Source organism: Lagopus muta, chromosome 16, assembly GCF_023343835.1.
Source record: "Lagopus muta isolate bLagMut1 chromosome 16, bLagMut1 primary, whole genome shotgun sequence".
In the NCBI taxonomy this organism is placed as follows: domain Eukaryota; kingdom Metazoa; phylum Chordata; class Aves; order Galliformes; family Phasianidae; genus Lagopus; species Lagopus muta.
In genome coordinates this window covers 1,746,424-1,818,512 of record NC_064448.1, presented here as the reverse complement: position 1 = coordinate 1,818,512, position 72,089 = coordinate 1,746,424, and the positions used below count along the sequence as shown (strand labels likewise).

General features: G+C 40.5%; 3 long non-coding RNA genes across 3 annotated transcripts in view; all 3 read right to left on the bottom strand.

Annotated features, from left to right (window-relative positions):
* LOC125701182 (uncharacterized) overlaps window positions 1-1,308 on the bottom strand; it is a 3,280-nt gene extending 1,972 nt beyond the window's left edge. Inside the window, exons 1-2 of the long non-coding RNA XR_007380168.1 lie at window positions 1,209-1,308; window positions 637-784 (exon numbers count right to left, since the gene is read on the bottom strand). This is a non-coding gene — a long non-coding RNA (uncharacterized LOC125701182). The remainder of the gene's footprint in view (window positions 1-636; window positions 785-1,208) is intronic.
* Window positions 1,309-23,602: 22,294 nt separating this feature from the next.
* LOC125701174 (uncharacterized) lies at window positions 23,603-27,069 on the bottom strand. Its single transcript, XR_007380167.1, has 3 exons — window positions 26,950-27,069; window positions 26,667-26,819; window positions 23,603-26,271 (listed from the first exon to the last, which is right to left on the bottom strand). It is a non-coding gene; the product is annotated as an uncharacterized LOC125701174 (long non-coding RNA).
* Window positions 27,070-50,790: 23,721 nt separating this feature from the next.
* LOC125701190 (uncharacterized) lies at window positions 50,791-53,903 on the bottom strand. The gene is made up of 3 exons (XR_007380170.1): window positions 53,804-53,903; window positions 52,473-52,517; window positions 50,791-52,210 (listed from the first exon to the last, which is right to left on the bottom strand). It is a non-coding gene; the product is annotated as an uncharacterized LOC125701190 (long non-coding RNA).
* Window positions 53,904-72,089: the final 18,186 nt, after the last annotated feature.

Sequence of the window (72,089 nt, the reverse complement as noted above, 5' to 3'; positions counted from 1 at the left end):
AAGGTTTGTTTGTTTTAAATAGAATAAAACTGTGATAGAAATGCAAAGTGGAAAAACCTAACTCACAGCTTAGAGAGGGAAAAGTTATATAAAGCACATCAGCTGCAGCCCTGACTTTATTTTCACTTTCTCAGCTACAGAAGAGTAGCCAGTCAACAGGAAATGCAATTTTGACCACATGAAAGCTACTTTTTGCAATTCTAGGTGATTTGTTACAAGTCTATTGAAGAATTTGTACTCCTGTGGTACTGCCCAAATGCTGGTATTTTTCAAATTACACACTGGATACAAATACTGCAAGGAACAGCTTTTTTCCAGCACCTTCAAATGGGCTCCTGTGCCCTTCCTTATCCACGCTGAATGTATACTTTATTGAAGAGCAAAGCTATTGACTTACTTCAGAGGTATTATTTACAGTATCAAGTTTTAAGACACTCAAATCACCCTGAAATTATTTTCTTCCCTTGCTTTCCACCAGTTAATAGACAGAACTGAGAATGGGCCCAGCATCTTAACACCCAGAACCGGATCGAAAACTCCAAAGTCTTCAGCCTCTACTAAATCAGGAAGTATTTCACTCAGCAAAAACAGAGTTTTTCCACTTTAGAAAGTCAGAACAAAAACTTTCACACTGACCTGGAAACTTCCTAGGTTGTGATTCTGGAGGTCTGAGGAACTGGACTCTGGTTGTGTTTCTGTGCCATAGCCAGAAAGAAGCAAAAGGAGACTTGTGTTAGCTGTGCTCTGACCCACCAGGAACCAAGTCTTCTTTGCTTTACTGGGTCTAAAAATGAGAGAGTAAAAGTTGTACTGACTTTACTACCATTAATTAATTTCCTAGTTTTAAAAAAAAGCTAATTTCTAATGTGATTAAGAACATGCTCAACTCCCACTGCATTCAAGAGCTGCTAAGAACGTATTCGTGGTTTGCTGGATAAAAAGGGACTTCCCTCCAACCTAAGAGCTATACTTTACAGCTCTGCTAAATCAGAGGATTTCTCACAATCTCATCCTGAACTAGAAAAGCACCAAACCAGGCAACCAGGCAGTGCTTTTGCATACAGTGGTATGCATGCTGCCCTGTAACACGATAGTAACTTATTACAACAAAGCAGTAAAGACCTAGGCTGAAGCAATTGAAAAATGGTGAAAAACATACTGAAACACAACAGTCATTAGCACAGAAACAAAGGAAACAAGTCACTTACCCTCAGAAGGCCTCAAGTACACAGGAATTGCCAAGAAGATATGCTTGCCTTCACTACCAACCCTTATATGAGGGCTGGAAGGGGTGGATCCTGGCTTCAGCCCTTCTGGTCACTTAAGTACATTGCATGCACCTGGGCTCCCTTGGGTTTGCCCTGCCTTCCCACCAGGTGTTCCATCACTAGTGCAAGCCAGTTTGTAGTCCATCAGCCTCATGGAGTGGTTCAGGTATTTGTTCATATGTATTTTCTTCAGAAGTTGAAGCTGTCCAGGTGAACACAAGGAGGCCACTGTGAGTGCTGATTCAGCAGGGTTGGGTAGAGCTCCAAGGAACATCACTCTGCACCTTCCATGTTTTAAATCCCCTTATGTGCTGCCATGCACTCAGTTCCAATTGGCTCTCTGATAAGTGAAACTTCTTGCAGGCACATAATGAGGATTTGGTATTTTCTTGATAGAAAACACTAATACTGAAGGAGCTGGTAGAGGAGGGAGAAGTACCAAGAGTTACTGAGTTTTGATCTTGCAATCTGTCAATTATCATGAATTGTTGCCCTGGGAGGAAGGCAGTGAAAGAAACCAGGAAAAGAAACCAGAACAGCAGGAGAGGAGAGGAGAGGAGGGGAGGGGGACCAACTTTTCCCCTCCTCTACCAGACATTTTAGGAACTGACTTACTAGTCTGTTTCTTTAGGGAAAAGCAACAGCAAAAACCAATTTGTAATTAATTTTCTTCCTAACAAACTTTGTAATGATTCCTAATAGCTAAATATTTTGGCAGTGTTACAAAGCAGCAGTCACTATTCCACAGAGCTGAGGTGGTTACCATTGAGAGCACGTGCCTGCACATCCACCAGATGCTGAGCAACCCATGCACTGATGGGCATTGCAGCTCTCCAAGCTCTTTGGTTTCCTCCCAAGGAAAATGAAGGGCTGCATAGAGCCCAATTCCCTCTGTGCACCCTGTCTGGGAGATGCCACAGTGCAGGACTGCCATGAGGAGCCAGTGGGCTGCAGTCTGGACACCACCAAGTGCATTCACCTGTAGGTATTACTGACGGAATGTGACTCATATGAAGCATATGAAAAAGAACCCTCCAGATTTCATCTTCCTCTATGCTAGCACAGAATCAGAGCCTGCTATGACTGGGTAGTGAGGAAACCTGTTTGAAATAATTACTGCCTGGAGAGGGAATAAGGCAGAGAAATATGCTGTGCCCTTGCACATATATTTTATAGAAGCCAAACAAAATTCTAGCTTCGAAGAATTTGGAATGTGCTGTAAATCTGGCATAGGAGGTCTGTGTTCTTCCCTTTGTGAGAAGCAGCCTCTTAGATCCAGTCTGACTGTGAGAAAATGTGGGAAAAATAGGCAGGTTGATGAGTGCTAGAACTAATAAATTTTGATTCCTATGGATTTGTATTGCCTGATTAAATAACTCTGCCTGAATTCTACCAAGGATTGCTATCATCTGCATCTGCCAGTTTCTGCAGGTAGCTACCATCTCCTGAGTTAGCCCTGCTGATATATATTGATCCCCTGCAATATTTTCCAGCAGAAGGAGGCCCCTGGAGCCTAGCACTGCCACAATCACAGAGTTCTGAGCAACCTGCCTTTATCCGGCCTCTCATAGTCCCTGTCAGTAGTGATATCTGAATGCTGAGGACTGAAGCAATCCACCAGCCCATTTCTTTCCTCCAGTGTCCCCAGCACTGAACAGTCCTCAGTTAACTCTCCAGTTAGGGACCGTGTATGGCCTCAGGTGCATCTCCTGCTGTGCTGAATTTGAAAGCTGTTTTCTCCCAGGTCACAAGTGGATTTCTGGAGCTTAGGAACATATATATCTATGGCAAAGTTTTTTCAATATCGAGGTGTTTATAATGCTGCTGTAGATTCTCTGGTGTTTAATAAGCTGTGAACTCCCACCGCCACTTTTCTCACTCCCTTTTTTTTGCCTGAGAAAGCTCAAATTGAACAATGGCAGCTCTCAGGGAACACGGAAGGACAGATGTAGGCATGTAAACCTCCCACCCACTCCCAAAGCGAGGATTTCCTCAGGGAGCGAAGCTAAAATGAGAGAAAACATCCTCAAGGAAACTGTGTTTTACGTATCTGCAAGAGACTGTAGTGCTGTGAATACGAAATGGATGTCTACCTCAAAGACAGAGGACTCTCGAGAGATTTAAAGGCATAACATACAGTGAAGGAATTTGTAGTAGTTATCCAGCTCAGTACAACATTGAAGCATTTTTGGCAGAATGAGCTTTTCTATTCCTGCATTAAAAAGCATCAGAGAGCAGAACAATCCTTTAGCAAACGTCAGCAGCAAAAACACATCTATTCTGCTTTTTATTAAGCTACTCTGTGGTAATCTGTTTTAGACACTGGTTGCAAATTCCTTTTCCCAAAGTTGTTTTTTGTTGTTGAGAGCAGGATGGCTTGGCACGGCAGGTGCAGGAGAGTCTTCTGCACACTCAGACACAGTCTGAATCTCTGCCAGCACTTGGGAAAGGCCCTGCAGAGACAGTGCTACAGAAAACTGCCTCTGAAGCTGGGGAGATTCTCATCCACAGCCCATGCAGATGGCTGGGGCTCCTCCATCTGACTTGTCAGCACTAGGCACTGTCAGCTGTGCACTCACCTGGAGTTTCCTGAGGATCAGAAAAAGCTGATGGACTACCTGGCTTGCAATTGACTATAGAAGGAAAATTCTTGACAGTATTACCCCTCTACCCTCTCATTCCCTTTTCTGATGTGTGTGCATTTTTTCAGGGGAAGGGGTTTCGTGCCTCTCTGCAGCACTGACAGCAAATCAGCTGCAGATCATGGCCTGCACTGAGCAAGGAGTGGGCTCAGAGTGAAGGACTGCACTTCCTGGGAAGCTGGCATAGCTAAAAATACAAGGGTTCACTCCTTATTTCTCAAAGCTTAATTATTTCATCCAGGAGATCTTGTAGCAGTCTGCAGTGCTTCCTTTTCCAGACAGGAGCAATGATACCCGGGGCTGCATTGCATTCTCTTCCCAAATGGCCCATTTGCTCTCTGTGTGACACTGGGCAGAGGATGTGAAGGACAAGACTTGGCTCTGAGGCTTGACATCTGTGACTCTTTGTATAGATCAGATAGTTTGGCAGATTAAAATACTTACCAGCCCAATACGTGTTACTTGCTGTGAATATGCTAGACTTTACTAGAAGATTCAGAGAAATAACCAGATCTTTCCACAGTACATGTTTCAATACACGAAACAGCTATTATATGCAGTTGGCCTTTTATTTTTTTAAAGTGTCAGTCTAGAGCAATAATTTTGGAAACAAACATGACAAATCCTTAGCTTCTGTCAGCTAACAGCAGTTTACACTCTGGTATCAGGCATTTCTCAAATGCACCAAGAAATGCCAGCAGTGACACGGTCTCACTTATTATGTTTCTCAAAATCAGAGATGATACATCACATCTAAAAAAGGAAAGGCTTTCCATTTGCTGGTTGCTGTATTCCCTGAACACTGTTATTAAAGACTAAGTAAAAGCTTCAGGCATAAAACAACCTACCAAGAACAAATACTGATGGTACTTTTGAAAGCTAAATGATGGTATTTTTGCAAAACAAAGCAAACCCAAAAAAACCCTCAACCAATTCCAACCCCAATTTTATTAAAATAGTTGCATGAAATTTATATTTCATGTTTAATACCTATAACTGGAAGACCATTGCCAAGACCTGTGTGTATCTGCAGAGTCTGCAGGGTGGTCAACCTGTGAATGATTCAGTTTCTCAGCAGTTAAGAGCAGAAGCTGTACTTTGTGAGCTGTTACCTGTTAGGTACTCTGATTAGTGGGTTTTCAGAAGGACCTGGGTCTGGCACCCAGAGCATTTCCTAGAATAACCTGAGTTGGAAGGGACCTTCAAGGTCATTGAGTCCAACTCCAAATTCCCACTTTCAGTGTGAATGAACTTCCTATTCTGCTAGTAGCCAATATTTGTCCATCACAACATGTAGATCTTAGAAGAGTAAGGACCAAAAGTCTGCTTGGAAGCTCACTACTTACAGCAAATGTAGCAGCAATTTAGTACAAACTCTTACATAAAGCACACCATGAGGATCAAACTATTGAGATTACTTCTCTTTCTCCTTTTCTAAAGGCTTGGCTATCAAGCTGTGTTGGAAATGGCTAAGCTGTTCGGCAGAAGGCCCAGCAACATCAGCAGTGTACTCTTGAATGACTTTTAGATCTCATTTTCAGTAACCTATCCTTTTGTTTTCTCCATAGACCTGAAGGGCCTAGATCTGATTACATTCTGTAACTCTAATGCTTTAAAATGACCCTTCAAATGCAGTCAGTGTCTTAATGCCTGGAAGTTATGCAAGAAAGTAAAGCAAAAAGATGAAAACAGTTTAGAATTTTCAGTGAGAATGGTAGGTTAGAAACCAATAGATTTTCTGAGAAAATATTGGTGTCAAAAATAGTTGATGCATCCGGCATCAAGGAAAGGGGAAAAAATGGAAGCCAAAATGTCCTTCTGAAGTAATTTGAAACAATTTTTTTCCCCCTGGTAAAATTGGAAAGAATTCTGTTTTGGGGAAGGCTTGCTTTGTGTTTTGCTTTGTGGTTGTTTGTTTTTATTTCATTTTAATGTGGGAGTGAAAATTATATGTTCTGGCCACAACTATTGGCTGACTTCTTTATGTATCTTATTTATTTTCTCAGTCTACATTATTTCTTTTATTGCCAATATAGACACTGTCATTACTGTTGAATACAAACTAAATGAAAATCTGTGGTCTATTGTACATTCCCTTTTCATTGCCTAGGAAACCATGGGAGATCAGCAAGGCAAACTGGTGAAGACACAGAATATCCATCATCTGCATGTCTGCGTGAAAATGTATCCCAGGCATTAATCCCACCTTGTGGGATTAATGTGACAGCAAGACAGTGGATTTCTATACCTAAGGCACAAAGATGTCAGCAAATCCCTCCTCAAACTGCAGAAGTGAGTAGTTCAGGGCACATGGCCTGGTCTGCCCCTGCCTTGTCCCTACTGCATTCGCCATGGCAAGCTGCTGCCCCAGCCTGTACACGATCATCTCATCCTGGGATTCTTTTCATCAGCACTGTCATTCTGAGAGCTATCTGTTGCCTGCTTTGCTCTGGTACATGCAGGTCCTGACTGAGTTGCCCAGACGGCGCTGCAATATCTGTGTTATTGCACCGTGCAAAACCCAGCAGATTTTTTTCCTCCTGATTTCCTTAAAACCTGCCTCTCTGCTGTAGTCATCATTTCACAGAAATTCCAGCCCATCTGCCCCAACACACCCTCCTGGTCTCACTGAACTCCTGCAGCTTCTGCCTTTGTTGTGCAGAGGATTGGTCCAGCCAGGCTCTGTCCCAGAGCAGCATTTCCTCTGCCCTGTCTTACACCTGCCTGTGCTGAAACATGCCATGGGAGCCATTAAAATCCCATCCCTTGCAGTATCTCCTTTTTTAAGCATAGGAATACATTACAATTACTGCAAACGCCCAAGGCAATGAATCCTGAGCCCTTAGCAGCATCTGTTGTATGCATGTCTTCAGTTCTTTTTTACAAGCCAAATATTTGATGGAATTATAGTTCTGGCATCATGAAAGGAGCTGGTTATCTGTTACTTTTCCTTGTCTCCCAGCCTGGGGCATCTGTCTTTGCAGATGACAGCAGTAACACAAAGGACTCTTATTCCTGTAACCTGAAGTGCTCTGGATCTCAGACACACTGCAGATTGCCACTGACACTTTGTTCATATGCTCGATGAAAAGAACTGCAAACTCATCATTATAAAGAGATATGCAAATCCCTCTTTTGTTTTCAAAGAAACCATTTAATTGTCTATTTTTCATCCTCAAATTTTTCCCAGCAGTTTCATTAGCTGACGTGACAAAATATCAGCTCATTTCATATTTAAATATAGGACCAATTTGAAATAATTTATTTTCCCTTTGGGAGCAAATTCATCTATTATTATTCTGTGAATAATAATCCAAAAGAACGAACTTAAGCCCCTTTCTACTCTTTGCATTATACTGTAGAAATGCAGGGAGAGCTGACAGACAATTTATTTTTCTATAATAAAAAAAGTGCTTTTTTCTTTTTTTTTTTTCCCTTTTTTTCAATTGTAGGTGTTTAAAAATGAACAGTGCTCTGAAAAACTGAAAGAATCCCATGAAGTCCAAATATCTTCATGGATTGGCTGCTTCAGTGGTCCATGTGAACAGCTTAAGTGTGTTAAACCTTACATTTTGGGCCTCAATCCCCTATTGAAAGATACAGGTAAGTATCTTTCTATATCCCTGTTCCCCCTTAACCAGAGAGATCTTCTACAACTTAGTGACTCTGTACCTGAAAGCCACTTTTTCTGCCCAGAAATGGTATTGCTCCTTTGCAATGCAGTCTCAAACCTTTATAATTGTTCTCTTTGTTTTTTTGTTGGGCCCTTTATTCCAAAGCCGTGTTCCCCACTGTCATCCCCACAAGCACTGTTCACAATGCCCTTAACTGTGGCCATATATTGCTATCAAAAAAAGAATAATTCTAGAAAACTGCTTTGTGAGTAAAACCAGCACAGCTGTTGCAGAAAATATCTGCACCATAATATATTTGTGACACGGACTGACAGCAGCTCCTCTGACTGCCATTTCAGAGCAGGGAAACTCCATTTTATATGAATGGTGGGGGTTGATGTTATCCTGCTGTTTGACCCAACTTGATATTTGATCAGATGTATTTCTGCATTATATTTTCTGTTTCTGGGGGAAGGGAGCTTTGTGTTGATGGGCACGCACTGAAATTCATAGCTCATCATTCATACTGTAATCACGGCATTGCATTAATTGATCCTATTCAAGACGACTGTTACACACCGCGCAGGCTGTCCCGGAGCTAAAGCAGGCAGCAGGAGGCTACTTGATACATTATCTTGTGCAGGGGAATTAACTTCTGACAATGCAAGTTTTGATTCTGGCCAAGTTTCAGAAGCTCTTGCTCAGGAGCTATTCACCAATACAGCAAAGCTTTGATCTCCCTTCTCATGGATGATGGAAGAATTCTTAGATTTATTGCCTAAAATTTCCACTTTATTAAGCTGTCAAGTTTTGCTGGCTGGCCTACTACAGAGTGAAATATTAAATTTGATTTAAAGGTCAGAGGAGATGTGTGGCACCTACAATCTGCCTTTGAATTGTTTTTTTTAACATTAAATAGAGTTTACAAGGAGAGAAAATGGGAACTGGTCAGCATAAGTCATCCCAATCACAGGGTCTTTGGAAAGACAGCTCTGCTTTCAACTACTCTACAGGAGATAAAGGAAATGGATCCCAGAGTCCCAGGCTAAAGCATCCATGAAACTGAGCAGAATTCTGTGACTGCAGTTGTAACAACTGAGCAAGGGAAAAGCATCAGGAAAATGCTTTTGACCACAGTTAAAAGAAACCTTTATTTGGGGAGAGGTTTTGATGTGAACGTACTGGTGGTCTAAATGAACTCACAACAATAGGATCTGGCCACTCTCCCAGCAGACCTGATTATTATTATCTCTGCATCTCTACATCTTTTATTACAGAAGCCAAATAAGGCCCCAAAAGAAATTGCTTTCTTTTAAAATAGTTTTACAACCGCTGCAAAATATATTAGCATTTTAATTAAATATATGAAGTATAACAAGAGCCAAGATATACATTTCTGGAAGAATGTAGCCTAATTTAATTTCCACATGTTATGTATAAAGCTCTTGACACATACAAACTCTTAACATTCTCATTTACTTCTTAGTACAGTCTTTTATCATGTAGATGCCATTAGTCACATAGATAGAAGAAAAGAATTACAAACTAACTGTGAGGTCTATGTGTGGCATTGCTGGGTAACAAAATTTGGTAGTATACTGCGTGGAAATCTGTGTTTAAGATAAAAAGAGGGGCAATTTCCTTCTGTCTCATTAAAGAAAATAGAAGCTCACTCCTAATCACTATCTAATTCCCTAGAGGTGTCAGGACAGTTTCTGATTTTCTTGCTTAGGAATGTAGAAAGGAGTCATTCTTTCCTTAGCTAAGAATCCCCAAAACAAACACCACCTTCCAGTACTTATTCCCTTGCATTACTCCCCTGATCATGTTGGACAAGATTGAAACAAATGAAAATATTAGCATTCACCTGAGAAAGGAGCCAGGAAGTGAACTTGCTGTAAACTTGCTAATTTCAGCTCCAGACAGAGGCAGTGGAACACGAAGCCATGTGGGTTTGCTGCCTGGTAGCACATGGCTTGGGTTTGGCATAGCCCAGATCAGCATACAGAGAAATACAGTGAGGGCATTCCATCTCTCTCACCCATCATTTGGGTGGTGTAATTAATGCTTCTCTCTGGAAATTCACACATACCTTCTCGCCAACTGTTTCCCACCTCTCAATACCACTGCCCATAACTGAAGTCTTTTTGGACATTTCTTGTATATTAAGGGGTCACTGTGAATTAAAAATACAGTTTGAAGGGAGAAAGTGGCCATGGTGTCAGTTTTTGACTTTTTCTTTGAGGTTTCACATAAAACTCTTACACTGAAAGCAAACCTTCATCCAGAAAGGACCCAAGAAATCTGATATTTCAGAGATGAAGTCAGATAAAATTTATGAATCCTTTAATCCAAACAGATTTGGCATCCCCTTCCCCCCCTTCTTTTTAAAGTTCTTAAAAGACAGTGTGGCAGATTAGAAGAACCCATTTAAGAAGGTAACACAAAATAATGGCGAGGTTTTCTTCACTCAGATACTTCCAGCAGTAATCTTAGAAGCATATCCATGGATTTATACACTCTCATTACTTTGATGTATTTCTGCATTTCTGCCTAAAACTAAAGTGAAATGTTAACTTTGGCCTGAGATGAAATATTGAATTTTCAATACTAAAATGTTTCAATTATTCATACTGAAGGACTGGGAAACTAGCAAGGAGATAACCATTGCTCATACACCGGTAAAGCATGCCAGCTGCTAGAAACATGAGTTTGTATTTCAGAATAATCTTATTACCACGAGTGTCAAGTCATTAACGTACTATTCAGAGTGAAGTTATCTCTGATTTAAACTTCACTGTCACTCAATTAAACATATAGCCAATTTTCCCATCACTCAAGTAATATTCTCTTTAAAAAAAAAAATAAAATAAGATCCATATACTTCTGGCTGAAGATTTCAAATCTCTGTATTAAAATGTCATTTGCAGGAGCTTTGGCCTGGACTTGTGGTTCCCAGCTGTTCCCACACAGGAATGAGTGCATGCAGATCAGAGCAGCTCTAGAGAGTCCTGAGAAGCCACTTGAGATGCACACATCAGAGACATCTCCACAGGGAAGAACTCAGTAACTAAGATTAAATGAGCTGGGGCTTGCTTTAAACAACCTTAGCTTTTCCTTTTCCTTTTCCTTTTCCTTTTCCTTTTCCTTTTCCTTTTCCTTTTCCTTTTCCTTTTCCTTTTCCTTTTCCTTTTCCTTTTCCTTTTCCTTTTCCTTTTCCTTTTCCTTTTCCCTTTCCCTTTCCTTTCCTTTCAGATTATTATTATTCCCAGTGAGAAGAGTCCCTTCATACTGATACAGCCCAATAATGTTGGGGCTGCAGCTGCAGCACTGATACTTCTCCTAGAAAACACTCTATCTCACCCATTCAAGAGGAATGCAAATGGACAAACATGTGGAACAAGAAAGCAAGAAAGCTACAAGAAAACTGTAGTGAGAGCTGAAGATAAAGCATATGGAAGCCAAAAGCTCTACAGTGAAAGGAAATGGTTAACTTGAATGAAGAATTTAATCTAAGTGAAGTTAAATTAAATCCAAGGAGATGGTCACAAAAGAGAAGAGAAGAGAATGATGACTGACAATGACATACTGACAATGTATGGATCATGGCTCAGGTCTGCAGAGACATGGCTTTGGGTTTGTTATTTGGATGACACATGTAAGAGTTCCTTACCATTGGTTTGATAACACAACAAGACACAATAGGGATTTGCCTTCCTGAAAATTAATAAATGCTAGCAGCTAATTTTCCTGACATTTTCTTACTTGCTTTTCCTTGCTTACATAGGCTACACCTTTAATTTTATTTCTACAGGCTAAGACACAAATTTTCCTTCCTATATAGAAAGTAGAATAATTTTAGCAATATTGTCCCTTGAAAAGTGGGAAATTGGTTTAAATTTGAATCCAAGCAAGTAGGCAAGGAGAAGGCTAACTCAGCAGAAGTGGGCTTGCTTCTCATTTCCCATAGTGCAAGAGAATTTTTCTTTGTTTCCTCTCTGTCAGGTCTCAGTATCCCACAAGCTGCTTGCTGCAGTTTCAATCTTCATGCAGAGTAACTGCTGAGCATAAACTGTGTTTACATCCATCATTCCAGGAACGCAAACAAACCAGAAGGGGTAGAATTATGAAAGAAGACTTGATTAGGCAGTGACAGCAAAGATCTGTGATAATAAAGGGTTGAATAGCGCTTGTTTGGATGCGTGCCAGTTACTTGCAATTAATTTCACTAGCTAGCAAACAGGACGCCTGCTGGATGGTAGTCAGAGCAGCCTTGTTCTGCCCACATTGGTAGAAAATGGAAGAGCAGAGACAATGTCAGAAGCAGTACGTTTTGTTCTGTAAAGCAGCAGACAAGTGACAGAGCAGGACAGCACAGCCTTGGTGTCGGGAGACTCCCCAGTCTCTTACTGTGATCACAAGTCCATCCTGCGGCCTGCTTAAATAAAGCCAAATAACCCTGAATCAAACCTCTGAGAAAGAATAATCACAGTATCCACATATCCAATAGAACCATTCCCTTATGCTCCTTAAACTCTAAAATAAATAAATAAATAAACAAACAAGATAAAAAAGCACATTTTTATCTACTAGCTGAGGTATTTAATGAGTCCCAAATGGAAGGTGATGACTGATCAGCCCCTGGCCGATCAATTTATTGAAATCAGGAACAGGCAGCAGCTCAGAGCAGCTTTGTGCAAGCTGCTATATGAGAAGAATTGGAAAATCAGATGCAAGTTTGAACACGGGTCAACACCTTCTTGCATTGTTTCATTCGCAGCATGGAAAGCAGTGCTGTTACAATGCAAAGCTGTGTTTTTGCTGGCTGTATGAGTAAGATCATGAAGGGAGATTAGAAAGTGAGAGTGAAAGTAAATACAGGAGGAAACCAAATGATTCATTTAATTAAAGGGCTGATTAACCTTAAAGGCTTGTTTTACTTCATGTTTTAGCCACTCTTTATATGCTGGGATTTTTTTAAAAATCCATTTCTATTGAAAATCTTTCAGATTCAGCGTGTAATCTACAGAATGCATTTTCAGACCCAATCCAACCTCTGCTGAAATCCAGACTTTAACAAAGTTTTGAACAGACCTTAACATTACAAAGGCAAAAAGCTTTTTTTGATGAATTCTCACTGCAGCTGTAGTTCTGTGAATCCAAACGATTTTATGTCAAAGGCTCTTCTCCCGCAGAACACTAAGAGTACAATTTGAAAAAAAAACCCAAACACTATGATACGAGAAGTAAATAAACACAGGACTTCTGAATGGAGATTATAAATTGCCCTCCCAGTTGTTTGTTCAAGCTCAATGTCACTGTGCAACCCAGACACAGTCATGCTATTGAGATGTCTCTGACAGCCAGTCAATGGATGGCAGTTCGTTACAACTATATTAGCAATTAATGAGGTTGTATTTAGTCAGTGGCAGGTAATTAAATAGAAAGTAAACAAGTGCTAGACGTATCTAAAACTTAAAGTTCTGGTATTTTAATATAGATCTTGAGTGAAAGAGAGCACAAAGCAGTGAGAAAGAGTCAATGTTATTTAACCTTTTATCCTTCTGTCATTCCGTTGTCAGCCACCTGTCTGCTGAAATCGACTGATTCTGATTCTAGGGGAATACTTTTAAAATTGCTGCATAGACTGAAATTTCCCAGAAGCTCAGAGAAGCAGCTGGCCTGAAGTTTTACTCAATTAAAGCTGGTCCAAGCTTCAGGTCCACATTCACGCACAAAGCAATACTTACTGATTGCAGTTATAAAAATGAAGCTTTTCCCTGAGATTCCTTCACATACGAAATTCCCCACATGGAGGTCCAGAAGAGCAGGAGAGCCTCCCCAGAATCTTTGCTCTGTAAAGTTTTGCAGAAAGCCTGCAGTGCACTGAAGCTATTAATCTTGTGGAGTTTTCTGACAGACGCAGCCCAAAGGCATCCCTTTTCTTGGCACCTCCTGCTCAAAATAGAGAGAGAGAAAATCTGCTCCCGGGGATGGTCTGGTTCCATATCCATGTCAGACTATTCAAAATGATTGACATTTCCCTGCTTCAAACCACTGCATGTTCTCTACCTGTTCCTGAGTCAGTATCTAACAGATGCCAAATAATACTATTTAATGGAGGTGAATAACTCAATGATCAAACAAATGTGCAACCAACTGCAGCCATGGAGAAACTTCAATCCCAACAGTTCCTGGTTGATTTCAGGGAGGTTTCATCCTGCTCAGAACCCTGCTTAAAAATCTTGCTTCTGGTATTTGAGAATAAAACCACTATCATTCTATACTTGTTAAAATAAATGTATCAGTGATGATTAATCTTTAATGAAAAAAGCATAGGTTACATGTGCAGAAGTGCACATACACCAGAATACAGATGCATATTTTAAAAGCATTGAAAAGCACGCCATTTTATTGATAAAAACCACTTAAAGTCTCTCTCTGTGCTTCTCCTGGGAGCTTTAAACACAAATGACTCTGACAAAATATGAAAGCTTCCACTGATTTATTGTTAATAGCAAATAAATATATTTAGGGGAAAAAATGTACTTTCAGGCATTATTGTCGCTGAGGGACCAACAAGGTCTTCAGTTTCCTCTATCTGTAAAAAAATCTATTGAGAATCTCTTTTGCATATTCATGAGCATGGTGGTTTTAGTAAGCACTGTCTCTAAGTATTCTTAGAATTCTATTCTAAAATTCTTCAGGCCTTTGCTGTCTAATTGGAAAGGTTTCATCATTAGGATTTTTGGCAGAAGGTTAATGCAAAACGCATTCTTTCTATAATGAAGCAAAAAGGATGCTTATGCAAATGACTAAAAAGTAAGAATGCCAACAGTCTCAGGATAACTGGTTTAGAGATTCTCTCTGAGATTCTCATTCCATACCTTATTAGTCAATACACAGAAGATGGTTTTGTCTTTCTTTAGCATTACTTTGCTACCTTTCCTCAAAACTGTTGCTACTTCTTTAAAATTTAAAAGCATTCGTAAAATTATGATGAAGATCCATTTAAAGCAACTTCCCTGCTCTTAAGGGAATTGCTGGATGAGATTTCCTGAGAAACTGTCCTTAGAAAAATCAAGAAAACAAGCAGGGAAGGCAAGAAACCAGCAGGGCTGAGCAAGGACCTGCTGTCCAGATGGGGAAAGGAACGCAGAGGAAGCAGGGATGGGTGGGCTGGGAAGAATACAGGGACGTCACCTGGAACATGCAGAGGTGGAATAAGGAAAGGCAAAGTGCAGATGGATCTAAAGTTGGTGAGGGGTGTGAAAAGTAACAAGGGATTCTATCTATAGGTACATTGGTCAGAAGAGACAGGCAAAGGAGAGCGAACCCCCCGATAAATGATCAGGAAGAACCCCAGTCAAGGATTTATGCTTTCCAGAATCCCTTACAGGGGTAAAGCTGCAGCAAAGTACTTACAATATAAAACCCTTGGGGAGAAATTGAGACATGTTTGAAGCACTCTTAGTGCAGTGGGGTGGTTGATGGCTATGGTGGCTGGGACCACTTCAGAGAAATAGTAAGTGGAACAATAAACTGAACAGCTCTTTTGAAGAACACAATGAGGCTCAGATGTGATTCTGTTTTGTTTAACAGTGAAAAACATTTTCCCTCATAAGCATCATATTTTTTTCCCCTTCCTTGGACGTAGTTCAGCAGGGAATTCTCACTCCATGCTGTTGAAGTAAAAGTCCTTAATGCGTACCTTTAAGCCAGGTCATTAATCTTCCATCATTCACCTCCTGGATTATGCCTTAGCTTACGGTTAATGGAATATTTAACTGCCTTAAGAGGAACAATAAATTGAAGTCTGTGCTTCCCTTCAAGTTTTTTATCCACAACGTCACCTAAATAAAAGAAAATCTGTTGACTGGGAAGCATTATGATGTGTTTTTTTAATAGCTCTTTTTTTGTTTGGTGAGTATATGGTGAAATTCCATTCCATAATGTGTTAACAAAAAAAAAATAAAAATAGAGTGTTTGTGCATCCCTCAGCTTCAAACACAGCAGAGTGCAATGCACAGAGGGGTATTTCCCTGATTACCCAGAGAGAACAGGGAAAAGCATATGTGTGCTTTTTAGTGCTAGATGTGGGGCTCTGAAAACAAAAGCTTTTCTCCCTTGATCCTAAATAGTATCTTGTTCAAAGGAAAGCACATCTCTGAGGACAGCTGTCCTCAAAACTATCACTAAAAGTAACGACATCAGAAGTTCCCTTCCCACTGCTCACATTCAAATTCTGTTCCTAACACAGAATGTAGATAATAGGAAACCATTCCCAACCCAAATCTAACCCTAAGTCTTGAAGTGCACGTATTCTGGAGATAACAATACAAGAGGTGGAAAACAGTCTGCAGTGATTTCCTGCAGAATCCTCAGAGCTGAGTGCTGTTGCTGTAAGCACAGTGCCTGCTTTGCTCCTGCAGGGATGTCCCTGGGGCTCCTGCTGTCATGAGGGGTGCAGCACACGTGCATGGATGGCACCACCAAGGAGCTGTTTGGTGGAGATTAGAGATGAGGCTGTAACACAGGGAAGTGAATTCCTCTCTGTTGCCAGCTGCACAGCGTGGCACTGCGTCACACCTGCATGCCACAAAAGCAGGCTGCCAGGGGTGGTGAGGTTGGCTCTGCTGCTATGCAAGCTTTACATGCAAATCAATTACTGCTACTTACACTCTCAAAAGGAAACCTGGGGAAGTTAGGAGTGGGCCCAATGCATCTGAACCACACAGCCTTTGAAGAAGTCATCCAGGAAACCATGTAGTTGTATCGAGCATTAAGAGGATAAAAACAAGCCAGGAATCTCAAGTGCCTCTCCATCCTCTTCTTATCCATCCCACAGGATAGCTCCCTGCTCAGTTAATTCATTCTCAGATAAGTCTTTCAGAATTGCTTTAGCATCAAGTGGATGTAAGCTGCCGGCTGCACGTAACGGCAAGCAGCATTGCTGGGGGAATCTTTCATTGTATTCATTTTTACATTGTGAAATAGAAGCCTCCCACAGATCCCTTTCTTTCTTTCTTTTTTTCTGTCTCTCCTTTTCTTTCGTTCTTTCTTACCCACATACAATGTTTCCGTCCATGGAAACAGCTCATCTTTTAAGTCTAATCTTTCTGTTCTCAGACTCTCTTTGAGGATTGATTGGAGGAAGTATATCAGAGTTCTATGGCACTTGATGCTGTGGCATGTGTGGGAGCACACAGCCAGCACCGTGCAGGGCACTGGGGGTGCCTTGTGCTCAGCTCTCTTCCTTCAAGAACTCTTTCTTGCTTTAGAGAATCAGTTTGTCCCTTAATAATGTCTGCTCTGGTCTTTGCTGTTGTATAATAGAATTTAAGGCAAGTTATGAGTAAGCCCAATTAGGAAAGTAATATAATTTTATTAAATCACATTAGATATTAAGGTAGCATAATTTAGACATACTCAGCATTTTCCTCGGGAAAAATACTATAACCCTAACTGGAGAGAAAATTAATCAGCATAACATAAATTATTGAACATCTAGATCACAATAAGACAGTGAAAGTTATTTGGGCATCAGGCTATAGCAAAGAATCAGTAACTCTGATATTTTTTTCATCACAACTTTGCTCAAATAAGTCAAAAAAAAAAAAAAAAAAGAGAGAAAGCAAAACCAATAAAGAATCAAAACTCAGACCTTTCTAAGAGTATCACAGGGTTTTGGAATAAAAACATTCTCTTTTTCACTGTTTTGGTTTAAAGCTCATCTAGAGTTCTCTAGCTTCTGTATACTGGGTTTAATGAGGCAGAGAAGGAAGTAGAGGAAGATGGTTTGTGATGTGGGATGGGTAAGCATGGAAAATATCGATAGTGGCTCGTTATACACAGCAGTGAAGGCTCTGATGGACTAACATACATTGGCATTCCAGCATGTAGATGGCACTTTTCAGAAGCAGAAGGCACGGTCTGCAGAGCTGCATTTCCGTGCTGAACACTGAGAGCAATCATGCAAGCTCTGATGGCATTTCGGTAGGCACGGCCCGTTGCGATGTGCTGTAATCAGCGTTTGCTTCACAGATAAAAAGAGCACTAAAGTCAATGACAACAGAAATACAATTTTTCCTGTTGATTTCCTTCCTTTTGTGCTATTTAAGTGGTTTCTTTTCATTTTAGCCCAGAGAGACCCCAGCTACAGTTCACTTCCATAATGACACAGCTGGGAAGAGCAACTCATTTCAGCCAGATCCTGCTTCTGCTGGCAGCCACTGCTTGATGGATACGCTACCATTACTCCAGTACTTACTGCTCAGAAAGAAATGCCTATAGGAGCGTTTGCATCCCAAGAGGCTGATTCTGATCTCCTATTATTGCTGCTTAGTGATCATAAAGGTAATAAGTCTGTTATATCTAAGCATATTGCAAGAGCATTTTATCTTCTTGAAATCCCAGCCATGTCTCCTGCTTGCTGGGTATGTGCTATGGGACAACTCAGTACTGAATTTGGGAGTAAACATCAGATTCCTGTCAGTGAAGCCAGAACAGAATGCATGTCTCTGCATTTCAGCCCACTGAATTGTTTTTCTATATACATAATTATTTTAAAATAATAAAAGCATTTTTAAAATATCACATCGAGTTGTTCCAAGCTGCAATTTGATCAGTCCCTGCATCGAAGTAACAAACTACAATCCCAAATATAAGCTGTGGCTGAGAGAGGAAAAGGGAAAGTCCAGAGACTTTTGCTTGAAGGGCTGAAACAGTTTTATTTCTCCTGAACAGACTATAGAGCAATTTCACTGTCTCGGGTTTATACGGTGTATAGAAAATTCAGTTTCAAATGACTGGGTTTAGATTTCCAAGTGACTGTTAAAATAGAGCCCAAATATAATGGAACATTGCTGTCATCTGAGGGCTCTTTGGTGTTCTTCATGAAAGGGAGCTCAGTTCAAAAAGAAATGAGTACCTACAACCTAAAATATCTTGGCACATTTGACAACCTCATTGAAAACCTCAGCAGAGGGACTGATTCTTGATTTTGCAAGTGACAACTGAGGCAGAAAATGCGAGGTTGAGAGGATGTTTCTTCTACTGATGTTCACAACTTTATTTGAAGAAGTCTTCGCCCAACAGTTTTGCTCATACCTCATACCAGCAAAGCATCTGGGCATGTGCTGGGCTTTCATGACTTGAGTCTTCCCAGTGAATTCTTTGACAGTTACTCTGTCCTAAAAATCTTTGAAAATTCAGAGCTTGGATTCACACAGAACACGGCACAAGGAAAAAAGTAAAAACATGATGGTTCCTCATTTGTTTCTGTACCAGTGGCATTTTCTACTCTTTTATACAAGTGCTTATTATCACAGCCTCATCCACTTTGTCTGCACCGAGATAAACATGGCAAATATTTGCCTGCATAACGAAGAAAGTCAATAAAGCACTGCCCTTTATGTTCTTCATAGAGAAATGTGGGATGCTGCTGATACCATTGGCCCTGTTTGGTTGATGCGTGCAAAGATTTGGCCACACGTGTCAGAAGGAGCATGTGGATATGAGGAATTAATCAAGAGCAAGCAGCTGGAGGGCACCGTGCAGGCAGTCATAGAATCACAGAATCACAAGGTTGGAAAGGTTGGCCTCATTAAAAGTACCCATCAGCGTATACAAAATCTCTTTTTTGTTGTTGTTCCTTTGTTTTTTTTTTTAATCAATCATCTCCTCTTTTTTCTCCCCCTCAGCATTATGGTTTATCATGTACTTCCAAAAAAAAAACTAGAATTCTCTGGCTGGGAAAGCACAAAAATCAAATTTCAAAGTAAATACCCGATTCTCACCTTTGTCTGTATTTTATTTTGCCATTTTCATTTTTAGCTGCTTTTCCTCTCTCCCCTCTCCCATGAGAAATTTTGCTTGGAAACAGACCTGAAACTTCACAGCTTTTATTCTCTTTTCCCCGGCTGTCCTAATCCTCACAATACATAACTTTGAATTCTTTGTGGTTATTGAACCGCTTCTCTATTCATCTGTGAGCCATCCTGGTGGCTGAGAAACAGACTGCAACACTGACAATGAACCCAGTAGGTGAAGTAACATGGCCAAGCACCCCCAAATAAACCTCCATATGAGTAACAAATAAGTATTTTTTGAGGTGGCATGCATTGGTGTGAAGGGAAAGCTAAGCAGAATGAGTTTAGCTTGCTTTGTTCTCTTACAGGAACCAACCTGTGTTACACACAATTCAAAGGATCCATACTGTTACTAGTTGTACGTATCCACTTTTGGTGACCCCTACCTGTTGAGAGCAGGGAGAACCAAGGGATAAATCACAATCTTCTTCAGACAAATACGAGCATATAAAATTACTGCATATTTTAAATTTACATATAAAATTATTGAAAGGAAATCTTAAGAGATGTGTGTCCTTTATACCTCTTTCTTGATCGGATATTATTTGAATCGTCATGTCTGTGATTCATAGGATGCACCCTTATAATTTTTCCATCTACACCTCTTAGGAATATCTCCAGAGAGAACTAATTATGCTTGCTGAGATGACAGAGAGAAAGCTGTGGCTAACAAATCCAAAATCCTACTACTTAGTTTCTCTTTGCCTTCCTGCACTGTTGTGATCATTGTGTTTGTTCTAAACTACTGCATTTTAACTCCTTTATCTCCAGTCCCACCTCTCCACTATTTTTCTAAGGGAATGATAATAATAACGGAGGAAGTTCAGGTAATTTCTTTCTTCTTGGATAAACAAAGTAAGTGAAATAAAAGTGACAGCTCTACATTTGTCTGCTCAATAAATCTTTGCGTTCCTTTCCAAACTTCCCTACGGAATCAAGTTGAGGAAAGTGTCACAGAGAGATGATGGAGACATAATTAGAGAATGTGCTACACTGTCACCTGTGGGAAAGCAGGATTTGATTTTTCATTAGATTTTTATGGGTATTCAAAAGAGAATTATCGTCACCATAACAGAATCTTATCATAATTTTACATCTAGAGATTGCTGAGAAATAATATATTTATGGAAAATGGAATACGATATATAACACAGGGTGAAATCCACATTGCTTGGACCACTGTGTTTTCAGCTTCATGAAAGGTACTTGTTACCTTTAGCAATGGCAGCTGATTTCATAGTGGCATTTTTAGACAAAAATCCTGTGCTACAGAGGCAACAGAGTTCAAATGAACCAGAAGAAATCCAGCACAGAAATCAGAATATCCTTGGCAATCCTAAGAGTCCAGAGGCCAAAATGGTACATTTCCCAGACACATCCTGACTGCAGGTTCCTCATGCATGCAAGAATTCCTGATATGGATCCCGACTGCTGAGATTTTTGAGCGGGATTTAGCAGTACTGCACAACAATCATTCAAAAATGCATTCACGTTCCTCCTTTCCCAATCAATAGCTAAAGCAAGTGGCAGTAAAAGTCAAATAGGAAATTATGAGAGCAAAGAAGATAAAATTGCCCCAGAATGCCCCTCTGAAAAGACTCTAAGAGGATGATTTCATTACGAGTTATTTCCCCAGGTCTCAGCATTTCTCAATTGCGGATGACTGATGTGGCAAATTTTATTTTCACATTTAACAGATTTTAATCTGTAAAACATTTTTGTATCAAACTGAATTTGGAGATGCTTTTTATGAGGTTTACCTCCCAATAAACTACAGAATTCTCCCAAGCTGGCATGACCTGTCGTTTCAAGTTTAGCAGCAGATTCTCAGTATTAGAAAGCCTGTACCCTTGTGACAGCTCTACAGTGCAGTAATACAACTTTGTCTGTAACCTTGAAGAAGCTGCTGTCAAGGTGACTGCTGCCACATTTTCCTGCCTGTATTAAGTCTATAGATCTGCAAGTAAGAATAATTAATCACAAAATTCGGATTTGGGGCCAAATGCACCAACAGAAATAAGTCAATATAGCTCCTTTGGCATATACAGCTCTCTATTGCTTCTCGCTTGCCAAGGTTCTTGCCCTTAATAGATAAAAACTTGTGAAGAAATAAGGCAATCGTGAAGGCAACGCATAGATTTATTACCACAGCACTAAAAAAAAGAAAAAAAAAGTTTTAGCTCCTGACAAAAATGTAAAATAAATCTCAACTGTGCTGAAACCACCGTTCAGCAAAACTTCCAATGTCCTGCACAAAACCAAAGCTGAAGAGTATTTGGCTCAACCCCAAGAATTTTTGTCCTTGTGATCCAAAGATTCCCAGAGTGGAATTTAATATTTTACCCTAAAAGCAGATCATTCCACTTAAAGAAATAAATAATAAAGCAAATAAAATCAACTCAACAACAAACTTTGCTTGGAAACTGAGTTGTCCACTAAAGAAAAATGTGGACAACAGCAAAAACAGAAATCCTGACCACAAGCACTTCCCAGAGAGTGATGGAACTGGAGAAACAGTGAGAAGCTCAGAGAGTTGGTGTGAGTGTGAGCTCTTCCACCCCTATCTGCGTACAGAACCACCCCAAAAGGGACAAGCCTGCAGCTCCCTCTGGTTTTGGGAAAGCATCTCGTTACTATCAGTGCAGGCTGCTTGTCTGCCTGCCACCTCCTGCACCTCTCTGCAGACCCCTCCCTGCACACAGCCGCTCAGAAAACCCTGGCACCAAAACTGTAAGGGTGACAGCTTGCACTGCATCTGAGCATTTCTACCTGAAGGGAAACCTTGTAGACATAATTTAACATCTGTCGAGATGAATGTAAAATAATTCTACGGCTTTAAGAGGAGTCAGGAACTTCAGCTAATGTGAATTTACTCCTTCTGGTTCTTTCCCTTTTTCCCCAGCATTTAAGCTGCGTTTGCACAATATGGGATTTTTTTCTTTCCTGAAATCACTGTAAATGGATTTTGAATGTAATGTAATTTGAACGTTTTCTGTAAGTGATCAGACTCTGGAGTAGCCTAATTCACTCTGGGAATCCATTCCATCACAAAACCTTCATTACTGAAAGTATCTTCAATATTATTACTGTTTCTCCATAGATTTTATGGATAATGGAACCCTTGAAATCTTGTGGCTAGGATCTGAGATGAACTTCTCTCCCTCCCTTAGTTAACAGCAGCTACAAATTGTACAGTTCACGTCTCTGAAGTAAATAAACATGATTGTGTTGAATAAGAAATTGCAGTGAGCAATCAGTGTGTTATATCCAGGAGTGTCTGTGGAGAGCACTGCTATTCCCTCAGAAATTATATCACATGGCTGCATTTTCTTGTTATTTTCCTGCCCCATTCTCTGATTTACTGGTAGTTGCTTTTTTTTCCCCCAAACTTCACTCCTCCCCACCCCAACTCCCCCTCCTGTAGGTTTTGCAAGACTTTCAACCAATACCATTTTAAACAATTCACCAAGTAATAACTAATAGTTTAAAAACTTTTATAGCACCTCAGGTTTGTGAGCTGCAGGATATTTTTCCGACAGCCTCCGAGGCTGCCACAAATCAAAGGATTCTTTATGCAACCAAATACAATCCCAGACTGAGAGTGTTTGAAAACAATGCTATTTTTTCTGCAATTATTGCTGCAAAATAACTGGGGGTTTTAAACCAAACAGACAGCTTCACCAATGCAAAAAAAAAAAAAAAAAAAAAAAAAATTAATTTTCCAGGAAGACATAGCAGTGCAGGAAGGTTCTCCAAAGCCCTCCTTCAGCAAAGGGACTGAGGCAAATATTTGTTTCTAATCAGTTATGGAGGAGCTGGACAGGCTCAGCTTACTGCAGCTCAGCATGCATTGCCTGGCTGCAGCTTGTTTTGGGGCAACCATGGCTATTCCTCTGCTGAACTGCTCAGTAGAGAACGGAGCTTGCCTTTCTTTCCCCCCTTTCAGAAGTTTTCTTTCAGAGGCTGTTCACACCAAAAAGCTACAGAAATTTAAATGAAAAATACGGGTGGACTTAATGTTGTTTGCTGCTCCCTCTTATCTCACGCAGTATCAGGAGGAGTGTGATTGCATTGTGTGCTCCAGCCAAGCTGCTGCTGGTAGATGATGGCATCCAGAGTGAGGCCGTGGGGCTGCTGCTGGGCAGAGGCAGAACGAATCTTGTGGCAAAGCTAACCGACAACTTTTTATTATGTTACAGTGTTTTATAATAGGAACTGAAATAAGATTTCTATAAAACAAGCCCAGTAAATATGGCAGTTTTATGCAGAATACTCCCTGGACTTCTTTGTTATTGCTCTTCTCCTTGGAGATCTGTAATCCCTACCCTAAAAAAAAAAATCCAAGTTTTCTCCTAGTCATGAAAAACCTCAGCCTGGCCATAGGGAACTGCCTGCCTAACTGCAGCGAGGACAGAGTTTGGTCAACAGTGATTTGTCATTGGTATACACTGAATTCGCTTTTTGTCTCTGTGACACAGCTGGCTTCTTAATAGCAGAGCACAGGTATACTGTAGGCACAAAAGTTGTATTTCCTACAATTCTCTCATTTTATTTCACAACTGCCAAATTTTCAGTGAAGTGCAATTATGTCCTACTGCTTCTTCCTTACTCAGCCCTCCCATCTGATAGCACTGTGCTGCAAGTGACTCACACAAAAGCTTCCAGTACAGAATGGAGAAATTGACATCTGTCATGGAAGGGAGGGTTAGAAAAATCTTCTGTATGGTTATCTAAATTGAAATTACTGTAGAATACATTGTTCAGTGCAGATTGCCCTTTCCTCTCCCCCAGAATTGTTGTAATATGTATGAAATATTCTTAGTAATTTCTTGATTGTCATGCTACTATGAAAGAAGAAGGGTTACATTTCTCTCCCTTTTTCCCCTTTTCTTATGTGCACTTACATGAATTTCAAGACCTTTTCTGAAAGCATTTCCAGTTTCCTGTCATCTTTAATTTACTGGTATTCAGAAACAGAAGGAAGAAAGGGAGAAAGAGAAAGATATGTTTAAGCTTAAAAAAAGCAGAAGAAGTCCAATTTAGCTCAAGAACGCTGTACCAATTGGTGTCAGATAAAAGGCTGGATTTTCACTTACTCCGTTAGTTGTAAACAGACTGCAGAGAAGAGAATACCTTTTCTAATTATTTCATTTCATCACAAGTATGATTGCACCGAGGCAGATCATAAAAACACATTCACTGAGACGAATTAAAACCTTTTTACTCTCTGCAATAAAATCACCAGAGCAAATTGTTTGCTGGAGTTCTCTGCCAGCTGCCCACCCTCCCTTGAGTGCAGAGACCTGAGTGAGCGTCAGCCACTCACCTGCAGGCACTGTTACAGGTAGCAAGGACAGCTGGACAAGGAGCATGCTAAATAAAATAAGCCAGTAATAACCATATATGAAACAAACAAGAGGCTCATTAACTATCAGCAATGCCTTTACCTCCCTACAACAACAGTTACATTTACTGAAGATGAAGATATGCCTTGAAACAGAGGGCACACCTAGATCTTTATTGTACCAATAAAGAGCTCCATTCAATAACTTCTTAGATACTATTTTAACATCTGAACTTTGAGCATACTCTGTAAGACAGACCAAGGTGTCACCACAGTGAAGTCTCAGCACTTCATGGCTCCCAGCACTGCCTTAACAGCAATATTACACTTGTACATACACAGTATCTACAAAAGCTTTTCCTAATTGGTGTTTTGCCCAATTCAAAGTGTGGTCTCTTGCTTTGTTTTCTTCAGTCAGGTTTTCTGCTGAGACTTCTTTGAGATCTGAATCAAAGCTACAGTTTAATTTTGTCTCCCATAGGGCAGTATAACTTATCACAAGTAAACTTGCTGCAGGGAAATTCTCCTTACCTTAAGTGTTCATTTATTGTTCTCGCTCTATCACTCTAGACTAAAACACAGAGCTTGCCTCCCAGGCTAGAATTAGCTTTTCATTTTAAAAGACTGGCATTCAGGTGTGAAAAATAACAAGCTATTCTTTTCCATATTTACAGTGTCAGAAGGGCCTTACATTGTGGCCAATTAGCAGTTAGTTGCTATCTATAATTCAAATATTTGTCTGTTATTTAGACACACAGAAATCAGCTTGCAGACTCCCCTCCTTACAAGGCTATCTGACTCACATTGAGCAGTGAGTCACAGAACAGACAGAGATGATGCAGCAACAAGAACTGCCAGAACTTGACATGAGATAACCTTGGGAACGGAGGGAAAGGACAGTGTATAATTTGGTTAGAAGCACACATCTTTGAAAAAGTGAGCTGACACTTGCTTTGAGTCTGCATTCTGGAGCTGTGGATGTCCCCACTACAGCATCCAAGCTCAAAACAATATGCACACAGTTCTGCTCTCTACTTAATGGATCCCTAAACTCCTCAAGCACTTTTCTCAGTGATACTTGCAGTACACACACAATCCCCAGTGCCACCCATCAGCGGCACAGGGCCCACTCACCCAGCCTCACATCTTGTCCTGAGACTTCCCTTCTTCCCCTTTGCGAGTACAATCCTGTATTATTGTCATTGCTACGGGCAGCACTTTGTGCCCAAAGGCAAAGGGAATTACAGCTTGGGTTTAATGGCTCTTCCAGCAGCCTGTAAGTATGAAGACAGTTCTGACAAAAGAAGCTGGTATCAGCACTGAGTTCCCAGGGTAAACGATCTCCCAATGAAAGAACACGTGAATAACAAGAGATTGAAGCACACCCAAAGCTGCTCTGCTCATCTTCTGCCTTCTCTTCTTCTCTCTTCCCTCATTCATTATTTTCAGAGTTGTTTCAGTGGAAAGAGGACTCCCAGAAGTTTGCCCTCAGTCCCAGGCTCCCCATACTTTCAAGCAAGAACTGCTGCTAATCTGCATCATAGTAAGAAATAAATCTTTTTGAGGGTATTTTAATAAAGCCCCTTTCCAAATGACTCATAGCAGAGTCATAGGGCATCATAACAGTTACAAAACTGACATTGTCTAGCAAAGTAGACACCTACAGATATCATTTTAATTACACCTTTTAAGAAGCATCATAGGAATCATACTCTTATTTTATTAGTATTGCACCAGCAGTATCTATGAAATCATAGTGTTTCTATAGCAGACCTAATCTGTCTTGCAATATATCAGTACTTCAGTGGGCTTTCTTGCCCTCCACTCCCACTTCTGGTGGGACTACATATGGAAATATGAACTTGAAATACAGCAGTACAACACACTTCGGCTAGTTACTTAATAAGAATACCATAGAAGCCACCTACCAGAAGAACCAGGTCCTGCCAGGCTGAAGGCACCTGTGGATCAGAGATTGGAGCTTCCTTTCAGGCTCTGTATCAGTGCCTCTGGAGGACCACCCAAGCACAGGGGTCCATGGCTGCCATAGGAAGAAAGAGACCAACTCTTTCCCTTGGTTGCTGAAAAGAAGGACAATAAACACAACTGAGTTCCAAATAGGAGCATTGCTTAAACAACTACCCTAAAAAGTTATGTAAAACAATAACTATTTCCAAAAAACAGGGAAAATTACTCAAATATTGGGGTTACCTAACAGCTTACAGGTGAGCATCTGCATCCTTACAGACTGAAACTTTAACTGAAGCTGCACAACTGATTGAGCATGCAGAAGGAATTTCCCCCCAGGAGTTTCCTCTGATGTTTAGTAAGTTGTTAATTGATCCTGCAGTTGGAATCAATTCATTAATTGATCCCTCAGCTGGGCATTGATGAGACTCTTTCCTTAGTAGAGCTACCAATGAATGTGATTTTATATAAAACAATTCTAAATAACTGTAAGGTCATGAATCTTAGGCTGGTTTTCAAAATGAAGACTGTCACTCATTACTCTTATTAGGATAAGTTAAGAAACTTTTGAACAAACAGGGGGTCAGCAAAGTAGCTCAAACACCACGACCAGGTACTATTTTGCCTTATGAGCTCTGTTAGTTGTGTCATTGGGTTGTATAACACTCCTTGTCACCCTAAGTCCATTTTCTCTCCTCTTATTTTTCTTACTTTTCCTTGGTTTCCTTTTCAGTTTAGGAGATTAGGAGGGAAGAGAGGGCAATGAAAGAGAAGGCAAATTGCTAAATGGCCAAATGCTTGATTTAATACCATTTCTTTTGCAGAAAAGAAGTCATCTATTCTGCCTGTGTATGGAAATAATTTAATAGCATAATAAACATTTAGAAAACCATTAATATTTGGTTACCAAGTGGTGTTATTATACTAGGGCCACTTCTTTTTAAAAATACAGGCTCTAGAAATGTATAGATTAAACATCTAGAAGATGAAACAGCACTGGTTGAAACCCTCTTGAATGGCTCACAGAGAGGGATTGTTATTGGCTCTTAAATAGGGCCTTTATCATGGGTGTTAACAGCTTACAGAGAAAGCTTTAAAATTAATCAGAGGGCTGCCTATTATTCAGTTTTGGTACATACGGGGAATAATGATGATGTGCAGAAACAAAACAGAATGGTAAATTAAAAAGAAAAGTGGGACAGCTCCAGAAAGAAATGCAGAAGGGCCATGTGCATGGAAAGCCAACAGACTGACTATCAAGAATTTGTTTTTCAATAGAAGAAAAGGCAGAACAGGGAACTCATTTCATTCCAGTTATGAAAACGTATCTATTTTGAGTGACCATACACAGAACAAGTAGTAGAAAGTTTTTCTATTGAATAGATGGAACATTTATCTGGTTTCACACCCGTTGTCCAAGTAACACCAATGGAAGCTATACCTGTTCTAAGTAATGTGCAAATCTCAGTCAGTTCACTTCTTGCCTGCATCAGGGGTCTCTAACAATCAATCCTCAAACCCATTGCTTTGGTGAATATGAATTTCTCTTCTTTCTGAGGAAAAAAAAGATTCTTTCCACCTAGCAAAACATTCCATATAATTGAAACATAAATAACTTCAGGGAAAAGGAAGGAAAAAGAAAGAAAAAGAAAAAAAAGGCCTTCTCCTCTGGGGATCCGCCAAGAATAATTACTTCCCCAGCCTGAGTTCAGCTCCCAGCACACACGTGTTCCTTTAGAAAACAAACTTATTCGTGCTGGCTGTGATCCCAGCACCCCCCAGGTTGAGGCTCGAGGTGTGGGATGGGGCAGGCAGTGATGCACTGTGGCTGAGGCAGTGTCACTGCTCTGCATCTGCAGCACTGCCCCTGGGCAGCCCAGTGCATCCAGCAGGCAATGGCTGCTTGGTCTGTGGCTGGGAGACAAGTGGATGTTTCAAAGTGTCACAGGCACAGAACTTCTGTCAAGGGTGATTCTGAAGACAGTTTTTCATTTTCTCACATTCTCTCATTTTCTTAAAAAAGAAAAAAAAAAGAGAGAGAGAAAGAAAGAAAGCTCCACATGCATTTTCCAATAGACGATGAAAGAAGTGTTTTCTAAAGTTGTGTTTGCTTCTCTCTCTGTAAGGGTAATGTGCCTTTTTATATCAGAGGGGGTCATATGAGTCTCCTGAAATGGTAAAAGCAGATCATTTACATGTGGGGATTGCCAGCTGGAGAGGAGAAAAAATACACTTGTGTTCAAGAAAAGTTCCGCGAGACGTTAAAAGAAACCATCTGCTTTTACTTTTTGTTCCCGTTTAAGAACAGCTTGTGTTTGCAGTTCACAACTTAACGCATGGTAATAACCTACAGGACTTTGTGAAGCACGGATCTTGTTTTGCTGCATGAATAAAAAATATAAAAGACTGTGAGGAAGACTTTTCCGTCTGATCACTGTCTGTCTGTGCTTGATGATGTCCTCACATCAGCCGTAATACTGCAGTAAAACCCAGCCAATGGGCATAAGACGCAAAGTAAGGCAGAGATACTGATTTCTAACTATACACTCAAGCAGAGCTGAGGAATTCTTGTTTTCAGTGCATGTGCAGCCAGTTTTTGTTTATGATAGGCAAATAAATGTCTCATCTGCTCACCACGGAGACTGAAGTTCCAATATTGTTAGGACCTTCAATTGCACTAGTGATAAAGATACCCCTTTCAGCCAAAGAGCTCCTTAAAGGCACTTCCTCTAGCTCTTTCTAAAGACCATTTCATTAGCTGTCTCACGCAGTGAGTGATGTTCCCCACACATTAGCAGTAAGTGGAGGCGAGGTGTGTGGCAGTGTGAGCGATGGCTGCACCCCCACGGGCAGCAAGGCGTCACCTCCACACCTACTGCCCCTTCCATTTCATTGCTCATTTGCTCTGTGGCATTTCTGTCTGAGCCAGGGCAGGCTGATGATCTCTAACAAAATGATAGATTTCCAAGCAGACTGTAATGTGTTTGATTGCAAAGAATTTGCCCTTACATCGTTTCTCAGCAGACCTTTGGGGCCCAGTCTTACTGAAACCTCTTCATGATCCGTTAAATCAGCCCAGATTCCAAAGGCATAGCACAAGACAGGAATTCTGTGTACCATTCATCCAGGATTTTCAGCAGCATACCTCGCTACCCTGATGTAAGGATCAAGTGTTTGGCTCCCTGTGTCACACAGGTTAGAGTTTTCCTTTTATTGTGTTTTACTTGTGTGTAAAGCTTTTTAGCCTTTTTAGTTGCTGTGACTGCCTGCCAACAAATGGACAGAATAAAGTACTAAGTGAAACTAGAGAACTTAAATAATGGATTTTACAGTTAAAATGCAAATCTGGCGGAATCTCTGTTTGAAATAATGCACTTCAGTGAGCATTAGTTAAGGTAGGATATTATGGAGAATTTCCTTTCCCTTGTCTCTTCCCTATACCCCCAAGAACATCTGATGATTGGGTCTGGCACATGAACGATCCCATATGTACTGTTATGATATCAGACATCTGCTACCCATCAACATGTCAGCTTAATTTGAAAAGAAAACATCTATAAACACATGTACAAGCACCAGCCAGAATGCTTTGTGACCTTTAGATATTTACTTAAGGAAATTAAATGCAATCTGATAAAATCAGAATTATGGTAACTGTGAAAAGACACAAAGTGAGTTTGTTCCCTGAAGTGGAACTGTGAATTCAGGAACATTTTGTTTTCATTCTTTAGCCTTAAAAGGAGAAATGACCTTCTACTTTCCCAGATGAAGAATGACCACCTGCTCTCAGAGCCACCTGCTGCTCTGAAAGAAGGGATGAACTCTAGTAGATCTAGCTGGTATCATTTTCCAACCATTCCATTTCTAGTAGGTCTGAATGCAAAAAGTTTTGGAACTGGTAAGAGAATTTTGGTCTCCTCTCTCTGGCCTCCTGTGCTTCCCCAGAACTCAGCAGAATCCCCTGAGTTTGTTCTTCTAAAGAGAGAAGTATCACCAAAAGTACAATTCTAGGTAGGTTGGGAAAACTCCTAGGTATGTAGGACAAACTCAGGGAAGGATGGCAGTGAAAGTACAGCTTTGACAGGATTATGAATCCTGGAGTGTCTTCTAAGTTATAGTTGAATATGCACAGCAATAAATTATTGTCTTTTATTATTTATTACATACAATAGAGAGTATATTGAAAATGAAAATATTATTACTTTTTTGAGAGAGAGAGAAAGAGAGAAAGAGAGAGAGGAAAAAAAAGCATGGCTAGCAATTAGATTTGTGTTTAGAGTCTTCAGGAATTGTCATGTGCAATAATGGTAGGCAGTCATGTTTTACTGATTGCTATTGAAAAGACAACGGTAGAAAATCAGACCGGTCAAAACATCAGTGTCAATAAAATGGGAACAGAAAAACAGGTCAAAACCTTTTTCATCTAAAAGAGTTCAGTTTGAGAAGCGTTGCTATGATCAAGTTTGAATAACAAACTTGGGAATGGAAATGGAGCACAGGGCTAACTGCTTTAGTTCAAAGGTGCAAAATCAGGCTGGAATCTGCAGCCCAACCAGCAGGAAATGAAAGGAAGAGTTCCAACATAGAGGGTTGAAAAAAGCCTATTGCAAGTACGTAGAAAAGTGTTCCAAAATCAAGCTGAGTTAGAATTGTCTAAAGGATATGAAGGGGTAGAAGACATTTTAACAATATAAATAAAAAGAGAACTAGAATAAAAGTGCTCTGCTATGCAGTGAGAATAGAGTCAAGAACAAAGAATCTAGATATTGCCCCTAAAATAGTGCTGGCACATTTCAGTGTGGGAACAACAGCAGAATGGCTGATGAGGATGAATGTACTGCATTTCATTAGCACATCTGAGGTGGCAGAAAGCCATAAGTGTTTCTTGCACTCCAGGTGAGAAAACACATTCATCTCCAACCCAGATTCCTGCAGGCAGCAACAGAGGAAGCAGCGTGCCTGGCAGTAAGTGCTGATGGAACCTCATCTGGAGAGGTACACGTCTGGCCCTGGAAAGGGGAACTCAGATTTGGATAGATGCAGAACTGGGCCGTGACAAGTAAAAATTGAACGCGTGCACATTGGCTAAGAACAAATTGTAGTGCTTAATTAGGAACCTTCAAAGCTATTAGAAGAGTGATCCATGGTTGAACATGGGGAAAATATCAAGTACAAAACCAAGCAGAAATCTGCAAGCTTTATAGTCGAATGTATGAAATGTATGAATACATTTCTATCAGAGCAAATGATAGAATGCAAATGATTTAGGAAACTATTAATCCCTGTGCAGCTAATGCCTTTAGGGAAGAATTCACTAAGGAGCACCAATGAAATCTGAATGCAATCTCATTTGCTCCTTACAAACCCACATAAAACTCTAATAGGGAAACACCACAGTATAAAAGATTCATTTGGCATTCCTGTAGCAGTGTCTTATAGTGCTGAGCTTGGGCTGCATTGAGCTTTTCCTGACAGAAGCAAGCAGCCTCACAGGGAAACAGCAAACACCTCTGCTGTCTCATCTCCCCTCACCACAAATCAGAGCAAGATGTTCTGCAGGCTGTTAAGCACCGCTTATCATCTCTGTGGATCATCTCTATGCTACTTATCAGTGATTTTTCTTAATGTGGGCCCACAGGGTGACAAACACTATGTTCAGTGGTCATCAAACCACCATCAAAACACTGGGGCTTGTAATGATCATCCAGCATGGAGCTTTACATGAGTTCTGTGCCCTTCTGGCTGTGCTACATGCATGCAGGGCTAGGTTAGCAATATGGACAGGAAAGTGCTCTTTTTCAACATGAGATTTTACACATCTAATATACAACTGCTTGCACCTACAAAAGGATGCACGTGTCACTCTGGTAGATGTCAGGACGGATCACTGTCCCAGCCATCCATCCTGAAGAGACTGCAGGAATGGGGCATGGCACATCAGAGTGGGCATACAGATTTGGCATGGCAGAGGAAGCAGAACATATTCAGAACAGATTCTGTGGGCCATGTTGTTATTATGGAAACGCCATCCTAACAGTCTGGCATATGAAGTGGCTGGCCAAGTACAGCACTGCATGGAGAGCAGTGATGAACCCTCCTTTTCCATGGTTATTTAAATATTTGTGTGATGATCTCTTGATCTTTTAATTTATGAGAAATTAAAAGTGCCTCAGTGTCTAGGCTTGGCCCACTTGAGCCCCATGAGCAGCCCCATGAGCCCCAGCCCTCAGAGCTCAGAGGCGCCTGAAGATGTTTGATGTGCCTTCCTTCCACAGCAAGCCCTGGAAAGAGATAAGCTTGCAATTAAAGAAACTTCTCATAAAAGCTGTTTTTAATGGATCAGATATAAGCTGATTTCACAGGGCTATGCAGACCCTGAAGGTTTTTCTCAATAAATAACATATTCTCTGGCCAGCTGGGGTTCAGCCTCCTGTTCCTCTGAGCAGCAGTGACAATGCTGACCTTGTAGTCACTTTCTTCACAAATCTCATGGCTTGGAATGGTTTGTTCTTGTTGACTTTGAGATGACCGCTAATTTCTTTGCCATATACTAGGATGCACTGGAAATAACATGAATTAATTTAACTAGGTGACCTTTTACAACTGTCAGAAAGCAGTAATTTCAGCTTTCTTGATTGTCTCTGGACCCTTTGAAAAAGCAGTAGAATAGGAGGCTCAGTGTGGCTGACACTTCACATTGTATCATGGATTTGTCTGAGAGGTTGCCTGATGAACTGCAGTGCCAAGGAAGAGGACGATCTATGCTAAAATGACATAATTTGTTTTTGAGATGTCTCATGAGCTGTTCACTTTGAAAGAACTTATGGCTAAAGAAAGCCAACAAATTTATGTTAGAAACCTGCTGGATTGTACTTATACAAATAAACATAGCAATAGGAAGAGTAAGGAAGGAAAAAGATGCTATTCAACACTATCTCACACTTCTTGCTGTGCAGTTTTCATGAGGGATGTTTGATCAGGACACGGGGATGTTCCTTTCCATCAGACATTTGTTTTGACTACACTGCTCTTCTCATGCAGTTCTGCCCCCAACAAGGGTGCATACTATATCTCCTTGTGAATAGCAAACAGAATTTTCTTCCCCAGTTCTCATTCCTTTCTGGTCCCCATATTTTCTTACCTTCACTATCAGTTTGGCAATTCTCCTCTTTAGTTTTAGAGGCCTTCTTTTATGGGGGAAAATATCAGCAAAGATTTCTTAATTCACTGTGTCAGCTGTCAGCTGAAGAGCGATCGATGTACCTCACTTCCTAAAAACTCACAACACAGCTGTCTGTCACTGCTGGTTTGCTACCAGAGGTGTTCTTGACCTGGGCGGTTTGCTTTATCATACGTAGGTGTTTTATTATACTTTAATTTCTTCGTATAAAATACATGCATCAGAGTTACATTGATTTAAGAACTTTCTGGATGGCATCTCTGCCAGGTCAGAATACAGAGAACGCATGGCAGAGTATGTTCATTTGCTCAGACCAAATGAATGCAAAAAAGAATTTGTATCTGAGTTATAGATGTGAGTTTTATCTCCTGTGCACAAGGTAAACCTTTTGAGACTCATTTTTTCTAGTTGCCCTCATGTATAGGAGGGGCCAGGGGTACAGCACTGCAGTTTTATCCCTCAGGAGGGATACGAGCCCCTGGAATAAATTTCCAACAATTTTCCACAAGGAGCCAAGGAAGCCAGGCAAATAAATACCTTTGGAAGACCCTTGAATAAAATTCCTGGCAAGAGCTAGAAGTATTTTTAGATCAAATGAGCTTTTGCCATAAGAAGAAATATTTCCCTCTTCTCAAAAACAGTATCTTTTTTTTGTGTGTGTCCTAAATTTTCTTTTCCGACAGTTTTCCCCCACCTTATTCATTGTCAGTAGGCTGAAAGAGTTGCACTGGGAAAAACCAAGTCCTTTACCTTTCAGTAACTGAAATGCCAAAAGATCTGTTGCAGATCATTGCTGTAAAATACTGAGTTCAAACCTAACAGTACAAGAGTAATAGAAACTGGAAGTGTCTGTTCAATGGAGAGGTGCTGTAGAACATTGACCAGGGAAGAGATTTATAAGTGATTACAGAAAAATCCCTAAAGCTGTCTGCTCATTGTAGAGGCTCAGCAGCGGGAAGCAAACAAGATTCTCAGATACAGTGAGCTGCTGGAGGAATATAAATGAGAGTAGGAAGCACTGTGCACTCTGTGCTGGGCAGTCCGCCCCCAGAATCCAGCAATGATCAAATGGTCACTACAATTTCAAGAGCAGATGAGAACAAGGAATGGATGAGGCAGCTTTACGAAGAGCCCGAAGGAGCTAAGCTAGGAAAAGTAGTAGGGAAAAATACGTCTCTTTCTACTTGGAAAGAAGTCAAGTTGAGAGTAATGAGAGCAGATGAAATGCTAGAGACAAATGGAGGGAGGAATGGTACAGAGACTTCTTAAAACGTAGCTTAGATTGATCAGTCTACATAGAGATTCACTGCCACGCTGGCTGCTGGAATAAAGGCAGGCATCAGCAGCTACCAGCTCATACCTGGCAAAGCAAGCAGCAAATATCTGGTTTCTGCTCCTCTTAACAGGAGAATTTGGACAAACTACAGTTGCTCCTTTCTTTGCATGTAACCCATATTTGGTTTTCAAACTAACCAAAAGATTTCAAAAATCATTTTTTTCACAGGAGTAAGACTGCACAAGTTGGAAGAAAAATATTATTTTTAACATCTACATTGATGAAAGAGATGCTTAAAAATCCTCCACTAGGTAACACAATATAGGGAAGTTCATTAGAGAGAGAAGTCAGCTTCCACTTCAGCTGAACATCGTTTATAAATTCTAAGCGATCCAGTCAAAAATAACCCAAGCCCAGACCAGATTTGTCTTGCATTACATTTTTTATGATAAGATTTACATTAATCTTGACTTGTGGTTAGCACTCTTGAGCCCTCAGGCTCCTTTCTGATCTCAGTCTGAAGCTGCATTGTTATTCACCTCTGATATAATATTATGAAGGAACTGCAAGCATATTCGGGAGCCAAATTAGTGCCAGGCCTCGCTGTTTGTTTGTGACGGTACAGGCAGACCTGAAAGTTGGCTCTCCAGGGTCTAAAGGCAAGATTGTTTAACTCCGTATGAGAAGCATGGCTAAGCCTAGAAATGAATAATCAGAAATGACCCTAACCTTCACATCTCACATATGGCCTCATCATAATAATTAGTTTCGAAATGTGCAAAATGTGCAGAAAGAGTCATGAAGTGATTTTTTTTTTCTTTTTTTTCCTGTAGTTTGTTTGCAAGGGGCTTCGTATATTTCCTTTTCTTTCTCTGCCCATGGGCATTTATATATCCATGGCTGTTGGCCAGTAGTCTTACTCAAAACTGTTATTTCAACACATAGAGAATTCTATCAAGATATTGTTTTGTATCTGATATATGAATGTGTGGTCCTAGTAGGTGAATCATGCATTCCTACCTGTCTTCTCTACCCCAATTCCAATTTATCCAAAAAAACTTGGTCTTATCTTTTCATACCATTGCTTTCTGTTTCATGAAACCAAGCCAATTTCATCTGCTGCTGTGTGCCTGAACAGAGCTGGGCGTGTGAAATATATGGTAATCTAAGCATTGCTGATGAACCAGCACCAGCTGGAAAATAAATCAGACAAGACATCATTCTATAGGGAGTCTTAATTTCAGATTTATAGTGCTGCTTTTTAGAGTTTGGAAGGCCAGCACATGATGCCAATTGATTTCAGTGACAGCAGAAAGAAGCCCTTGTTATTCGAAAGTAGTCATTCCTGTGTTGTGGAAGAGAGTCTTCTCCAGGAGACAAATGTAATAAAAATTAATTGATACAACTAAATTAAAAAATGCAGGTACGAAAAAATCTAATACCCCTGAATCCTTTAACACCAGACAAGTGTAGAGTTAATCAACTGCAGTTTCTCATATTTGGGCACCCAGCAACCTGGGTTCTAGAAATAGTGAAGAGAGAGAGAAAGAATAGTTGGCTAAAATCTGAAAAAGGAAACGCCTCATCTTACAGTTTGGGTAAGGGTCAGGGGAAGGAAAATGTACTGAGCTGAGGAACTGACCCGGGTCTTGCAGGAGTTAGGTCAATCTCCTCTGATTAAAGAGACCAAGCCAATAAACCTCCTACTGTAGAAAGAACATCATGTAAAGTGAAGAACACCTAAGACCACCAAGCTGGATTTGGGCACAATTGCCTAGCAAACAACAGGATAACTCCTCTGTTCTATTCTGAAGTTTCAGCCTCCTCTTCTCACAGGCCACTCTCGCCAAGAAGACACCATCCTCAGAAATTGTTTGGAGCTCTGTGGGCTGCTCAGCCAGATGCTTCTCACTAAAGAAGAGAAGATTGATGTAGCTGACCTGTACGCAGAATTGATGTTCGTCTCCAAACAAGCTGTTGCTTTACATTCTCTGCAGAGATTTCAGATGCCTTTGTTCAACCATTTCTTCTCTTCCCAGAATGCATCTCAGAGAGCTGCAGTTTGCTTTCTCCTCTGTTTTATACTCGTTTTACAGCGGCAGAATTCTTTTCAGATTGTTGGTTTCTAAACAAAGCAGGTCAATACCAAACGCTCTGCACTCTCATGCACAGCAGTAACATTTTATGGTACATTAATCCAAATCTCATGAAGGTGCCTCTTTAATTGGAAAGTGGAAAAGGGAAAAAAAACATTGTAAGGAAACTTGGTTAAAAATCTAAAGCCACTAAAATGCAATGAGCAACCCCACAAAGAAAGAATGAAACAAAAATCAACAAAAGCAACGCACAAAAAAACTCACTTGTACAATTTCTCTGCACAGTAATTGGCAGCTTTAAAAACTTGAAGTACTGATAATGAACAGAAATACTGTGGACATTCTGAACCTTAGCTTTAGCGTGGTTCAGCCAGATGGACACCAGGCTTTGTATGGCACCTGGTGGGTTTCAGTATCATCCTTACTTTCCTGTTTCCTGGGAATTAACTATTTTTGTAAGCCTGGAACTCTTAGCACAGAACAGGTTGAGTGATGTGTTCAAAAGCAATAGTTTCCCAATGAGTTCTGCCAGGCAACCAAAAATTGCTTGTTAGAACCCTGAAGAAAAATTTCCCAGCAATAAATCGTCCATTTTTTATCTGCGTATTCATGACGATAAAAACAATCAGATCATGAAGGGTTTTACTGTAAGCAATATTTTTGACTACCCACGATTTCACAGAGAGTCTAAACCATGAACTCTAACAATCAGCTTGGGCAGGAATAGGACCCAGGATAAAATATACTAAAAATAACAATAACATGAATTTTACCCCCGAGAAAGATTAAAATGTGTATATTTATATATAAAAGCTCATAAGAGCCAAAATATTTGTGAATAATATGTTTTGACATACAAAAGATCATTAGGAGTCCGAATAAAATGATACCCTCTGAGTCTTTATTATGTACTACAAATAATATTCATGGGTATTTTGCTGTTTCCTTTTTCTTACTAAATGAGGACTAGAAATGTTTTCAAGACCAATGAAAACCAAAATAAGTTCCTTTACAGTGCTCAGCAATTGCACTTAGATCCTTGAAAAATCTGACAGCTTTTTGCATGTACAGCAATAATCAATGTACAATGAAGGGTCCTCACTAATTCGCTCTTCATCACTTTTACTTCTTTAATGAAAGCAAAGAGAGCATGGAAAAGTTTGCTCACATTAAAATCTAGGAGGAACATAAGACACCAGAAAAAAAACATTTTTAGGATTGACATCTCTGCAGCAGCAGCAAGCTGTGACTTACGGGTTTTGTAGAGGCATTTAGAAACACAGTGTGTGCAGAGAGGTGTCAGTGTGTGAGACAAATCTATTTTCAGAGTATACATGGGCCAAAAAAATCAACTGAAATAAAGGCTTACTGCGTAATGCTAGGGATAAAGGGGGTGAAACTGGGTTCAGTTAGAGCTGATGTGAGTGCTGATACCTCCTGGCAGTAACACACAGATCAGAGTAACAAAAGTATAGAGAGCTCACTTGTGGATCTAAGCAATGACAGTCAAGCAGAACCCAAATTTATCTGTGTACATTCTTGCTCAACGTAGGGAAACTGCCCCAAACTGTGGTAGCATTGCTCTGTTCACTGTCAGAGATGCAACTGCTGGCTGAGCCACACCAAATGGAGGAAGTGTGTCATATGGAGCCATGTGACAAGTGCACCTTCATCAGCACCTTCATCATGCAGGGAGGTCTGCAGGCCCAGAAGAGCTGTACTCAGTGCAGGAAGGCAGAAGAATGCTGAGTTTTTCCTGAATTTTTACCATTTCTGTCCAAGACTATGGAAATATATGTTAGTTCTACAAACAGCAGCACTGTAACTCTGTAGCCCATCTCCTTTGCCTGCTTGCACTCTGTATGGATTCTTATATTAGCAACATCACACATTTCCTTCACACCACTAAACCAACTCTGCAGGAAGCCAAGAGCAAAGGGCTTGTAGGATCACACCCCAAATCCCCAGCATGGAGCTCAAGCAAAAAAAAATCAGTGTTCTAAACTGTCTTGCAATAAATTACCCCAACCAGGGTCACCTTAACAGAAATGAACAATGAAATGCGAATTCTTCTTTCAAAAATGCTGGGCAGGGCGAGCAGCAATGGGTGAAGTGGTATATTTCGTAGTGCCTTGTGGGAAAAATGTATCTAATCTGGGTATTGGTTCAGCCAGGGTGAATAATTTAATCATACTTGTAAGTGGTGCTGTAACAGAAGGCCACCAGCTCTGTCAGACCCTCAGATGCTGAGGTGAAGTTTGATCTGTTCTGCTGACGTCAAAAAATGCATGTGATTTAAGAGTCAGTGCTTGCTATCTCAAATGAAACAAAACCCATGAATTTTTGAAAGAGGGACCAAAAACCTTGCCATAAACAGAGTGGAGAAATATCACAGAACTCAACGATGTCTTAAGATCTATCACTACTGTTTCCATGGAGTTCCAATGGTGCCCATGCACAGCAGAGCTGGATGCAAGGAGCCACTGCTCCGCTTCTGTTTGAACAGCACAGGAAGTGGTTGTGAACAGTGCCTCTTAATTGCATGTTGTTCATCAAGTCTAAAAAAGGCTGAATGTGACTAGGTGAAGGACTTGATGAAAACGGATGAGAAAAATCAAACTGGGGGATTAAAAGTTCATATGCATTTAATGAATTGTATTAAATGACATTGCTACTGATCAAACCTTTTTCCCTGCTAATTCAGGGGTGGTGTAAAAAAAACTCCTATAACAGACAATAAAAATATCACCTAAAAATTAATTAGCCTTTAAGCTGGAGCACCGCCTTGTTTTGTGGCCCGAGGTGGAACTCAAATGCTATCTTCAGGTCACTTATATGTAGTCTGTTTATTTATGTGTATTTATTTCATAACACGAAGCTCCATGTATTCCTGACATGAGCCCCAAGAATGAACAGAAAATTGAATTTGCTTAGCTCTGTGAGAGTCGGCCAATGAACTCCCCTCCCTCAACATGTGTGGACACTTAAACATTTTGCCCTCTGAAAGCTTTAATATTAAGATGATAAAAACCAAATGCGACATGACTGCTCCTTTTATTTGTTAGTGTGTTTACAATTATTCCCCGGTCTCCAAGGACACCACCTGATAGACGATGTTTCAAGGAAACAAATACAAGTTTTGTTCATCTCAGCATCTTTTTGCATATGAATGAGGCTGGGAAGGGAAGGTTATACGCCAGGATGAGTGTACAAGGTTTGCCCCTAAGCTGCTCTGCAGGAAACCGAAACCCATAATGATTACAGTGTTTGTTACTGGAAAAATGAGAGTGAGTAATTAGATTGATGCTCTTAAAATCGTCTGCTCTTTGTAATAGATGCTTTGTAATTTAGTTTGGCAAAAGTGTCTTGTAACTGTGAGTATGCATTAAGGACAAAGCAATTAGGCAACTAAACAGGCATGATGACAGCTTTTTAGTAAATGGTTTAGTTTTAATTTTGAAATGGCAGGTCCCGCTGAGCACAGTATTCTAGAACTGTAATTTTGTAGAATGTGACAATGTGTTGTTGGCAATTAATTAAAATTTTCTCTCCCTAATTTTTTTTGGAACTGAGGAGACATAGGGCAGTGCTTGCCCATTTGCAGGGTTCAGCATGCAATTAACACCGCTGTCCGTAAAACAGTTCACAACACATCAAGTACAAATTGAAAGCCCTGCCCACCTGCTGTCTGCAGTCACTGTGTGAAGTGGAAGCTGGACATCTCCAGCTGCCAGGGAAGGGCCCCTGCCCACACCGCTCTGCTGATGGCCCTGGCAGGTGCTCCAAAACCATGCCTGCTCCTGCCCATCAAAGCAACGTCACCTCTTTCTTTCTCACCCCCAGGTAACTGCAAGGCCTCAGAAATATATATTTTGAACAAAATGTTAACTGGAGGATGATCTGGTGGAAATCTGCTCGTGTGGCTCCATCCCTCTTCTGGTTCATGACCTCTGGCACATCTCTCAGCACCTCTCTCCCTCCTGCTACACTTACTTTCTTCACACAGTGTGCAAAATACTTCATTGCAGTAGTTGTCCGCACAAGTGTACGATAGTCATTAGTAACAAGCACACTCTAAATTCACTTTTGGTTCACACAAATGGTCTGCAGGGGAGGTTTGTACAAATGTGAATTTCAGTTTCACCTTCAGGCACTTGACATTCAGCTTTGCAAACCAGTGAGAAGTAGCATTGAAAGGTTTAAACTTCTTCCTCTTCTTTACAAATTATCTGCATGGACTTCAATACCTGTTTATCAGAAATCCATTAGCACAAATTCATCATATCAAAACAGAATAGAATAGGGGGTTGGAATACACACCAGGTCATGGTGAATAAAAATCCCTATCCTTATACAGTTGTTTCAGCACTGAAAAGAGACACTGCATGCTCCTGCTTTATTTTTGGGGTTATCCAAATGAAATGCAGTGACCTGGAGGAACAGCACAGAACACAACATGATCCCCCTTGTACCAGAAGTCTTCCTCTTCACAAAACAACAGCATTTCCAGAGAACAGCAACAACATTTTTGTCCTCTCTATCTACTAACATAGCAGTAGCTTTCTGTGGCATGAAGCCAGCGCAGCACTTATGTGGATAAACTCAAGCAGTTCCATTCTACTCAGTGGGATTACTTGCTGGTCTCAAGCTATGTTAGCAGGCAGAGTCTGTACTGGATCAGGCTTACAGAAAGGAATGGTACAGTGGATCACCGTGACATTTCATTAGAAATGTTTAATTAGTATCTGAAGTGTGGGAAGAAACACTTCAAAAATTCAAAGCCACTTCAAAAGAGAGATTAACCATTAAGTTAAAGTGGAAAGTGAGGGGACCCTTAGCTGGATGCAGGAATAAACCTCAGCATTCTTCATCTCACTGCTCTGAAACGTGGAGTAGGATGAAGAAAAGCATGGAGCAGAGAGTCCCATCTTGGGAGCTGGCAGGAAGCTTGTTTGGTAAAAATACTTGTCAGCCAAAGCTGGCTTTTATCGCTCAGCTCCATCATCGCCTCACTGACCTAAAACGCTACTGCTGCGCTCACTTGGCTTCCTCAATAAATGTAATGGAGCAAATCCAGTAATTGCTTTCTGATCCAACCTACTCGGACATTAATTCTCACTCTGCTTTTAAAATTTAGATTGATTGAGACAATGAGAATTGTTGGAAATTATTAAAAATACCAGTTCTGTACCATCATTTCCAATAACCGCCTATTACCTCAATAAATAAATTCACAGTATAGGAAAATGAAAGTAAAACCTAGCAGACAGGCTAATCTAATTTGACTCCCATCTATATAGGGATGCTTGAAAATAATTTATTGCAATAGTAGAAATGAAAGTTCAGCTTCAAATATAATACCAAGCTAATACATAAAGTACAATACTGAGGCATGGCATTGCCAATAAGAATGCAGTAAATTTCATGTGTGAAAAGTGCCAGTCCTGCTGCAACATTTGTCGTCTCCATTCCCACCTTACTGCATTCATACGAATTCAGACTGCAAAGCACCTAGAGCTGGGAACAAGCTATGTCACCACCAGTACAAATCATCTAAAAGAATGACTAAATCATTAAACAGTATGTTGCAGAACATTACACACAGTGTAAGAGGAGATAAAAAGCCTTTAATACATCATAATGATATTATAAACTAAATACTAAATGAGTAAGTGTAAAAGATCCTGTGCGACCTTTGGACCTACAGCAAAATCTCCATGGGCCAAAAGCTTTGTCGTAAAGCACTGTAAGGTTTGTGTGACCTCTTATGAACGTGTTTTCATGGCCTCTGTGCCTCCTCACACAAGTCCCATGAGGCAAAGCCGTTGCAAGAAATATACGGTGGATGGGCAACTAAAAGCTATTGCTCACAGCAGTTAATAAGAAAGGCAGTACAGCACTGTCACTTGAAAATCAGGATGTGAATACAAGTCCATTTGGGAAAAGTTTACCAGGGTATCAAAGTGTCAAGCTCACACTTGAACTGACAAATAGTTAAAATTAACATTTTGCCTTTCAGGTACTCACTGTGGATAGCAAGTTAGGTCACTTTAGATCACTCCTCTGGTCACTATGCCTTGAAAAACTTTGATTCCTGAACAGACACAGAAGCAGTGGCTTCCTGAACCTATTTCTGCATTCAGAGCTCCAGCACTACCTTATGTCTGCCTACTAATGCAATGGAACTGCCTTCCCCTCCTGCCCCTACTTTGCTATATCTTTTAACTGCCATCTGCCACAGCTGCAGTTTAAGTATGAAACCTGTCCCTAAATGAAAGTGCATGTCTTGGACATTCTCAAATATAGAGGCTTTGGTTTTGTACAAAAAGTTGTCTTGAAGGAACTTTGTTCATCTGAAGTATTTCACAGCTCTCTCGGATGCTTCTCTGAAATATAATAGTTCTATGGATACAGCAGGATCTTTAGATGGTGGTTTATGCAATTGTCATAGCAGGGATGTGTGAGACTCAAACTGAATTCTGAATATTTGAAAAGGTCACAACTCTTTTATCAGAAAATTAAGCCAAGCCTCAAGCAAGGATCTTCTGACAGCTTTTAAAACTGGGGTCTCCTCAACTATCCTCTCAAGGATCCAGGAGTGCTACCCTCATTCGCTCCTTTTTCTCATTTGGGGTGCTACCAGGGGAGGAGACAGCAGAGCAGCACATCACACAGCTCCAGACTCTGGGAAGCCTGCTGGAAGTGCTTTCCTGATGACTTTATTCAATCTGCCCCATCCCAATCTCTGGAGTATGCTGCTTTGTATTTTTCTATCATTCCTATGAAGAAGATGCAATTTATTCTGGATGCCCGCTGGTTTTTGTCAGAAAATCAATGTATAGAAAAAGAGAACCCCAAAACCAAAGTATTTCAGTACTCCTACAGTATGCCTACATCTGCTGGCATGATGTAGGAAGAACAGTGTTTACCGACAGGCAAAAGATTATTTTAAAAACAAGCAAAATGAAACACATGCTCTACAATGCACATTACTTAAGCTATAGTACTCATAACTTGCAAGCACAGAGAGCAGCAGAGCAGCACTGTTCCCAAAAGGGTAAGTTGTACAAATACACAACATTAACTTCAAATACGGAAGGAATGCAAAAGATGCAAATCAGTCAGATCAAGAATGTTAGTTAATTGCTCATTGCCAGGAGGTAGAAAAATATTCCCAAAAGGAACAGATAATTTTTTTCAGTGCAGCTTTTGCTTCTCCCTCCAAAACATTATTTTTGGCCCCTATGGAGTTGAAAATCTTGAAATAAATGAGTGCCTGGTAGGATGGAGGACTTCTTACCATTGCACCTGTGTGTCTGTTTGACCGGGGATACTGGAAGCTGAAATCAGCAGGGAGCCCTTGCTGCGAGAACTCTGAGTGCAGTGTCATTAATTCCACCTCTGCTTTTCAAATTAGACTTTCCCACTTTGGCCTATGAATACAGTCCAGAATGGAAAATACGAGGATGGATGCTTGTTCGTAAATAAATCTAACCTTCTAATATTGCCATGATGCAGAGAGGATACAGCTTGTTACAGTATTTATTATTTAAGAGACTACTAGGACAGAAAAAAAGGTTGTAATTTTTGTTGTGTTTGATGTAAACAAAATCACAAACAAATCCCGCCGAGCCTGTTTTGCAAACATGCTGAATTTATGAGGACGAGAAGCAAGTCAGAAAAAGGTCATACTTATTAATCTCAACCCTCATGCAAAACCAGCGTGTTCTATACACAGTAGGATTTGTGACATTTGGCTGAATGCATTTGTACTCCTCTAACATGACTGATAGAACCTTTGCTCTACACTGCTAAGTGTATTTCAAATGGTGTCCTTTGCAATGCTGATACACTTCAGGTAAATGCAAACATGATTCTATGGGCTTACAACGAACTATTTCCATCACATTGAGCTACTTATTACTCATTGAAATCCTTTATCCTTTGAAAGGTCTCTTAATAAGTTTGGGTATTTTGTGCTTTTTGCTAGGAATGTTTACCTTGCCATTATTATAATAGAGCAGCGTTGTGATGTTTGGCAGTGTACAGTTAGAACCAAGCAGACAAGAATCAGGAGGAGTGGAACTTCCCTATTCCATTTGTACTGCTCCTCGTGGCTCACATCCCTCAGCCACACGATGGAAAGATCCTCTTTTCATCACAATGAGATCCTTCTTTACAACATGTCGGTATTCAGCCTCCAAAGTAAAAATGTTTCCCTTTTGTATAGGAAGGAAAAAAAGTCTACTTTCATCTTTGAATAAAACCAACTCTCTTCTAAGCTTCTCTGTGAATACAAAAAGAAGAGAAAGTCCAGCACAGGACTTGCATGAGCTCACTGTTCTGAAGTCTTAAAACTAACCTTCAGTTTCCATTTCCTGTTGTCCTTCACCAGCAGCAGTGGCAGTCTGGCCAACCCGTGGAGAATATTGTTCCTCCACATTTCCTCACTGGTTTGGGCAAGAAATCAATCCTGGATCTAATTTATACTCTGAGATAAAGGGAAATTATGCTTGAGGCAGGTGTGGAAGAAGGAAGCAGAAGATGCATGTGAGATAAGCATGGGGATGAGTTACACATGGGTTGGATTGTCCTGAACCTAAAGAGTAACAGAATCTGGCAAATATTTTCTGGGTCTATAACCAAGCTGCCATTAGCAACAGCACCAAAACAAGGTCCTGCTGGCAAGAGGATAAAGGCTGTGGGGCTGCATGGCAGCTTTGTGCCATGAAAAGCTCTTTGATGCAAATTTATACAGCGATGCACAAACTTTGAATGGCAATTTAGTGCTCCTGATTGCCTGATTGCTCAGCAGAAATGCAAAGTTTTGTGTTACAGCATGGGAGACATTGGGTATTGTCAGGCTGGGAAGGAATTAAAAGACAAGATTATAAAGTAATTAAGGAAGGTTGTACAACACTAATCTTTTAAGTGAGCACGGATGAGTCAGTTTTCATCAGCTGAGTTTATGCTATGTGTGAAATGTTGATAAGGACTCTTTTACTACATCTCTAGCTGCTGTACAGCAGCTGCTGGGACTGTATATCAATGCTGCAGATAACACGCTCAATTTAGTGGGTATTTTGTGACATAATCAGCATGGAAAGGATGAGCTGAATGAAGCTGATGAAATTCTGAACACTAAGTGCAAAACTCCCTGACAATTGTATCAACAGCAGTTTTCTATTCTGTTTTAATTTACTAAACCAGGAACACATCCAGTAATTAGGATCCTACAAGCAGTAGAATCAGAGCAGTTTTACTTGTGTGAGTAGATTCACTGATGTCAGTCATACAGTTCTGTGTTTGCAGAACTGAATACCAGATATGCAGCACCAGTCTGGATAGAACACCCTCATCCTATAGAAACCCAATTCCCTATTGGACTCCTGAAGACAGTCCCACAAACTCAAAAATTGCTTAGTTAAGCTGAAGAAAAATCTGTACACATTCTTTCATCAGATCCAGGTCTGTTTATGTCAGAATCTCAAGTTAAATTGATTTTTTCTCCAACCACTTGGAGTCCAGTTCAGGTCTGGAGACAGTGATAGAAAACTGCTAAGCTAGTAACTGGTCTGACTATACATTACAAATAAGAAGTGATTTTGAATTAATAATTAATATGAACTTTATATATTTACTGACTGGTAGGAGAGACACTGCCTCTCCCATGAGTCTCGCAGTCCTTATGGAAGCAACTTCTTTTTTATGATGCCACAACCAAGTCAGCCATCCCCAGTGAGCTGCAAGCTGATTAATTCATACCACACAGATCTACCCAATGGAACACATTCATGCGTACTGTTAAGGTGAATATACAGACAGGAAGGCATGATCTAATAGCTCATTTGAAAAAGAATAGATCTGCTTCTCATGTCTCATCAAGAGAAGTGGGCATGTGCCCTAAATGCAGTTGTGACCGATACTCATTAGGAATTCCAGCTGGAGCCACATTTTAAAGAGGAAAGCTCTCTCATAGCGTGTAGTTATTGGGGCTGGTGCTTTGATTTGTGCCTCCAGTTCATTTTGCAGTGATGTGTTTTATGAGTGCAGGTTGTTCCCCTTGAAGAGAACTCCAGTTCTGCAATACATGGAACTGAAAACGTGTTCCCGGTTAAGCTGTCGCACCCTCTGTGATATGTGCCTTTCTAACAGCATGCCTCAGGTTCTATTAGCAATCACATTTGACACCATTGTGAATAACTCATGAAGAACAGTAGGTATGAAATACAGCTGCTCTCTCCAACCCCAGCCTTTGTGCATGGATTAGTTCACGTGAGGTGCACTTCCATCCAGCTGCTAAATTGCTGCTCACAAGTCGAGGCACAGAAGAGGAACAGAGCGTGTGTTTGGGTGGCATGCAGGTTTTGGCTGTGGAAGAGAGGTCTGCTGCAGGACTCAGCTGTCACAACATCAGCTTGAGGGTTCTACTCAACACCTCTGTGCCTTGCTTTACCCAAATGGAGGATTAGCATTTTCATTAAGATGGTCTTACTGATTACATCACCAAACTGATAATACAGGATTTATGGAGAAGACTGTTCTGTAATAGAACCACTTCAATAGGTCGTGCTTCACTGGAAAATAATTTTAAAGGGGATAAGGTCATTTTAATTGCATTTATTTCAAGTTTCCTCCAAGGTGTTTCATGCTTTTGGGGTTTTTTAATGCAAAAGTGAGGGTTTTTTGGTGTTTTTTGTTCTTCTGTTTTTTTTTCCTTCTTTTTTCCAATTAAATTAATTTTAATAGTTGCTACCATCAGTTTTTCTCAACAATGAATGAGGAGATAAACCACCCACCTATCAAAACTAAAACACATGGTTCAGCAATTCGATACTATTTTCAAAAGAAAATTAGGAGGAGTTTAATTTGTCCTGGATTTCCTGTAAGATACATAATTCCATGTATGTTTTCAGAAGCACAAGAACACATTCATTTCCATCTTATTTAAGTTTCTAAAACAGTACAAAAACAAAAGAAATCTAGTTTAATTTCTCTTTGCTCAACCCCTGCCCTATTTCAGATCCAAATACAGGTATGAGAATGACTGACAAGTGTTCAAGTCAGCTAGGAATATCCAAATTAACTCTTATCCACTCAGCACCTCTAATTTACTACTTCATTAGAAATGATGGCAATCTGATACACAATAATCCTGAGAATAGCTTGCTCACAATCCCCTGAGAAAACCTGGGAGAGACTGCTCTGTCAGGAAAATTAAATACCAGGAAGTAAGGGGATGTTATTTTACCAACTGCTAATCAATCAGAGGTGCTGTTTAAAAGGTCATTTGTATGTAAGTGGAAATTTTTTAATGTCCCTGTTTAAAGGCACTGTTCTATGCATGAGCATAAATCCATGGAACTCCTGAATAGCAGAAAAACGCTCAGAGGCTTGTCTGTAAGAACCAATTACCTGCTGATTCACGGAATTTCATGAATTATTAAAGAAAATCAGAGATTGATGGGATCTATTTTCACCCATTTGAATTGGCAATAAGGATGTAGAGTTTCCTTTTCCAGGAATGTTTCAGAACTGTGGAATTTCTGAAGTGATTTTGCTCTGAAGTGAGATCTGGCTGGATGAGCACAGCTTACTCTAACAGGTTTAACTGAAATAACATGTAGATCAAATATTATTTACCACAAACAAAAATAATACTTTCTCATGAAGGGAATGAGGACATTGTGTATTATCAGCATCTCCTTTACTGCACTCTCCTTAGTAGCATGCAAAACAATCAAAATGCACAAAAATGTGTGCTGTTTTAGCATCTTAAAAGCACCATCCAGTGCATACATTTCCTTGCTACCTCCTCCATAGAGTGCCAGGATAAGGAGCCTCTGTTGCATCTGATTTCAAAATGTCAAAACTACAACAGAGGTAGAAGCAATGATACGAAGAGAACAAGTTCTTTCTTTTTCCAGAGCAATATAGGATCTTAGCCAAAAACAGACCGCAGGTTGAAGTTAAGGTGAAGCTTTAGAGGTGTTTCTGAAGGAGCACACTGTAAGGGTGCACGCTGCCCCGCAGATTTCAGGCACTGTGACAGCTTTTGAGGAACAGTGGAGAGCAGAACAAGAGTTTCTCTCTAATGTGAGAATCCACTTTGGAAAGAATGGGCGTAGCAGAAAAGATCACAGAAAATATCTAATCGTGTTTGGCCATCTGGGAAAAATTCCTTCTACCTCCTCTAAATCAAATGCCTCTACCATGCAGTGCCAGCAGAGACGAAGGCCTCAATGTAAATAGAACACATGAAGTACATCTCTTCAAAGGCAATATTGCTCCTGCTGGGCAGTATACTGAAGACTATTCTGCTGCCTCAACCTTTTCATCTTTTTCAGTTAGAAAGACTGTGCTGATATCTGAGTCCCTCAGGGTCTAATAGAAGTTTTGTCCACCTTAAAGCCAGTGGAGACACAATTACTGGGAGCATAGGATCACAACCAATTATAGTTTGATCATTGATGCTGCAACTGTGATGGGAATTTTTCCCAAATATGCATTCACAGTGTGAAAGAGAGTTCTGAAACCATTAAATCCTGTTCAGAATAGAGATGGACATTTACAGAGGCACTGGAAAGCTGGGGAGGGTGATAAGAAAAGGAGCCAGCTAGGGGTTTGTTTAGAGCTCTGCAGTATGTTATTTGCATGACTTTATTCTTGTGCAAACCTAGCAAAATATAGGACTGATCCCACATGGAATAGACCTCTGCTGCCAATTTAGCATGCAGTTTAGTTTATGAAAGAGGTGGCTTTTACCTGCAGAGATTTCTTACCCAGTTTAATACGAGGCTTCTTTATTACTAAATATCTCCTTAAGACTGAGCAGTTCTTTCAACAGGTAATTTTGTAAAGGATCCACTGAAGGTAAAACACAGAACAGCTCATTTGGCAGTGTGGAAAGCCACTGAGGAAAGTAGGAATGATGACATTACAGGAAAAAATCCAAAGTATACTAGTAGCCACAAAGGGGTGTGTGATAAATGATATTTTGTTATGCTTGATAAATCCAACACTTCAACAGGTTTGCCTTAAATGATGTGTTGAATTCTGTAGAAAGCCACAGAACCTATTGAACTTTCAGGAAATAGCATGAAATTAAATACTGAGTACTGCTGAAATTTGCTGTTCCTATATGTGATTTGCTCTTTTACTTTCTGATAATTAGATGTATCGTCTTAACCCAAGTCCATATGACTAGATAATTTTTTTCTCACACAAACAGATGGTATTACAGTTGCAAATTCACATGGCTTCTATTTAGGCCATTTTATTTGTAAATGTGAAAGAAAGCAGAAGAAAAGTCCTCTCGAGAGTTCAGGCCATCTTTATCACGAGTTAGGACAGACTGAAAAGGCACCTATTAAAGCTTAATAGCTTTAATTAAATTTATTAAAGCTGTTTAAATGCTTATTAGTATCTATTTTTTATTTACAGAGGTCACATATGCCTGACATGTTCCACATTGCAGTCCTGAAAATCTCCCACCATGCTGGCACGTGGGGTTGGAGATGCATTAATTTCACTTTCAGACCTGTTTTTGGCACTACAGCTCTTGTGGCTCTTCCCAGGCAGCCAGACTTTGTCTTCAGAGTTTGAATTTATACTTTGATTGAAGGCCATTAAAAGTATCTGACCACTGAATTCAACTGATTCTACTCAGAATTTGTGCAAATGACACTTAAGGTTAGCCAGAGCCATTGACAATAAATACTTGATCTTACATAACTGCCCACATTATAACTTATTTTTTATAGACCCTGGTCTGTATGTACATACACTCTTAAGAGTGTGTAATCTTAAATTGTAAGAAGTCAGTTATAAAACCATTCCTACTTCTGAAAAAAGCTTAAGAAAGGGCCATAAGCATGTTTCATTTTACTAAGAGATGCTTTCATCCTGTTGGAGCTCTTTTCTGTGAAGTATTTATGTTACTTTTCAGTTAATAGGATAGATAACATCCATCTTCCCCACTTCCAGACTCCGACTGGAATACGAGCCACGCTAACCCATCTATCTGCATAGTGCAAACAACAGCGTCTGTTTGATTTGTTTTGTTTTTAAAACTCATTCCATCTCTCAATTTTAGCTCATCCGTGAAAGAAAGCCACGAGGAGAAATACCACAGTCAGACAGATGAGGAAAATTCCACTCTGCACATTTACACAGACGTCATTTTTCATCAGTTAATTGGAGACAGTTATGCCTCAATGTTAAGCTGTGTTTCCAAAAGGTATGACAAACTGTGTTGTGTACCAATTAGCAAGTCTTACACCCGCACTAACATAATGGAAACGAAAGATCCAGATAGAAATGATGCATTTTATTCTGGGGAAGTCACCATAAAAATGCCTTTTCCACCCTCTGAAGCAGTAACTTAGCCCCAGAAACAGCCATAATGAGGCCTCGCAGGGACCACTTTCTCCATAGCTCTTATTATCGCGCATCGCTGGGCTCTGGCCATCCCGCGCTCATCGCGCCGTGTGAGGCCTAGTTAGGCTGCACAGGAGATGGAGCACAGAGCATCCATCGCAGGGACTTTTTGCCAGGCACTTCATCACTAATGAAATCAGGATTTATAAGAGCAGCGGTCTCTGTCTATCTTAAATCTTGGCTAAACAAATTGGGAAGGCAAAACATAGCTGCCGACGGGCTGAGAAAGCCCTGCTGAGGATGAGAGTGATAAACAGTCCAGTTTGGAGCAGGCAGTAATTTATAAAATGAGCTGAGGAGAAAGTAAGATGTTTCTGTACAAAGAGAGCCATCAGTCTCCCCTTCCGAAAATAACTACTTTATGTGTGGGTTTTTTAGTTTCAGCTTAAAGAGCTGATAAAACACAGAATTGGAGGCAATGGAACAAATCTCAGCAGGGCAGCCGAGTGGGTGGCAGATGACATGAGGTTACATCAGCACATGGGAAACTGCAGATTCTTCCAAGTGCTGTCCCTGGGGAAGGAATAGGGAAAGAGAGGGGCGTGCCTGCATTAACAAATAGCTTCAATGAGCGTTGAAAGGAGAATGTTGTATCTCTCTTTTTTTTTTTTTGGGGGGGGGGGAGGAGTGGAGTTGACCTTACTTCTAGGTACCAAGCACAAAAAACAGTTTAAGCAGCTTTAAGTCACCCTTAGTTTTCCTATCAGGCACCACATTCTAACTGATAACTATTTAGAGACAGTGCTTGACCCGGTAAGTGTTATAGGTTACTCACAGAGCAGATCTGGAGGTCCTTTACTCAGGGCATCCCTCCAGCAACCTGCAGAAAGAAATTCACAGAAATAAAACCAAGAAGAGAGAGAGATCACCACAGGCTTGCTGAAAGCCAATGGGACATTTTTACTCAGTCTGGCCCTATTTTATTTTCTTGGTTCTTGCAGGCCATGTCCTCAGCCACACTGTTGAGATTCTAAAGCAAGCAGACCTAGCTCTACCAAGTAATGCACAAAATGCTTTCATATTCTCTGTTTTTCAGAGAACCGTGTATGGATGTAACACGTTGCTGAATGCAGAGCAGCGTGGGCCCCTGGGGTCCACAGGGCCAGGTCTGTATCATGAGCACAGTCCAGGCACAGCCACAAGCACTGCACAGCTGCTGAGCCAAACCTTGCTTCTGTGTTGGAGTGCAAGATGGCTGCAGAGCCTTTCCCAGCAGAAGTACTGCAGAGAAGCCATTGGAATAGATGATCACAAAGTGAGGGGAGGTGGGAGAGAAAGAGAGAGTGATTTTATGACGTGCACCAAAAGCATCACCTGCTGGCTTGAGGCTGCACACTTGTGCATTTGTTGGGAGACACTGGGGACAAATCTCCAGAGGAAACCTGGCGTTCCGTGTCTTTGATGCCAGCATCAAAACATATACTTGTTCCTATCCTGCTTGTTTGCAGAACACTGCCATGACTCCAGAGCTAATATTTCATTCCTTCCTTTTCTTACCTGGCATCTGGTGTATGGGATAGAAACCAGTGCCAGAATAAATAAAACTTCAAATTAAAGTAATGAGCTGCATGTGTGCAACTTTTTTTTTTTTCCAGTTAATTGTCCCTAATTTATGCAGCTGCAGTACCTGGCAGATTCCTATGATTAAAGACTACCACATTCAGTGTGTCATGGAATTCATTTGATATCAGTATGAATCAGCTATAAAGTATGTCTATAATTTCTTCCTGAATAGTATGAATGCATTTCTCCTTAAATTGTTCAATGAAGAATAAAATACACTTGATCAGAAAATTCCCCTTGTAGAGCTTTAACGTGAATGAAAAAATAATCATACTAGAATATATTAAATCTAAGTATAATTATTGTACCAACGGAATTTGTTTATAGAACCATTGCTTTGCCCAATATGGAAGGCCAGGTCCTTGCAACTAGTAGAAAATCCAAGAAATAAAGCTCAGTCACAACAAAGTTAATATAAAAACATAAGAAAAAAAAATAAAGAAACAAGAAAAACAACTAAAGAACAATCCCTGCACCATTTTTCAGTGATTCCTCGTTCATCAACATAAGCCCATGATTCAAAAAATTACTTTAGACAGGTACCTAACTTGAAGAGCATGCTGAAACTCCTTTCTTGCTTGGAGATGGTATTTGTTGAACATACAGAATTAACAAACCCCACACCATACTGGGCAAAGCCAAGACAAGCAGAGCAAAAGGATTCCCTCCAAGAGAGCTTCTATTTGTACTCTGGTTTCTTAAACACAGGTGAGATACATGACCTTCTAACCCCTTCACTCTATTAGCTCTCAGTGTATTACAATCATTTGACAGGCACCAATCAGTACAATTAATTAGCTATATTTGTGAGCAGCCTTGAAGGCATTTTGTCCCACAGATTTCAGTGGGAGGTTGGTGAATGAGAGATTTCCTTTCCTCTTTCACTACAGTTAAAAAGTTTTCATCATTTTCATAGCCCAGAGAATAGAACTGTGGAGCTCACACCCATAGGAAAAACTTCCCAAACTGGGCTGCTCCAAGAACTGCATCTTTCCTTTAGGGCTTGAGGCAGATGGCGAGGTAATACCTACATCCCTTTCTGCCTGCTGGTAGAAGGCAAGCATTTCCCAGTTACAGCATGAAACCAAGTGCTCATATAGGTTTGATAGGGAAGCAGCTTCTGTATAATCGATGTGCTGTTAGGAGCCTGAGGGCAAAATGTTGTTCTTAAAACTATACTGAAGATCCTGACATGGGTAGTCAGCTCTGCTGGTATGTGCAGAAGGCTACTGACAGCATGGCAGTGCATAGAAGAGTTGTGATTGAGGGTGTATGGGGGATGATAAAATTGTTCATGATCACATACATAGTGAAACACTTTAACTGATAGTATAAAAATGAATAAAATATGCACTAGTGTGGGATAAAATATCTGCTGTTATCTCATTCAAGCTTATTTTCCATTAAATCTGCCTGCTTGCTGGTTGCAACGATGTCAGACTTTATCTTCAAAATAAATAAAAAGTCCAAAGCAAAGCTCATAATAACCTTATTTCTCCATTGATTATTGATTCGTATTTTTGTACATACATAAAAATGCCATATTTCAAATTCACCATTTAAAAAGTCCTTTTCTTCCTCATTCTCCCCCTGCAAGATCATCTTGGTTCATTACTTAATGCAGAATCAGTATCTAAAAGGGTGGAAGCCTTCTGTCACTTGCTGTACAGGACACACAAGCATGTATATGTATAGCGTGTATTTGTTATTCATGCACGTTAGGAAACACACAGTACCAAGGGAGGAACACTTGATAAGAAAAGCATCTGAAGTTGCATACACACACACACAAAAGCCAAGTTTCAGTGTTACTCTACATCTCTTTTGCTCAGAGGCAGCCATTTTCTAAACTAATTGGAAAAAGGATCTTAATTGCATGGTTTGGAGAGTGGAACACAGCCTGACCCTTCCATGAGTCTCACTGTTTAAAATTCATGGCCCGATAATCTGCTTTTAACTGGCACTCTACTTATGAAAAGGCCGTGCTGAAATATTTTCTGACAATGAAATATGATGCAATTAACCTCTTGCCATACCTACCCCTCAAAGAAGGCAGACAGCATGTTGCAGGCTGGCAGTATTCAGCAGCTGGGTGAAATAAGGCCTTGTTGGAGCTCACAGCAATTATTCATTGCAGGGTCAAGGCTGGTTCTGGGAGATGCTGAATTCTGCATTTTCTGTTCACCTGCACAGGGATGGATGGTGTTCACTGTCTCAAGACACAGCTGATATTTGTAATTATTTATGTCACAATTCCCTGGGCCTGGTCAGGGAGTGATACATTTTGTAATTCTGCATCTCACAGAATGGGAAAACTGCATGAAAGATTGAGTCTGAGATCATTCTCTTGAGAAGGCTCAAGTACACATGAAATTTATTTGCATGCAAAATATGGATCTGCTGCAGTTTGCTTTTGTCAACATTGAACTTGTATCAAGAGCTACTGGCCAAGGAAGGGGAGGAGAAAGAAATTTGCTCCCTACAGGAGCAGCAGCTGCCCTGACTCAGGACCAAGGATGTGGCCCTCGTGTGCTGGCTTTCTGGTTTAAGGAAGGGTATGTGACAGCCAGGACATCATACAGGCGCCAGGGAGAGCCCTAGGGTGGGTGGATCCTCAGCTGGTTGCAGGGAGCAGCTCCTGGCCATTCCTGGCTCTCAGCAGGCTTGCATACATCTGCCTGTTCCTCCTTTCTTCTACCTTTAATCAAAGTTGCATCATTTGGGATAAACCAGTGCATGCCACAGGACTGGATGAGGATCAACAGCCCTTGGCTGAGCAGTGAGAAATACAACAGGTCCAGAGTACAAATCCCTTTCTTGCAGGGAAAATCTCTAAAATACTTTGCCTACAAAGACTTTTTTCCCCTTTCTTTTGCCATGGAGTGGCTAGAAGTGCCAGCGGATCTATAGATTTTTGTTTTATCACAGCTGCATCCATGTAACTTGCTGTCCAGCATGACCTCATGTCTGCCATCAGTCACCACCGCAAGCACAGCAGACATGTTAAGCATGTTCTGAAAGGACTCTGCCTTGAGAAGGGAAGAACTAAGTGGAATGGAAGAGAATGCATTCATAACCATCTATTTTAAATATGGAGTAAGGCTTGGAACGAGGATTATTTACAGTGCAATGCTGAAAATCGATAACAAAGGAACATGCCAGGGCAATAACTACTAAAACAAAGCATTTTAATTTAAATGAAGAGATACTCAGAAATACGGAGTGCACTTCAAAAAACACCCTTGAAGGTAACTCTGCACTGAAGCATTTTGTTGGAGGAGCTGGGCTGACTCAACATTAAAAAAGATATAAATAGCAATAATAAATATTTACAAAACACAGGCTTAGTGCAATCAAAACCACTCACTTGTTTGAATACAGCAAAAATCATCTTGACAGGAAAGTGAATTTTCAGGGGGATGTTTCATTTTGTCATCTGACAGAAGCGTTTTGACTTCTCATTTCAAAATTATAGGTGTTTTTCTGTGAATTCATAAATTTTTCAGGAGTAACAGAACAGCAAAAGTTTTATGCTGATATAACTTATGTCATTACCCTGGAATAACGTTTTTGTTATTATTTTGCCAGAAGTATGGGAAAAAATATCCTACAGTTCAGTCAGAAGATAGTTCTTCCCTTCTCTCCTTGCCACACCACGTATCCAAAAATGTGACACGTTATACGAGGGCTGTTCCAAAAGCAAATTGGAGTGCACTGTCTGTCAGCATAACAAAGGGGAGATCCTTCTGGATTGCCCAGAACCCAGATAAATCACCACCTCTGACCACTACATTGTGATGCTGACTAAGCAGGAGGCTCAAACTTCCAGAGTTGGGCCAGAGGAGGCAACCTTTCTTTTGCAACATGATAATGCCAGGCAGCATGCCTGAATACTGTGGAGCACACTGCCCATCTTGACTGGACTGCCCTACAGCACCCCCTGTATAGCCCAAATTTGGCACCATCTGACTTCCACCTGTTCAGGCCAGTGAAAGATGGACAGTGTGGGCAATATTTCCCTAGCAATGATGCCATTATAGCAGCTGTGAAACAGTGGGTCGCCTCCACAGGTGCAGATGTTGATGAACATAGCATGCAAGCTCTTGTCCATCACTGTCAAAAATACACAATTAATGGTGATGACTGTGCTGAAAAATTAAATTTTACAGCTGAGAATTTGCTCTACCAAATAGTGTTAGAGTGCTCTTTGTAGCTGTTGTAGTTTCCAAGGAAATAAACAGGAGGCATTACTTTCAGAATGACCTGATAATGACCTTTCTGAACCAAACAATTTAATCTTTTTATTATTATTATTATTATTTATGACTGGTACTAGAGGGAAGTTAAAGACACAGGACTTGCCAGTCCTCTCTAGGCTTTAAATTTAGGTCAGAATACGTGTGCAGCCTCTGGGGACTGCCAAACGATCTGCTGGAGACCTCCTGTGCTCATTAGAGCTGTAGTTCTGCAGGAGGACACCGAGTGTAACAAAAACTCCTGATTCAGTATTAATGAGAGTTGTCTAGGTAAAACCTCGTTTATCAGCTGGAAATGTTGCTGTGCTTGGTGGTTAAGTGAGATGTTTTTCATGCCTCCACCTTCTACATTTTGTGTTTAAAATCAGGAGATAACACAGCTCACCTCTAATATTCTGCAGTGCCAAGTACTCCAAACTACTTATGCGCTAGTTATGACCTGAGGTAATTAGTACTCCACAAAAATTATTAACAATTTTCAGGACCAAGCCATGGTGTAACTGAAATAATTAACACTGCATTAACTAAAATACTAATTACCCAAGAAAACTGCAATGGGATTTTTTTACCTCCATCAGGTAGAATCCCCATGGAGGTGGCAAGTTCACAGCTCTGGGAGAAATGGTTTCTCAAAGCCTTTGACAACGAGCTGCAGCTCCCCAGGGGGCGACTACCAGCCCCCATAGGGATGGCTTCACTTCAGTTGCTGAGCCAGAGCTAGAAGTCCGCTTTGCAGTTATTTGGTAACACTGCAGTATTCCACTATTAACACTATTCCAAAACCAAATCCCCTCCATGAAAGCATGAAGTAAAAGTTTAGCTCCAGGCTTTAGCAGCCTATGAAATCTTGATTGTTTCTTCCCCAGTTTCTTTCAAACTGTTCTGCACATCTGCAGCACATAATCAAACTGACTCATGATGCAGTTCTACTGCAGAACAGCCCCTGTGCTGAGCAGACATACTGGGATTTCAAAAAACACAGCAAACAGTGAACAAAACGCTGTGCTCTCAGACTCTCAGATATATTGCAGTTTCTATTAGCTTTAAGGTTCATGTGAATTATAGAGGGATTATATCCAAGAGTCTTAAAATCCTGAATTCTAATGAAGGCCAACCATACTTCATGGGAAAATTAAGACATCAAAAGTTGCCTTTTCCAAAGCAGATTTGTAAATATTTTTGATGGTTCCATTAAAAATTGCATAAAACAGTCCATAGAAGGAGCAAGGAAATATTTACAAAAGCAAATAATGCACAGTATTTATTTGAGCATTAGTCCATGTCATACAGAGCCCTTTCTAGCATAAATGCAGCATATTCAGGCAACCTCTCCCTTATTCATATTTCAAATATTACTCTGTTTGCTGATACTGTAATACTAAAAGGATGGCAATTAAAGCCTGTAATGCTTATAACACAACTAAATTCCTGTAACTAATTTTCTTCTTGATCTCCCTTCCCACTTCTGTTTAGATTGTGATAGAGAATAATTTAGAGGACAGCACTGATGAAGCTTGTGTTGGCTGATTTAAATGAGACGTGGAGAGAAATACAACAGGAAAGGAGGAACTCCTGAACCTCCACATCTCAGCCCTCACCACTGAGGAACACTGAGTCACACTTCCCCAGGAAAAGGAATAATGCTTCTCAGTAGTTTCCTGTCCCTCAGTTAATGGAATATTTCTTTCAAGGTGTTGCCAGTGCCTCATCCCTGGCTTAGACAACTCAAAAGTCTTGAAACAAAACAAAGAATGTCAAACCTTTTATGACATATCTTAGCGCTAAAAAACATGAACACAGTTGGAATGCAAGTTAAAATTTCAAAAGTGCAAATAATAAAAGAAAATAATTCCCTTGCATCAGATTTTTAACCATACCAGTTGTTCTCATTTCAACAAGTTGTTAAGAAAAATACACAGAATGAGGGTTTTTTCTATTGCTCGTTGCATAATCTGATGATATAGACATGCAGCATGTATATATTCTCAGTGAAAATCATGTGTTATGAAATATTCATGAGTTATTTTTTGTGATTATTAAATAGATCTGGATTGTGTGGATTACTGGGGCCATTCTCTTGTGGGTGGAAGGAGTTTAAGCTGTGCTGAGAATTGGTTCTACAAAAGTATGAATATACAGACAGGGTAGGAGTCAGCTTGTTGAAGCTGTTCAAAACTCATTCCAAACATCCAACACTGGGAGAATATCCAAAATAATGAAAATTGATGAAAATTCTAAATAAAATTAAATGGGAGGAGTGTTAATTAAGTGTTTATCACAACCAGATTTATAAGTAAGGTCTACATGACTATCTTTGCAAGATTACATATGGCTGATAAATACTTAATCAGGCCTTAAAATCTGCATCAGAAGTAAATATTACTGTATATTTTAGTATTTAGAGACAACAAGCTGCAATGAATTATCCCAGATCAAGTGAAGCACCAGGAGGATCAGGAAACACAGAGGAGTCCCATCTTTCAGGCTTCACTCTGTGTGTGAGCCTGCAGCAGGATGCAGCAACGCTTTGGGTTGTGCAGTGGCACTGCGACTTTCAGGGCTGAGGAGGAAGGATCATAGAATCATAGAATCACCAAGGTTGGAAAAGACCTAAAAGATCACCCAGTCCAACCGTTCACCTATTCCCAACAGCTCCCACTAAACCATGTCCTTCAACACAACATCCAGCCTTTCCTTGAACACCCCCAGGCTCGGTGACTCCACCACCTCCCTGGGCATCCATTCCAGTGCCTGACCACCCTTTCTGAAAAGTAATACTTCCTCATGTCCAGCCTGAATCTCCCCTGCCGTAGCTTGAAGCCATTCCCTCTGGTCCTATCACTAAGAAACAGCAGAAACAGCAGAAACAAAGTTTATGGGGAGTGTAGTCCCATGTAGCCCAAAGCCCTGAGCTCTGCACTGCCACAGCTACGCTGCTAATTAAAACTGCCTGTTGCTTGTCTCCACCATCTGCAATCTAGAAATCACAGCACCTGCAATGTGTTGCTATGACACTTCTCATGTAGCATGGTGACATCCAGTTCATATCCATCCACTGGGGTGGGAGCTCGGCTGCTGAGTGTGAGCCCAGAACCACAGCCCTGAGGTAGAAGAGGAATTAAGGGACTAGATCATCCATGAAACTGCCCTGAGTTAAGAAGGAAAGAGAATTGGAATCTCAATGGAATATGCTCAGAAAAGTAGCTCCCAAAGCACTGTGTGCAGTTCTCTGCTTTTATCAAGGCGTAAATCACACAGAAATGTACCAAAGATGAGAATCTTACTGAATAGCCCTATCTGCACAAATGTGGGGTATTTTTTGGCATCATGTTCTTATCAGAGTTAGGGATTGCATGAGCATAAACACAACCCTGGAGGAATTCTGGAGGTCCGTCCCTTTTTCACTTTGAAAGACATTACATATCTTAGTGCTACTCCAATTCTGACATACAGAACATAAATTAGAATGTCAAACCCTGCACAATTTACAAGCCAAACCAACCTCTGGTTCTGTGTCTGGGCAGCAAACACTTGCTGAAAGCAGGCTGCTGTCTTCATGCTCCTTGGTGTTCAAGGTGCACCATCGTTACCGGCCTCAAACATTTCCTCCAAGTGCTGCAAGGGTTTGTCCTGTGCATTCAGTAAGGAAGAAAAGATGGAGCTGATGCTAAAGCCTCTTTAACTCTCTCTGCCACTCCTTTGCTGCTGAGGAGCTTCTGCAAATGGAATTGGGCAGGAGGTGTTTCAGTGACACAACTGTGAAGCAAAACAGCAACAGTGGCAGTGGTTCAACTGCTGGCTGCTTTATGGAGAAGCTGTTAGTATCAATGGCTTCATTTTTCTTTCTGTGCTACAGTTTTGAGTAATTCCAATTGAAGTGGGGAGGAAACACAATATCAGGCTCTCATGTGCCAGATAGCACTGCTAATGACCCATGTGCAAAATACGTTATTCACTTCATTTAAGGTTAATCTGAGGAGGAAGGGGATCCATTAGGGAAGAGTCTGCAGCACACTGACGTTAATTAGGTTTGTCTCTGACTTGTGCACTTGGCAAAGCTAGAAATCGTTCTGCAGAAATGGGAGCTCTGTGATTCCCTGAAGATTTGTGGATGTATTTAGGCAGCAGAGGCAGGAAGGCACTGCTGGAGAATGGCAGGGGATGAGTCCTAGCAGGAGGATGGCTCCCTGCAAAGCCCCTGCATGCCTATCCTGTGGAAGCAAGGACCTGACGTGTTTCCTGCTTGCTATTTCGGCCCATCTATTTGTTTTCTGAAGTTGAGCAACAGAATGAACCTCCTATTCTTTCATGAAGGAAAGGATTCCCATTTTTGCCTGTGGGGCTTGGTCCCACCAGCCAGCAGATCAGTTTGGGCAAAGTCATGGGCAATGAATCTTTGTTTTCTGTGGTACACTTCTTGGGAGTCTGCAGATCTCTCCTTACCAAGACCTTTCTTATTGTGCCTCACTGAAATTTAAAAAAAAAAAGAGAAAGAGAAAGAAAAAGTACCAGGCAAATGTAAGAAACAAGGAGAGAAACCAGAAAAGTGTGAAATACAAATCACTTCTTTCAAAGTAACATGCACCTTTCTTGGAGCAGGGAAGTGTTGTACCATAAATTAGCCAGGGACTGGCAGCTGGAGCCTTGTTCAGCAGCAAATAGCAGAACTGCAGCGGTCAATGGCTTGTATGAAGCTACTGAGCTCTGCAGAATTTTCTGAGAAACTCAATCAAATCTAACGTTTCCCACCCCACATTTTGTTATTTTTGGACAGGCAAGGCTAATAAATAAATAAATAAAATCCTGACTTTCTTCAGCCCATGAAGATAATGCACAACAACCCACAGCAGCACACAGGTGCTGAGGTCCCACTGCAGCCAGGTTATGGCATAAAGGCCATCAACCAAAGAGAAAGAAAGGGGCTGTAACTAAACTGATCTCTATTCAGGTAAAGTTGTTGCAGAGCAGTAATTCTGGTGTGGAATGAAATGTCTTGATAAGTGCCTCTCGTTTGCACATACAAAAAAGTGAGATCCTGAAAGAAGAATTTCTGGGATGTATATAGAGTTCTGACTACAGGAAAACATTAAATGTAGATTAGCACATGGATATATTCTTTAATTTCTTACTTTTCCTTTGTTTATATTGCCTGTGCCACAATAAATTAATATCCTAAAGATGAGCTGTTGAAATAATCCACCCAGAACTGCCAACATCAGGTCAACATTCAAGCCTCTAAAGAACGTCTGGTTTTCGTAATTTCCACTCACTCAGCTGGCACAATTACCATCCAATTTCTAAATGCAATTGAAAATTGGCCTTGTTATTTCACTTGTGAAGGTCTGAAAAGCCGTGCTGAAGGCCTATGCTTTAAGATTTGCATTTGCTCCTGAACTTCAGTATTGATGGAGAAGGGAATCATATGGGTGATACGAAAAATGAGGGAATTTTCCATGTAAAAGACTTAACAGATGAGTGAAGAATACATGTCTGGAATAGCAATGCTGTCCTCATTAAGGAAGAAGACGTGTGCTACTTACAAAGGAAATCACAAGCGTTTTTCATCATCATGAACTCTCTGCCTCCCTCTCTTTGGAGAAACCACCCCCAGCTCTGCAGCTCAGCATCGTCTGGGTGCAACACAGTAACTCAAACATCTACCGATTTGGAAGCAATATTGTTGCCAGTTGAGTCACACAGACAACAACAGATACAATAACTCCTTCTCCCCTTGTATCCTCTGCTGCAGGCACCTCTGGCAGCACTGCCCTCAGCCTGAGTTTCTGCAATGCTGCAAAATGAGAAGAGTTTACAGTCACGTGAAAATACAGAAAGGTACATCTCCTGTTACGATGGGGGAAAAGGGAAAGGACTTTGTACAGAGCCCTTTGTAAATGCTCTGTTTCTCAGGTGGGTGTGAGGCCATGCACAGCAGCCGTTCTGCTGGGCAGCCATGAGAAGCCTTTGGCCGCTCCAGGAGTGCTCAGGAGGCTTTGGGAAGAGCCCCGTGTGTCACACCTCCAGGTGACAGGGGAAGGTTTAATCCCCAGCCTGGGATGTTTAATATTCCTGCTGAAGTCTTTCTTTATCATCAGTTGTAACTCCTGACAGACCTGTTTTCCATTTACTTGCCTCAAGTTTTGGTGTTAATTAATTTATCTGCCAATCAGTTCCAGATCTTAATTACCCTCTGTACGACAGGGCAGTCCTCTAAGGCACTCCTAGATGCATTTCAGGCCACTCTTGCTGGCAGGTGACTCTATACACTCCCAGACAATCAATCACACACAAGGGACAGTGATTGAGTACACAGAAGTGTACACAGAAAATCAAAGGCTATCCCATGAATATCTGGTCTGTGCTATTTTCCATTACCCATCTGTCTTACATTACAGAATTCTGGTTAACCCTCTATTTCAACACCTTCTCTGCGTATTTATGGTTTTCCTTTGGGGGTTATTTCACACTCCCCCCGATACTCTGCTGCCACAAAGCACCTGCTGCTTAAATGGCTGTCTGCTTCTTTCAGAATGCTTCCTTTCTAGACAAAGAGGTTAATTGAGGAGACCTGGACACAGCATCCTCCTCAGTCTGCCCTACGTTACAGTAGTTAACCTTGGGTCCAGAACAGCAGTCATGAGCAATTTGTTTTCACACAATCCTTCAACTGAGAGCGGCCTTCCTGAAAGTCTGACAAGTGTGAGAATTGTTCTTCAAATCCTAGAAGCGAGAACCCTCATATCCTTCATAATCGTACCAGACTTCTGTTGGTTGTATTTTCTGTTGTTGCTTTTAAGATAAACTACTACTAAAACATTTAGAAACGTCATACATCTGCCTAGGGAAGAAAGAGAAATCTAAGCTTAAGCACAGTACGAGTCCAACACTGAGAGCTGCAGCCAATGCTCACACAGAGGGTGACACGGGCAGCAGGGCTGGGAGCAGCACGCATCCCAGAGCTGCAGGGATGGCACACGGTTAGCACACTGAGGAAGCTCAAGGCCTCCATGTGCAGCTATGCACACGGACAGAATGCGATAGAAAAGGTGGTGGAAAAGACTTTTCACAGCATTAAATCAGAGCTTACCTTTGGCAGCTGATAACTCCAACAAAAGGAAGGGAAGATTTATGCTTCCTCACACATAACTCAAAATTGCCACATGTAATTATAGTGTTCCTTGCACAAGCTGTGCAAGCAGCTATTGCACTGCAACATTTACTGTTCTGCCCTCTCTCACATGGTAGCATGTCTATGATATTGGGATGAACCATCCCTATACTCTCAGGAAAAAAAAAAAAGATATATATATAGATAGATCTCATTTCCTTAGTAAATACCTCATTCAGATGCAAGCGTGTTAAATTACCAATTCATCTCCATAATAAAAATGAATAGATTTAAAATAATTGCTCAGCTACATATTTACAGATACCACAAAAGTCCACTTAACCCATTATTTGGTGACAGTCATTCTGTTGCCTCTAGATAGAAGTCACAAAAGAAGGAAAACATTCCTATAACAGCTTAATGCTCTTGTCTGAGTATCATCCTTGATCCATTGCTCTACAATACTGAAGTAAGGGAAGGCACAATGTTAGTTCTTATTCTGTTCAACATTTCTGTTTAACAAACAATTCTAATCAACCAGCTATCAAGAAAAACCTACCCTATGGCTGTTTCTATCACAGAATATTAAAAATCCTAGGGTAGATTTTAAAGTGAATTTGTACTTTGGATCAGAAAATATTGATTTAATTTTCTTATTAGGGAAATCGTTACATTCATCATCGATTTTTTGTCAGATGAGACTAATTAAAAAATTCGTGCATTTATTAATCATGCTGTGTTTTGGTCTCAGACTACGTTTGTTTTGTTTACATGAAACCAAAACAAGACAGAAGGAAACCAGTGTTAAGGGCAGCCTCTGCAGTGAATAAATGGAGTAAATTAAAAAATATATATATATATTTTACTTGATTTCAGAACTGGAGTTTGGAAGTGCATAACAGTGACACTTCTCATATCTTTCCCATAATATATTTCCTCGATTTTCACAGCTCAATTTCATAAGAAGTTTAGTAACATTTCCTATTCATTTCATTCTGTAATCTTCCAGATCATTAAAAACAATAATGAAAAAGCAATAGGATTTGCAGATTTGCCCAACATCACAAGCACAAGAACTGGTAGAGCAGCAGAGGAATCGAGGGATCTGATTCCCACAGGAATCTTTCTATATTGTTCCATAACTCTCCATTCTGCTGCCCTGGATGTGCTGAACTGAGATTGCAATCGTTTCAAGGAGGTTTCCAAGGCACCTACAGTCATCTAAAACCTTTTATTAGAACTCAAGAGAAGGCACTGGCTCCTCTGCAAAGTTCTACAACATGTTTTCCCCTAGGGTGTAAGTTGTTGTACTGAAAGTGATTCACTTTTGAATAATTATCCAATGAATTTAATCTGGTTTCTTACTTCTGCAATAGCTGTAATCAGATTGTGATTTTCTACCATCTATTTGTAATCTAAGACTGTTTCACAAATTAGTTTAGCAATTGCTGCCAGTTTACCATAGTCTCATTTATCTGATAACTGGAGTCTGAACTGTTTTGACAATAGGAGTTTTGTAAAATGGATGGAATTTACACCATAAGGTTCAGTTACAGCAGCAGAACGCAAGCCATGGAATGCTCCACCCAACATACAGACAGCACCAAGCTTCAGGCTTTCAATTAGATCTGATCTTTATAAAGGTGCACAATAATGGTCATTCAGTTACACAACAACTCCCAAATCTTCTGAAAAAGATTTTATTCTAGTTATCCATATATTTCACTTAGGATAGAAATAAATAAAATGCACTTAGATGTTCCTAAATTTGAGCACAGAGGTTACTGTCCATGCTAGCAGCTTGCTGCCAGTTCTTTTATTTCCACCATCAATTCTTTGGTCTTTTATGCCTGAGTTTAAAGCTGTATGAAATAACAGAAATGACACAAGTCTGAATGTGTTAAGTAGTACAAGTAATTTGTACACCACGTTTCTGCAGAAGAGCTGTATTTCAGAAATAGGAAGTCTAAATAGCAAGACTTTTAACAATGTTTGGAGAATGGGTCTAAACAGAAATCTAAAGGTAATTCTAAAGCCTCTTCTGTCTTCCATGAGAATGGTGGCACTACACACAGCTCTGGAATTGGGCCCGGAAGTTGATTCATAAGCTGTTCTGTGGCCCTGTGGTGGTCATAGAAATGGCTCCAAAGATAAAGCAAGCAGTGTTTCCTGGAGGAGGTCATGCTACTCTCAGAAACAGCTCCAGAATTTGTTGGAATGCTCAATGCTAGAGGACACTCCAGGAAAGGCACAAGAAACCTCCAGAACTGTCTAAGTCTAATGGGAGAATCAACAGAAAGGCTCAACTCTATCCACGTCCTCAGCACTCACTACTTGACCTCTTTTACATCACCCATTTCCTCATCCTTTCAATGGTTTTTAATCTGGGAACTGCAGCCTGCTGAAATTGTTTTCAAATTCAATAACTCAGTAAATCTATTTTCAACCTGGTTTGAAATGAGGAAGTTGAGAATCACATTGAGTAGCTTAAATAAGAAAGGTCAGATGAGGACAACTAACCGGGCAGCAATGTTGTAGACAGAGGATGGGAGAGCAGCAGGTCTGTGCATTTGTTTGGTTTGATCTCCAGAAGTGGATACCTGAGATCTGTCGTGTCTCTGCTAACAGATTGTTGTTTGCTTTTTATATCCCTTCTTTATGAGCTCTGAAAAATCACTCTCCTCGCATTTCAGCAGCGTTTACAAAGAGCATTCATCACATGCTGGTGTTCCACTCTGTGTTACCCAGGCATTTTGGTTTTAAAAGAGTTCACGATGCGGGTCAACCAACTTTCAAAGGATGAACTTTATGAATACATTGGATTTCAGATCGCCATTTTCCTTCCTATCTTCCTGATTTCTTCTTACCTGACAAAAGTCATTTATTTAGGTATTATTTTTGAAAAAAGTTATTTGGCACTACAAGTTCTATGAATTCCTTTGTAGAGAAAAAGAAAGAGGGAAAAAATAGGCATGTTACAAATATTTCTTTTTAAGGCATTAGGACTTGTTAGGATCAAATACATAGTCAGCATGACTAGAGAGAGACAGCATTCCTAATGATTAGGAGTTGGGCCGGTGTGTAACAGGGATAGAATGGCATTTGAGGAAAAGCGTGTTTTAGGTATCTGAGAGACCTGAGCTGAAGCAGAGGACCTCAGGCCAGAGTGCAGCGTTGCATGTTGCAGTACTGTAAAAGACAAAACCAGATTCTTCTCCATAAAGCTGACAGTTTTCAAGGTAGCCAGACTGAAGAAAATACACACTACAATGCCCAATGGAAGGAAGGAAAACCCACAGAGCTGTTTTTCTTTTCTATTAGTCAATTTCCTACTACTTTGTTAGTCTCCAAATTAATTTATCTTTGGACAGCCTCTCACAAACAATCTAGAGAAAGAAATACAACTCTTAGAAATGCCACTTGTAAGATTTTCCCTCAGTGGAATATACAGAATGTGAGTAATTTAGTTTGGAGGGAATTTCTGGAGGGCATCTGGTCCAACCTCTGTACAAAGGAAGGCCAACTTCAAAGCCAAATGCTAATGTGCAGCAGCTTGGAACTTTCAAAACAATTTTTACTTCAGTTAATGCCATTTTCACCCTCTATCAGATGAAATGGCCATTGCTCTGACACATCCTTGAGTGAAGGATTCTAAGCATGAATAGCAATACATCACTCACACTAAGCTTGAGCCAGTCCTTTCAAATATCCTGCTCTGATAACTTGAGAAAGCCCTGTTTGGAAACATCACTGGTTTCCCTTACATCTTCTTTTTTCTTTATACAGGCACACTAATTCTTGGGGAAAAAATTCTGAACACCAGTCAGAACATCCTACTGCAGAAATCATGTTGTTTTTGATGTCTGCATTTCCACTACTTTGCACTTTCAGCATAGAAAATTTTGCAGTTTAATATCCGGAAAATTAAGTCAGCTATTGAAGGTATAACTGAAGTGCACCTTTTGTGCTTTGGTAGTTTAATTTGCTGCCTCTGGGAGGAACACCAACAGATCTCTGACAGCAGCTTGTAACAGAACAAAGCAAAGTGTTTGTCTTACTATTGCAATAGGACACATTCAGAAAGAGGCTGAGAAATAATTCCAAATGCAATATACCAGAAATGTAATTAAAGGATTATTATTGCACTTCACAGACAACTACACAATTTCTCTATGAATCGTTAAATGCAATTTTAAAGCAGCACTGGTAGTTCCCATGATCTATCGCAAGGATTCAAGGTAGTTTCAGTAATTCAGAGCTCTGAAGATTAACCTTTTGTACTAATTCAGGTCTAGAGATACTCATGTTAATCAAGTTTAGAATGCTTCAGAGATTTTGTAATTTTGCTGTGATTACAAAATCAATAGCAATACCATCTGTCTGTTAAAACTAGGGCATAGGTGCTCAGTATCCGGGTCAGTGACATTTCATGCTATAGGAATACTACAATAAAATATTTTATCAAGTCAATACCTCCAACAGATGTGCAGCTGCACTGGACAAACTCCTCCTGCTTCTTTCCCACGCTGCATGCATTAGTGCAAAGGAACCTCAGCTGGGCTTTTGGCCCAATGCCCTTCCAGGAAAGCCCTCAAACCTACAAAAGAAATCTTAAACTTTCCCCCACTGCTTCCTAGAGGGACACGAGAAGGTTTTGGGTGGGGGATCAGCAACATTATCTCCTCTGAGGAGTTCCCAGATGATCCTACAGTCTGGAGGCATTGCATGCGCAAGTAATCAATTTCACATGTGATGCATGAACAGTAAAGGTTCTTTGTGTGCTCTGCATTGCTTTGCTCTTTTCAGCACTCTGAATACAAGTTCTGCTCTGTTGTGTTAATAAGTGGAATCGTTTGGCTAAGCACAGACCTCCATTTCTGATCCTTTTGCCTGAGATGCCTCAGGGCAGCTCGTTTCCTGCAGGGCAGCTCGTTTCCTGCAGGGCAGCACATCCCTGTGCAGTGTGGTGCAAAGTGAGCAACCCCAGCACTGAGCAACAAAGCGGAGCTGCTGCAATGGATGGGAGCTGCTCTGGATGAACACGTCTGCATCTCACGGATACAGCACCATGATAAAAGCCTTGAGAAAGCCATTCTGGGGTAGGGAGCAGCTGCTCTCTCTGTCTCTAGTTGCAGATAGTATTAATAATTATCTGCTGTAATAACAGAAAAAAACATGTCCTGTTTCTATTCACCATGGCTTCCTATCACAGAACGAGGTTGACAGTGCTTTTAAGTTGAGAAAAAAGCACCTTTCAAAGCCCACATAGCCCCCCACTACCTGATGTTTTTCATCATATAAATAAAACCTTAATATTGTCAATTGCTCTCAGAAAAGATGCTTATTACCAGAGTTGACATGTCTTTCAATATCGTCGTGTTCTTCCCTTCTCTACCATAAACGTAAAAATAAAAGTTATCAGCAGCTGCTTATAAAAAGAACTCTCCTGAAACTCTTAATTTATGCTACTTTAGCAGTCACAAACACAAAGACTTCAAATGATTTTCCCCACAGGAAGAAATGAGAAAAAATACTTAATTTTTAGAAGTAATAACAGTTTGTACTTCCAACAGAAGACCCCATCATGTAGCTTGCAGTACAAAATTCATCACCTCAAATTGCTTTTTAATCTAATGAAACTTCTGTGTTTTATTATCCAGCAACTGTGCTTTAAGCAATGCATGTATTACAGATGCTAGAGGAAGAACAGATTTCCATGGAAAATTGTATTGTTTGAACAAAAAAGAACACCTTGGCAGGAGTCAAACTGTGCCTTCAGCCAAGTGATGTGGCTGTAAAAGTCTTTTCCAACCTGAATGATCCGATGATCCTTTGTGCCCCTGAGCCCAAAAGATCAGCCTAAAGCTCTCCAAGTTTTAGTGGGTATCATAGGGTAGAAATGGTGGCATGAAGCTGAGAATTTCTGTTATGGATAGAATAACCCATGCCCATAAGTGGATAGGAAGTGTATGAATTATTTCATTAAGCGCTTTTTGAAAATACTATTCTAAAAGTTTAATTTTCATAGTTGATAAAGCAGAATAAATAGAAAGATTTTACCAATACTTATTAATAGAACCAGAAATGTTCTGGAAAGCAAATCCATTGCTTCATTTTTCATTTATTCCTGTGTGCTCTGGGTATTTGCCCACTTTGCACAAAATGTAGAAACCTCTCCAGTGAGGTACATGGGCTATATGTATATATATATATATATATATACTTTAAAAAGAAGAAATCTCATACCAGTGGTCTTTAAACATCTAATTGACTGACAGTTAGTAGGTGTCACTTTGTAATCTAAAACCCAAGTTAAATTTAACAGTAATAAGTTGAAGGAAAGTATTACCTTTCATTCAATAATTACACTTAATGGTCTTGGAGATTTAAATGCTACATTGGCTACAGACGTTTCAAGCTGTGCATAATGCCTAAGCCTCCTCAGAAGACTGTGACTGTATAGTTTGAGCTTCCTTCCAGACTCTTTATGGAAACAAAAATCAACATCTTTTTCTCCCCCTTGTAGTCAGTGCAAACAAATGGCAGATCCCCATTGTGGGGAAAGGTGAAATTCGGCTTATTTGATTAAATCCATGCCACTTCATAGCAGCAGGACAGTGAGAAGGTGGAGGTTTTGGCCTTGTGGAGCATGGGAGCCAGGCACCCAGCCATGCCATCTTCATCACGTGAAGGAGGCTGCTCAGCAGAAGAGCATCATGAATATGTACCAGAAACAGTGAACTAGAAAGTGCCTTCAGGCACCACCTATGGTAAGGACACACAGCTACAGGGTGCTGGGAGGTCAAACAAAGCCAAGCAAACAATTCTCCCACAGTTCAGGTACTTGGGGAAAACACTGGCATGTTTGGTGATGACAGTGTGCAGACACAAACCAAGGGTCCCACTCTCCCCACACACCAAAATTTCACTTTCACCAACAGCGAATGTTTAATAATGTGTGTTCTCTTCCCTGAGCTGAAGGCTGTCAAGCTGTCAGCCTATGTCTACTTTAGGAGGCCAAAGAAATGCAGCATTTTTGTGCTATCTACCCAAATCTTCCCAGGTTTGAGTCCTCACAGGTGAGTAACCCCGCTGCCGCTGCTGTAAGACATGATGCAGAAAGGGAAAGACCACAGAGGTGAGCTGAGCAGCAAAACGCCTTCCAATCCCCGTTGGCTGCAGCCTGGCCATCCTCCCCTCCATCAGAGCCCTTGGGTTTGCCTTTCGAAGAAGCACCGACTCCCTCTGCCTCTGGGTAACTTGAGGCCAGAAGGACTCTTGCTCCTTCTGAGGTTTAAATGAGTTTCTGTAATCAGTTGGGCTAATCCTCTGAAGTCAAGGGCTGTTTGCATTATAGCTAATTCTTTGGCTTTGTTCTTCACTATTTCTAGCCCTACTTCGAGCTCCTTTATTTATATGATTTGGGTTCACAACTTAGTCCAGCAAAATTTCTTGTACATTATGA